Source organism: Lytechinus pictus, chromosome 11 (assembly GCF_037042905.1).
Source record: "Lytechinus pictus isolate F3 Inbred chromosome 11, Lp3.0, whole genome shotgun sequence".
Taxonomy (NCBI): domain Eukaryota; kingdom Metazoa; phylum Echinodermata; class Echinoidea; order Temnopleuroida; family Toxopneustidae; genus Lytechinus; species Lytechinus pictus.
The window spans coordinates 32,277,820-32,338,767 of NC_087255.1; the positions used below are offsets into that span (position 1 = coordinate 32,277,820).

Genomic DNA, 60,948 nt, shown 5'->3' on the forward strand with positions numbered 1-60,948 from the left:
AATCCAATGTCCCGCTATGAGAAGTCATGTGACCAAGGGTTTACCATCACTCCATCACTCCTTGGTGTGACTAAATGATGTTCAGGCAATGTCTTGGTGTATTTTCATAATATATTATATTGCGCAATTATATTGAACATAATGGCTAAAATTAGTCACATGTCTATTCGGATCTCTTGTCCACATGACTGTTAAACATTTGTCTTGAATAACATTCCTCGGGATTAAGTAATCGATCATTTTTTTCGATAACATACTGACTATACATCACATATGTGTGTGTATTTGAGTTTTGTCAGACGTTCATCAATCAGATATGATTATTTACGTCTGGGACCGACCTTTAACGTCACCATCCGAAAGACGTGACCAGGGCTCGAACCTCTGCATCAATTTATAATTTCCCCAAAGCTTGGATTACAGGCGCACGCCACAACGCCCATCACATACGTTAAACCTATAGCTACATGATATTACGAGAAAACTTTTCTTTGAGCATGATACTCTCCCGAATCGTTAATTCATATCGATAAATATTCAATTTTTTTTCTTCATTTTTTTACATGTGCAATAGTTTATGCTATACATCATTATCACCACCGTCGCATGTTTTCAGTTTGGCATGCTTAGGAATTGGTTCCATGAAATTCCACATCGATCAAGGGATGTATATAATTTGGTCCTATAATTTGAGGGTGTTTAATTGCTATCGATGGACTAATGTTGCAAAAATCATAATTACAGACTACATTGGTTACGATGAATTTTACAATAGCGGGTTTAAAAGAACAAAAAAATCAACTACGTGAGGTTTTCCCCATATTCTCAGCCCGTGACCCTTCGCGGTGGGCCAATGCCATCTATTCACCAATGGATCAATACACGAATTCCGCATTATCATTTAGAATACGCGATTGTATATTACAACAGATGTTGATTGCACAATTCGGCACCATTCCAATTTCCAGTTGATTCGCCTGGAAGAAGTCGGTCAGAATTATTGATTACTGAAGAATTGGAACATATCATCTCCATGTTCCATGAATCAATTATAACTTGGATCGAAACATGTCCTAAAAACGTGTCGAATGAAATAGAATTCTTTCTCAATGAATAACATATCGATTAGTATTATTTTAATAATAATAATAACTATAATAATAAAAATAGTTATAATGATAATAATAGTGATATGCAGTATCATCATAAGAATTATGATGATGATGATTCTACTAGCACTATACTACTTCTACTTATAGTTTTACTATAAATATACTACTACTATAATGATAATGATAATCGAAAATATGTTCAAATTTTAAACCGACGAATCCTTGATCAACAATGATTTTGAGTATACCAGTGTTTTTCATCGCATCTTCTGTGGACCCTATATGATTTACAATAGAAATACCGTGTCAAAAATTCAATTTTTATCTTTAGAATAAATCGTGAATTTTGTAAAACTATCATTAAATTATTTGAAAATTATTCAAACTGTACCTGTTATTTGGAAAAGTGGCACTTATTAATGAAAATGAAATCATTTAAGAAATACAATTTCACACATTCGTCAGAAATTAGGTGGAATTTGTTCAATTAGGATTTGAGTATATCATTATTATTCCTTCTTATACAAGAAAATATATCTTGATACTGTATTTTAAATATATATATATATATCGGGGTGGGGGCAATAAATCAAAATTATAATACATTTTTGTCAATTTCCTTAGAATAGGATGAAATATTCAAAGAGGGTGTTCGTATGTCATCATTGTTTCTAAAGTCTGATTATGCATGTCAATGTGGAAGATAGTGGGCTGAAACGGTGGACTTCGTTTCCATTTTTTTCTAACACATCTCATAAATCTGTATGGTTCGACATCTTACTTCGCAGACACAGGGTCTGACAAGCGCAGTCGTTTTGGTATTGAGGTTGAATGTCTCATCGACCTCAAGTCCCACATACAATGATTCATGTCATGTTAGGGAGAAGAGGATTACTCAGGGCGGGTGCCCCTTCCAATTTTGTCGCATCCTTGCCAAGTTCGCGTAATCATTTTCGAATTTTGAATCCATTGTAAGATCAAATGAGAGACTACTTATCACAAAATACATTTGTAAAAGATGATCTATCATCGCTTTTTATCCACAATTTTATATAATTACCAATTTGTGGAACAATTCCGGGTCAAAATTAGTTATCATGTTTGAATTAAAGATTGTATTCTCTGACCATAAATGCAGAAAATACCGAAGGGATATATAAAACTGGCAGTTGCGACTGTATAGGGAAGGGTATAGAAAAGTTTCGATAAAAATAATCATAAAGACAATCGAAATCGGCTGTCCCAGTCAAATCCAATTTGGCAAAGTGCTCAGGCCTATATATAAATTATATCCATGCCTGTTATAGCCCTCTGGAACTCAAGAGAGATCCCTATATAAAATTATTATCTTGATTCACTTCAAAATTTTGTTTACATGCTTTATGTTTTGAGCAAAAGTAGAAAACTATAAGCCCCTATGTAGATATATTTTCCTGCTGCCCCCCTCCTCTTCCTCCACTGATCATTATACTATAGCTGTACTATGGACACGTCATCAATAAAAAAGATAAGAGGTATAAATTGCATCAGCTGATGTATACCATTCAGTCAGGTCATGGACCCTGATCGAACGTTGTCCATCGGTTAAAAGCATGAGCAGATCTTTTTGAGCCAATCAGCGCTCTTCATCACTGACACACCCCCAACACTCCCACTTCCACGTGGTACAGATTCTTCCCGTATTTTCCTTTTCATACGAATCATACTGAAAAAAACAACAACTTTACTCTAAATCTTCGAATGAATTAGCAGATCTGACACCCCCCCCCCCCCCAGAAAAATAATATCAACATAATTATTAAACTAGACAGAAATTAGATAATTTTTCATTTCACTGCAGGACGTTTACATTAACCATAGGAATCATAATATACATGGAAATGAAAAAATAAATGAATAAACATGACACCAATCATGAAATGAAATGGTTTTGTTTTGTTTTGTTCCACTTCGATAACGTAGATGTTAAAGCCACACCAGCGAAAATGTCTCCACGCCGACCAAAGCTATATGCGTTCTTCCTAATGACATACCAACGGTCGGTTTAGAATCTGGTATGTGGTGTAACTATACATGCAGCATAGGAATCAAGTTTAGAATTCTTCCGTGCATGTGAATAGCCATGAGAACAGATTCAAATACATTAAATTCATACAAGTTATTGGAGCATTAAGGTTAAACAATTAACGCTATCTGTTAGCAGTAAACCCCATGATCATGTATGGTTTGTTATGTTTGTAAAGTGTGGTGATGATAATTCTAGGAATGTTTCGCTATTATCTGCTGTTTCCCTTCAACACCCTCAAAGCTAGTAAGGGTTTGTAAACAAGAATCTCTGTAGAATACAAATCACGATGATAATAATGATGACGATAATAACAACAATAATAGATTCTTTATAGTGCACCAAATCTCGATCCTTTGTAGAGTACCCAAGGTGCAATTGGAAAAAGGGTGAAGAAAATCTACAAACAGCAAGAAAACAAAGAAGGTAAATGAATAAATAAAATTGAATTGCAAATGTTTGTAAATCATGCTAATTGCGGTACTCAACTTCATGATTGGAAAAGGAATTGTGTGCAACATTCGAAAATTTCCCGACATAGCAACAAGACGCTTATCTATTACTCCCGCTCAGATTTTGTCATAACTGAGTAAAGGTCTCTTTGTTGTTGTTTTTTAAATCCAATTCGCAGATCACCTCTTATAAAAAGTTATAAATATATTTTGCAAAATTCTTAATATCTTAACTATTCTGGTTAATGATAACCGACGTGACTGGTCATACAAAGTAACTACTGGGTATATGATTCTTATGAATTTAAAGAAACAAATAGTAATTTAATTTTATTCCTTTTCTTGACTAAAATTGTTTTGAATTTTTTACTAAGAAATTAAAAGTTTGTAAATAGGTCTTTATATTGTGTTGTTGGTTTCAAGAGTTTTAAATTCAGATTTAAACTCGAGATCACCCCCCGAAAACAAAAAGAAAGAATAGTTCCCTGTTCCTGCTACAGTCACATCAATGAAACCGATTCCAGACAGACCAAATCTTTGCATTAATCGGAATGATATAAATCGGTGAGTTTGGGGTCAGTTTCGTTGGTGTGATTGTACATTATAGTGAATCTTTCGATGTTTTTGACCAATCACGGACCTTCTTGCTTTATCAAAATACCACGAACGGAAGAAAAAGATATGCAAGATTGGATTTAGTTCGAAAATTCAGCCAAAGAGGAAATAATGTGAATGATAATAATGGCAACATAATCATGATTATGTTCAAGGGAAAGATAATCTCAAATTAGACTGAGCGGAAATCCGACTGAACAAGGAAATACTGACCACCCCCCCCCCCCTCAATCCCCCACGCCGATGACCCTCCACGCGTGCTACCAAGTTGAAAAATAAAAAAAAATTGAGATGTTATATATCACGTTGTTTTAAAGGACAAGTCCACCCCAACAGAAAGTTGATTTGAATAAAAAGAGAAAAATCCAACAAACATAACACTGAAAATTTCATCAAAATCGGATGTAAAATAAGAAAGTGATGATATTTCAAAATTTCGCTTTATATCACAAAACAGTGATATGTACATCCTGGTCGGTATGCAAATGAGGAGACTGATGACGTCATCCACTCACTATTTCTTTTGTATTTTATTATGTGAAATATGAAATATTCAAATTTTCTCCTCATTGTCAAGTGAAACGATGATTTATTCCGCCTTGAACATGTGGAATTAACATTGTTTAATACTATATGGCTCAGTCAAGTTGGTCCTTATTGTCGAATCTGGAAAAAATGAAATATTGTATAATTCAAACAATAAGAAACAAAAGAAATAGTGAGTGAGGGACATCATCGACTGTCTCATTTGCATGCAACTGAGTTGTGCATATCACTGTTTTGTGAAAAATAAGTGGAACTTAAAAACGTCATAACTTTCTTATTCTACATCCGATTTTGATGAAATTTTCAGTGTTATGATAGTTTGATTTTTCTCTATTTACTCAAATCAACATTTTCTGGTGTGGACTTGACCTTTAAGTCCAAATTCCTTGTACGATTTATTTTCAAAGAATATCAATTCAGATTTTATTCATGAATTAATCTTGAGTATTTCAGTTGACGAAATGAATGTTTTTACAAGTAATTTTGCCAAAGCACAATTATGGACTTTTACACAAAATCCTATTTTTGATATGATCACACCCCTTGCCCTGTTCCACTCAGCTATACTCACGATCTTAATTTCGTAAATGCAAAATAGATCATGCAAAACAATATACATGGAAAAGATGTAGGCTTGGGGCATGGACCTCTAGAATTTTCCTGACCAAGAAAAATATGAGAAAAAGTAAAAAAGGAACGAGGGTGGAATATGACATTGTTGTCTTATTACTATCACAAAATAAGATTTTTGTATTAAAAATGGCAGAATTTTTGTTCTCTCTCTCTCGGTTCAGTTCCTCCGCTGTTCGGAGATCGGCAGGTTACACTGCTGAAACCTGAATTCACTCGCTTCTCTCACTCGCAACTTAAAAAAAAAAGAAATTTTGCCCCATACGCCATGTCGAACCCCTCCCAAAATGTTTGGCTCATTGCGCTATTGAATCATAACCTGTTTCTGAAAGCTAATTACCCCGTACATCGAAACTTTAAATGACCGCACTGAAACTAAAAATACACAATAATTTCTACAGAATGTTCTTGGAAGTTAAAAACAAACAAAAACAAAAGTAAATGATGAAAGAATAAAAATAAACGCAAGATAATCATGCGATGTTTGCTTGGAGGAATTATCCGAAACCCGATAGATCGCAAGATCCGGAAAAGGTTTCTTGTCGTGGACCTATACAGGATTAATGAAGAAATATTGATGTATTTTCTTCAATATTAGTTTTGTTATCATGCTTTCACAGAGACTTTCCAATGATTATCGGAAACAAACACTGCACGAAATGCATATTGAATGTTTTGGTATCTAGTTCAGTGCGATCTTCTATATTTCCTAACTACATGTGTGTGAGTCAGGCATGACTCTCGTCTTTCAATCTGAGGGACGTGGGTTCTGCAAGAAATTTACCCATATTGTGCTGCACTCAACCCAGGTGATGTAAATTGGTAGCTGGTAGGAATTCATTCCTTGATACGCAGTGCGTGTAAGGACAGCTCTGCTAAAGAGATTGCATAATAAAATGCTGCATTAATGTAATGGTAGAGCGCTTAGAGATTTGTAATAAAGTATAAGCAAGTATAATTTTTATTGTCATCAACCAAATAGCCTATAATATGTGCAATCGATATCATTTTAATAAAACGATAAAACAATTGAAGAAATATAGTAATTAAAATTTGATGGGAATCCACAAGACTAACATAATTATCTATTTTTAGTGTCCATTTTGTTTTGCTAAATTCTATAAAAATTTAGATAATTGAAAATTTACTTGTGCGTTCAACCAACAGAAAAACAATTTGAAACATACCCATAAATATGAAGAAATCTGTCCAATTACACTGTATCTTGAATTATCATAATATGGTGCTTTATGGAATATATATCACATGACATACTAAGTTCATGTGTGACGTCACAAAATTATTATTATTTTTTTTTAATCGGAGCACTGTGAGCGATTTTTTGATGGATCTATGTCAAATCTTTATAGTGTGTAATATAGTATGTATCTAATTTTTTTATAATTTCATTTAAATCAATCTTGATTTCAGGATAGATTGCCTCTTTAAACAAATCTAGTTCTTCTGCAGTTCAGTTAGGAAATTAACAAAGTAATCCTGTAAAATTAAATGGAATTCCATAACTATCATCATTTAGGAATGTATTTTCCTTGCTCACCTATAGGCTAATGATCAAGACACATGTAATTAAAGTTTCTTACATTAAATACAATTGGTTTATCGATTGCATTCCAGGGGCCCGTTGCATAAAACTTTTTACCTGAGAAAACTCAGGTTGTTTTTACCGGAGTTTTTGCCCTGTGTTAAAGTCAATGGCAGAAATCAGACTAACCTTAGTTTTAAGTTTTACCAGAGTTTTGTCAGGTAAAAAGTTTTATGCAACAGGCCCAAGGCATATGTTCTCAATATCACACATGATATTTGAAATCATTAGTTGGTATGCCATACATCAAATCTGCGCAAGCGCATCGCAACATTTTTGCCTTGACCACATGAATTATGTCTAAGGCTGCTTCATCAAAAATCGAAGAATACCAATATTTTTTCCGTAAACCACCGATTCATACAGAAATAGTCACAGAGAAGGAGAACATGGAGGAGGGGGGTGTTCGTGTACACTACCCCCCCCCCCCCCATCCCCATCTCGATATTGGTTTTACGGAAATAGGTAATGGCTTGGCCCCACTGCACTCACGGATGCAGAGAGGATGTAAAACGTAAAATAATCTTGCCATCCGTTAGAAAACGTTCTGTATCCGTTGTGTATACCCTTTGCATACATGTTTCATACGCTCTATATACATCGAGCATCCGTCCACTGGTGCGGATGAAAACGGATGTAGCCACCCCGAAATTTTGCTTGTCCGCTGTATCCGTTATGAATACGTTTTGTGTCCGTCGGTCAGTGGGACCAGGCCTTTACGTTGTGCTAGGGTGCTATATAGGGCCAAATGCGTTTCAACCGAATTAAGACTTTCATGGGCAGTGTTGGTTACTTATATATCCCACCCATAATCATCAGATTAGGCGTTCATACAAAAGAAGATAAAAGCTGCATGAAACAAAACTATTCATTATGCTCCTCAGGATGACAGAGCATTAATTCTTTACCCTGAAGCCATACACGTCACATTTTTGTACAAAGAATTTCAAAAGGGCTTAATCTTAAGAGGGGATTAACAGGTAAGTAATAGAAGGACTTAAGTTCAGACAGAGTACTTAGAATGAGGATTAAAAGAACAGGGAACGAGAAAATGACGATTATAAGCTGAAAAGAAACAAATTTTACGTTTTTACCTAATCAACATGAATTCGCGACAGGCAACGAATTTGGATTTTAAACATAATACATTTTTAAGAAAATTGGCACAAAACCTATTTGAATGATTGAATTTATTTTAAAATGTTATTGAAATGAAAGTAAAATGTTGGTGCAGGTAACATTGTTGAACGTCATGGTGACAGATTAGTTTTGGACCAACTGTACATATTCGGCATTTTTTTTTCGACAACCAAGGTCCGAAATATTTACCATGTCATCCTATTTACTAAAAAATGTGAGATTTTGGTTTCAATACATTTAATAGACATTTCTTGTTTGCATCTTGTAAACTTGCCTCAAATTCAAATTTATTTATTTCACTTCCATCAAACAAAAACAAATTGTATACCATATATAAACATAAATATTTGTATCCGTTGCAAAAAAAAATAATAATACATGTTGTGAGAAAAAAAAAACACTTAGACAATTGGGCAACACCTTGTAGGTTTTAAATATGTATACTATTTTTCAATAGAAATTAAATTAAGATGGAAATGGAGGGACCCACTAAAATGCAATGCTTGTACAATGTGGGCCCCTCAATCCACACCACACATTTTTTTTATTACACTCGCACCCTCACACACCCACACTCCCACTCCCAAGCACGCACAATCACAAATGGTGTTCTGTGTTAATGAACGACGTGAAATTCGTCACACATAACCCTTTACACGACATGCATCATGATGATCTAAACTTTTATTGAAGATATCATTTCAACGTTGCATTTGGCACATAGTTGCAGGTAACATACGAGGAGAATGTTTGGAATGCGAAACGGTAGTCATGATCCAGGTACATTACACATCGAACCACATCACGCCACATCCCATTCGTAGTCTCTTATCAAGGTTTGCGCTGTAAATTTTGTCAGCTGGTAACTTTAAAATCAATTCCGATAGTATTAATCTTTAAAAAAAAAACAGCTTGCGTGGTGGAGGGGGGGGGGGGCTTAGGAGCGTTTGCCCCCCCCAAAAAAAAAAAAATCATGATCAATCAAAATAAAAGAGAAAAGGAAAGAGAGAAAGATGAAATATATCATTTCTGAAAATTATGTCAAAACCTATCACAAATTCGATTTTTGTAATAAAAAATTTCTTGCTCGCTTCGCTCGCTAACAAATTTTCATAAAATTTGTCCGATATGCCAAATCTGCCCCATCAAAAAATTAGGCCCAATATGCCCATCAGCCATTGATCTGCTGATAATCACTAGACACTTTCTTATCTACTGCATGCCTGGCAGTCCAATTGATAATGATGGGAATTACTGAGACCGACATCGATTTTGCATTCATTCCCATGCAAATGTATTGTCGCTTAAACTGTTACTTTGTTTAAATTAGAAGTGACATAATGTCTTTAAAGTATTTGACTTGCATGCACAGTCTGGCTCTGTAAGATTCATAAGGGTAATCTAAAAGACACATCAAAAACTCGATTGAGTAACCAGAGAAATATACTTGGCACAGTTTAGAGACCCGATCGCACTATGGACCATGGATCTCGTACTATTTGACTTTCACGAGTATACACAAGAAAATAAAGGTTATAAAGTTTCCACATAAAGTCGATATTTTAAATGAATTTTGATTGAAGCAGAGTAATGATCACAAATCTTTCAAATTCCCTATCCCTACCACAGGCCCACCCTATCCTGGTTCAACCCCCTCCCCCCTCATGCCTACCAGCATAGACTTGTATCGACTTTATTCCCTTTGGGGATGGGCTGCATGTGATGACTCCATGCAGTTGGCAACATAAAATATTTACCATGTGACATTCGGAGGATCGAACCTTAGAGCCAGGGTTACACTAAAACCGAATTCTCCCGAAAAATTTCGGACCGATTCTGGCCGAATTCGGATGGTTTTGGTGGATTCGAATGTTCCCGAATCCTTCCTGAATTTTGGTGCATTCGAGGAGGGAGAATAGAATACTCCCGAGAGTCCCGAAACCACCCAAATGATTCGGATGGATTCGCAGTTGATTCGGTTCCGATGTAACCCCGATGTAACCCTATATAGCTTTAGCTATTCGGTTCCGGTGTAACCCTAGCTTAGCTGAAGCTATGGTTACACCGGAACCGAATCAGCTGCGAATGTGGCTAGAATAAAATATGTCGTGGCCACATTCGGGAGTATTTTGGAGGGTATTCGGCTGGTTTTGAACATTTCAAAACGATCCAAATCCCTCCACGAATTTTCCCGAATCCCTTCCGAATTTTCTCGTATTCGGGGAGGGAGAACAGAATACTCCCGTATCCTCCCGATTTGATTCAGGGATCTCACGAATCAGAGACGAATAAGTTCCGAATCCATCCTAATCAGGCCATATTCGGGCAGAATCAGTCCGAATTTATTGGGGAGAATTCGGTTTTGGTGTAACCCTGGCTTGATACAATCGACATATCCGTATGTGCATGAAAACAAGATATCATTTTCTTCGATTATTATTTTAGAAGCTTATGCAATGTAAGGAGGTGGCATCAAATCGCAGATTGGGCTGCCTCTTTCTACTATGTTGTGCCGGTACCCTCATTTGTTATTTCAAGAGGATATACTAAAATAAAATTGCCTCTCAAAATATTATCGCTTAAATTATAGACTGCATGTCTTGATTCTTTGAAACATGTGCTTCGAGTGGTGTATCCTCATTTTCTCTATACCGTTGTTTATGTTTCTTTTGGATTTAATACCACCTCTTCAAAGTTTGGCTTCTTCAGGTTCGAAGTCTCTGGATGGAGATCGCCATTTTCGCGGGGTTATTTAAATTTGTGACGTCAGCAACGAACTACATCTCTTAAGTCTACCTTTGTCTATGATCAGGGGTGGCGATCCTGGGGACCGGAGGCACAGTGCTCCCTCCCCACCCTTTTAAGCACCGACAAAGTGCCCATTTTATGTAAGAGAAATGCCCCTTATGAACGTGAACTGTGCCCCTTTCACCTGAAGAGGACCCGTTTTAGGTATTACTATAAATGCCCTTTCTCGTATTAGTGCTAATTTTTACCCAAAAAATGTCCCCTCTCGAACATGTTCTGTGCCCCTTTTTCCTGAAAAAGACCCGTTTTATGTGTTAGCAAGTGCCATTTCTCATATCAGTGCCAATTTCTACAAAAAATGCGCCCTAAGAACGTGCTCTGTGCCCCTTTTACCTGCATGAGGAGGAATCGTTTTATGTGTGAGCAAGTGCCCCCTTGCCTATTGTATAAGTGCCCTTTGTCGTATAAGTGCCACTTTTCACTCAAGAAAAGTGTCCCTCACGAACATGTTCTGTGCCCCTTTCACCTGAGACCCCTTTTATGTGTCAACGAGTGCCCTGTTGAAACAAGCAAACAATATTCTCATTTTCATAATTATGTTTCTATTTACGAAGGAAAAAAAACTTGTAAGAATAATCCTACGTGCCTTAAGTTTCATGAGTCATGTGAGTGGGGTATAGCAGTGGCGTATAGATGCCCCCCCCCCCCCAAAAAAAAAAAATTACAACCAAGAAAAAAGAGAGAATAGATGGAAGAAGGGTGAAATATGATATCATTTTCTGAATATTATGTCAAAATCTATCACAAAATTGGATTTTCGTTATAAAAATGTCCAAATTTTAGCTCGCTCGCTCGCAGCTTGTAAACTTTATGTGTTACAACATATCTAGCCCCTTCAGAATTTTTCGCTCATCACACCACTTTAGAGTGCCCTTTTTGAAAGAATAGGTGCCTTTTTCCCAGTGCCCCCCCCCCCCCACTTTCAAATTTGCTCCACATCCCCTGTCTATTATAGATTCTATTTTACCTATAATAAAAGAAATGTACACATAAAACTCATAAAAATATCGTTTGAAATAATTATGTTTAATAATTATTATATTATAATTTTTAAATACGATTTGATGGATTTTAATTATAAATTTTAGGTAAATTACCAATTCGTCCACTGCCAACTCGTCCACTCACCGCATGGTCTACCTTCATTTAGTCTAATGCCATTCCGTCCTTCAACATTTCGTCTAACAACCATTTGGTCCAATCATCACTTTGTCTAATCACCATTTCGTCTATTACCATTTCGTCCAATAATCAGTTGGTCTATAATACCCATTTTCTTTTCATTCATTTTGCACAATTAACACTTTAGTTTGATTAGACCAAATGGTATATGGACTGAATGGCTATTGGACCAACTGGTTATTAGACGGAATGGCATTAGACTAAATGAAAGTAGACCATGTGGTGAGTATACTAACTGATGATGGACCAAAATGATAGTAGACGAGTTGGCAATTAGACGAATTGGAATTATACCAAATTTTACACCCTACAATAATTATTTTACAATCTATGATTTCGAAATTGGCAAATTAGTATCGATTAGTTTATCTTTAGCTAATCAATGCTCAATGTTGATAGATATTGATTCGCGATCTCATTCAATCACTTGCATATCATCCATGTTCAATGTCAATAAATATTGATTTGCAAGATATTCACACCGCAATCATTTGCCTCTTATCAATGCTCAATGTCAATTGATTTAAAATCACTCTTAACCATTGGCATAATTAGGCATAACCAATAAATAAAGTGCAGTCGTGTTTTAATAATAATAATTAATCATTCAAAATAGTACACCTATAATATGGAAAGTTTTGTTTTGTTAAAACACAACATGGACAACCAAGATCAACCTTCGTTTATCAGTGTATCTCTAGACAAAAGTACATGGATATTGATTTTAAACGCCCCCTACCCTTCACATTTATTATCTAGATTACTTTACACTCCTAAAAACAAACAACCAACTGTTAGTCATAAATGAGTCCGATAACAAAATAGTCAAACTAAATAACAAAAAAACTGATAGACTTTCCAATGATTAGTTTCCTTGATTTAGGTCCTAAGGGGTGTCTGATACAAACTCTCTAAACGCATTGGTTATTTTTACCAATATTTTTTTTTAGAATTGAAAATATTGTAATTATCATATTTGTGTAATGGTCAACTAGAAGAGGTGGAGTCCACGGGAGAGAGGACTTTTGATGATTCCTGATTAGCCCTTTTCGCTTTTTCGCTAAAGTGATTCAAATTCTTGTTTTCTCAAAATCTTCCCCAATGTCTGCATCCAGGAAGACTATACCCTGGTGTTGAACTTGCGGTTGAACTATTGACCCTGCCCCACTTCAACAAGGGTCCGACACACACTCGGTAATCCATGCATCCTTCTCTGTGATGAACATGACCTCATCGCATAGTTTCCTGCCGGCATCCAGGTATAATAGTCTTTACCCCCATCCCATATTTCAATGTACCTCTGATCCCATGTGATCCCCCTGTCCCTACCCCTCTCTGGGTGTACCTCTTTTCTACTGTTCTTCATTTTGTTTAGATGCCATTAACAATGCAAATGACTTTTCATTTTTTTATGTTTATTTATTTTTATTTATTTATTTATTTATTCATTGTATTTATTTATTTAATTATTTTTATTTTTTATATTTATTTATTTATTTATTATTATTATATATATATATATACACTGTTGGTCATAAAGGTGGAATATTTTTTTTCACCAAATTTTCTCAGCGTAATTATTACAACATGATTTGAATATGGCATTAATGGTGCATGATAACCACTTTACTTTATAATTCTGCCTTTTACACACGTTTGACAGTGATAATTTACAAGTTTATGTCCTAAGCGATGGATGTCATGAGCATAGAACAACACTGACGACAATATACAGTAAATTAAAGGATCATGAGATATTTATTTTCAATCTCTCTCAGTTTTCCAGATGACTTTTTTTTGGGATTTCATGGACAAATTTGCATCAAACGTGAGTCATTGTTCTTACTCAGTCACTAGTATCGGGTATGTCCACCCCTGGCACGAACCAGCGCATGCAGACGTCGTTACATGCTGTCCACTAGCTTGTTGATGACGTCAACAGGCATAGCGTCCCATTCTTCCCTCAGAGCATCTGCCAACTCCTGCAGATTTTGAGGAATGACCTCTCTGTCGTTGATGGCTCGGCCTAGGGCATCCCATGCATGCTCTATGGGGTTCATATCCGGCGAACAAGCTGGCCATGGCAACTGTACGACGCCCTCTGCCTCCAGGAATTCCTTTACTGCAGGGGCCCTTTGCGGTCTAGCGTTGTCATCCTGCAGTCGGAAATTGTGCCCATACACTCGTCTTGCATATGGAAGACAGTGGAACTCCAAGATATCCCTGTAGGCGGCGGCGTTGACGTTTCCGTCCGGAACCACCATTGGCGTTTTCCCTCCATAATGGATGCCGGCCCATATCATCACTGAGCCGCCTCCGACTTGAGTCGGCTCGTGGATACATTCATCACAAAGGTTTTCCCCGTTTAATCGACGAACTCGTTGTCTCCCATCCTTTCGGTCAAGGATGAACCGGCTCTCGTCCGTGAAGACCACATGTTGCCAATGTCCTGGATGAAGCATTATGTGCTCCCTAGCCCAAAGAAGACGAGCTACTCTGAGGTGAACAGACAGGTGTGGACATTTGGTCAACCGTCGTTCTCGGTAACCATGTTGGAGCAATCTGCGATTAACGGTTGACCGGGAAACGTTGATCCCATGATATCTCCTCCACAAGCGACGGAGACGGCTCGTGGGCAATTTCCGGTTTCTGCGGCTGAAATTCAACAGTTGGCGATCATCTCTTCTTGTGGTCAATCTGGGACTTCCTGGAGATTTCCGTGGCCGCACATTCCCCGCCTCACGTTGACGTTTCAGGATCTTAGAGACTGCACTCTGTGATATCCCTAGGACTTCTGCGGTATCAGTCTGCTTGTAGCCCTCCTGTCGCAGTGCTACCACTCTCTCGCGTGTTGCTGTTGCCGTTGGACCAGGCATAGTCCAGGGAACGTCTCTACCGATTTTTATTTCAAACGGTACAAGGAACTCGAAAAAATGCAACCTTCTTATACACAGTGCTAAATCAGGGAAAGGGACAGAATATCATATGCATAGGCTTTTATAGTCTACAACAAAATAATTTATTACGTAATCCAAAATTCTCATGTTATAATGTCACCTGTGTAATGGGGAAACATTATGTAATCACTCAATTACCATTTTGTCTACGCGTAGCCTTTCAAATACCAACAAAACTGTCGATTTTTATTCAAAAATATTTTATTCCACCTTTATGACCAACAGTGAATATATATATATATATTTTTTTTTTTTTTGGGGGGGGGGGGTGTTTTCTTGGAGTCTTACCACCCCCATCGTCCGTCCCACTGGCTACCGTTGTGTAAGTACCCATATTATTTTAGCTCCAGGCCTGTCAACAGAGTATCTTAACTTTTATTCCGAAATTGTTTCAATCATTAATTTCTATTGTTATTCAAATACTGTAAGGAAAAAGGACATTTCACCATGTCACAGTGAGGAATAAGAAGTTCATCCGCCCTAACACATTTTCTATTCCGAAACTTATGCAGGTAGCAATGATTTCTATATAGATTTTTAATGTTTTCCGCGATGTAGAATAAATAACTAGGTAAAGTGTATACTGAATTAAGCAATCATTAAAGAGAAAATATTTCTGTCTACCTGATAATGTTGAAGTTGTTTTGAATCGTCTCGGTTTGACTGAGGAAAATACGACTTGTTTTGACTGAAATAAAACACTGAGATCTGATGAGGATGGGTTTAATTAAACTGCGGTCATGACTGTGTTTTTCACTTGTCAAATTCTAGAAAATCTGTTTGTGGTGTTGGGGGCCAAAGGAGAATTAGTGCATTTTCTAAGGGGCTCGTGGGACAATGTTGTTGTCTTGTCTGGAAAAAAATGTCAGAAATAGGGAGAATTTTTCCGAACGGCGCCAGTTATGCAGTAATGATCAATCATCAATACAAACGAATAAAATCAAAAGTAGAATATGGTTGGAATAGTATACAGTGGAGTTTATATCTAAAGATCAATGCTGTTGCTTCAAATGTTCTTTGTCTTATTTTTGTTTCTACGCTGCATTATGGCGCTTTGTTGTTGATGATGTTGTTATTGTTTTCTTATAGCTGGCGTAAAGATGAGGGCTTGTGGGGGCACTGAATCTCGGAAAATTCCATGAAGAAGAAAAAAGAGAAAATGAAATGGAAAGGGGGAATATGATACTATTAATTCTGAACATTATGTCAAAATCTAATACAATTTAGATTTTTATTTTTAAAAGGTAGAAATTTCCGCTCGCTAGATTCGCTCACGCATATTTTTTGACATCATAATTTCCCCCATGAACCAAGTTGTGCCCCCTCAAAAATTGTTGGCTCAGTATACGCTGGTCTCTCTCCCGTCGTCCAAAGCCTACTATGCTTACTTGAATCCTATTACTATTATTGTTAAAATATTTACAACTTTTTTAATTCGTATAAAGCCAAATCAAATTTCATTTTGAGACCCCTTGCAAGTGTGTAAAGGAAATGGCATACAATATATTGTTTCTGAAAAAGGAAATTTGAATCTGGTGTATAAGAGAAATGTTGGTTTAAAAAGGGTATACCCTTAGCTCTATAGATAAAAACGAAGAGTCGCGTGAATATTTGTGAACCAAATTAATCACATGAGTGAGTTGATATTTACACAAGTCATGTTGTTTGCAGAACCATAATGGTAATGTATTATTTCAAATATTCAAAGGTTCATGGACCATATTATAGTACTGTAAATATAGAGATGGGCATTTTATTTGTAATCCGAATGCTTAATTGAATATACCATTCATGAATTTACAACAAAATTTTAAAGGAGGTTGTAGGCCTACATTATCCATAATCATACCGTGACAAAATTATGTTTTTCATAACAGACAGCATACAAACTGATATATTGTAGAAAATATGGGAAATTATTATAGTGTGCTGAAGCTAAAAAAAAAAATTATATAAAAACATATAACTCACCAAGGGATGTGATTTTAATCGGAATAGTACGAAACTTTATTTTGCGACACGGAGAGGGCCGGGTATCTTCCTTTCCATTCCCGTCTGTTAGGCAAATACAATTATTATCTAGGGGAAAGGTTGCATGTCGAATTATCAAATACTGACGGGTGTTTAATGATTGCTCTTTCTCATGAACTTAATGTTTAAATTGTCTTCAACATGTTAAACCACCATGCAGTATGTTGTTCGATATGGTTTTCAAAATGATTCACTGCCCCCGATACCCTTTATCCATTCCCCAAAGCATTTCAGTTCACTCTCTTCTTACATTTTTTTTATACCTTTTTCGTAAAGATGAACCATAATATCAAAGTGTTTTTATTTTGACAAAAGGGGTACTTCTCTTCAGAAGTCATGCATGGTAGTATGTTTGTTATGTCTGCAAAATGTTGTTTTGACGCACATGCAACAAAAATTGCATTGTTGCTAAATTTATCTTTACATGATTAAGGATTCTTCCGTGATAAAAATTGATGTATTTTTGTTGCCTCGATAATACTAGTGTTATAGTAAGTATGTCGATTTGGCACCTGTCCAAAAGGAAATGAATTCAAAAATTCCTATCGTTCTTTGAAAACATAAAAGTTGTATCTAGATGCAAGCGTATATTCTCAAGCTTGCATAATTATTTCCGTTGTAATATTTATATTGGTGCTTTTAAAATTGTCCCCCTGAAGCAGTATTTAATATTGAAAATGCCTGGATATATTTTTTATTATCTTTCGTCGTCATGTAAAGTGTAAAAAACCTTAAATATTATTATCACAATCATAATTATGGTCAATTTTACGTTTTTGTACACGGTTTTGGAAAAAAGTAGGGGCTGAAGCCCCCCCCCCCCGGTTCCGCGGCCCCTGTTAGTGTTATTCTCATAGAATAAGATATCAATTTCAATCTATCAAATATGCTTATTTTACTTTGGATTTACCTATAAAAAATATTTCGTTTTATAAATGTATGATTAATTCTTAATTTGGGGTGGGGGATGCGTACACTCTTGTGAAATAATGTATTAGTATTCGAAACTGATATGTTCAATTCCAATCGTACACAATTTTGATAGCTGTACATCATGACATACACAAGTCATTTATATGATAGGCGACAGTGCATTCGATAATGTATGCTCCGTCAGCGTCTGGAATAAATGTTACATATTTTTATGTCGTTTTCCGATAATCAGATGCTGGCTTCGCGCCAAATGTCGTGGGCGTGTTCAAGGTGTGCCGAGGGCTCGTCTCTCCCACAGTGCACTGCGTGAATGCTGTCTCCACTCCGATGGCACCCAAAGGCGAAAATTACCGGGGAATATTATTCATCTCTGGAATTTCAATGCAGAAAGTTTGACGTACATTCTCACGCACAATCTTTTGTAAGTGAATTCTGCTACATAAGCATTGCATGAATGATCTGTGTCAACTTCGATCGAAATAACACAAATTCATGAGAGATATTATTAATGTTGCATATTTGCGGTCATGCGAATGTTGAGAACTCATAACTTAATCAAAATATATAATTTCAAATTATTGATCATAATTATACACACTAAAAACAAATTAAACAAAATGTATACTCGTTTTTATTTTAACCCAGATTACTTTATGAACTTGCGGTTACTGTTTGTTTGGGTTTTTTTTAGTTCAAAGCGAGTTTAAACAAAATAATATTAAGATTTTGTATACAGTCTGTATGTGCGAAAATACCTTTTTACCGATAGATAGGTATATTTTACGACATTATCGGTCTATATTCATATGCATGATAAGATTTATGACTGTGTTGCTTGTTTTGTTTGAAAGATGGTTTGGTATTGTGGTACAAGTATTTGTATTTGCATGGATGAGTTCACACTCTGAAAATAATAGAGTCGGCGGGAGGTAGAGGGAAATTCCCAAACTCACAGACCGATGCATGCATTTTTTTATCCGAAAACTATAGTTCGATGAGATGCAAAATAAGAAACCCATTATTTGATATGTTCACATACACAGTCATTTGTCTATAGCTCCATGGGCATACATTACTTCGACTTCATTGTTACTCAAACTAAACTTTAGGCGTATGATACAATAAAATTAGCCTGTAGGCCTATGTGCAATACAAACATGACAAATGCAACGTCATACTAATTAGTAACTAATTCAAATACTAATACCAATACCATTTCCAATGCCATTAACAATTAATATAAGTACTAATGCCATTGCAATATTAGGAATACCATCACTACCAATATCAATAATACCAGTTCTAATTAGAATACCAATACCAAATACCAATACCAAATCAATTCAAATATACCAATACCAACCCCAAATCAATACCGATACAAATACCAATACCAATACAAAATACTAAAAACTAAAAAATACCGATTACGTTGTGAATACCAATATACCAACACCAATACAAACTAATATCAAATCCGTTATTGCTAAAATATCAACCCCAATATCAATACCATTAACAAAATATCCAGCATACCAATACCATTGCCAATATACCAACACCATTGCCTAATATACCGGTATACATGTGCAATTCCAATGCCGATACCAAAATTGGTATTCGTATTCGTATCGGAATTGCATTTTTACTAATAAAATACCGATCGAAATACCAAAACGAATTCCAAAACTGATATAATTATTAGTACCAATATCATATTAATTTTAGTATCAATATCAAAATCAATACCATGCCAATATCAATACAAAAACCAATAAAAAGTATGATACCATTACAATAACAAAAATATAATATCGATATCAATATACCAGTACCAGTACCATATTTTTTATTGGTTAAATTTGGGATTGACCTTAATCATTTTGCCATTTTGAAAATGGTCGAACAGTGTGTTTACTGCATTTTCGATTACAGGGATTTCAAAATTTACATTCCACTTACAATTGAGTTCTTGAATATCGATTATAACACGATATTGATTACTCTAAAATATGAAACGTCTTCCTAACTTATGGAAATAAAATGATAGGAAATGGCAATTTCACACCTCGTTGTGTCTTTGCTATTAATTATGGGCTAGGCTTCAGTCACTCTCAACTCCCTATATAGTCATACCAACGAAACCGACTCGATCCGACCGAATATTATTTCAATGACATACCATCGGTCGGTTGGAGTCGGTTTCATTTATATGATTGTATTATAATTATATGAATTCGAATCGTTTACACGAGCTGGGTTTCCTATAGGCCTAAGAGGGGTCACATACATTTTTTTAATCATTTATTAAGATTAACTGACGAAAATTGGGGGCACAATACGAGTCTATAGAGAAAAAGGAGGAACCCCCCTCGATCCACTCTACCTGTACAAAAATGGTGCTGCTGTACCATTTTGTGTATACGCAGCTTATCTAATAAGTGCATAGTCATATGCCGTGGGAACAAGTAAACCGTTTAATAAAGTTTGAATGAAAATAATGAACGTTAAAAAATAGCTCTTCTGATCATAGTTTAAGTCTATGCCTATTTATTAAAATCCTTTAATTTTGACTATGGTTGCGGTTGTTCTTATCAACCAATGTGCTTTTTTAATGATAGATAATTTCTAGTTTTTAGTCAATGGGCATACTCTTTTTGTGTTTTATTGCTTTGTTTTAAATCTGAAAATTGAATAATTAATTTGGCAGGAGGGGTAAACTAAACTTGCATTTATTTTCTTCTCATGAAATATGCAGCTTTCTATGAAACCAAAATTACATGCTGGTCACAATGTTACTCTTTGAACTTTTGACCTCCCTATAACTTTTATTGATAATGAAATATTATCATCACTGTGACAGCATTGTCTATATACATTGTGAGAATATTGCCTGCATAAAAATGTATATGTCTAAATATACACTTGTACCGTTCAAAGTCTAGCTTCAGACCTTATGAACGGAATCGTAATATTGGATGGTAGGCCTATATTTAAGGTTATTTCATTCTCTGAATTGTTAATGAGTACCAGTGAAAAAAAAATCCACGTAACTGCGATGCAAAATACTGTATGTCCTTTGCATTTGTTGGGTATTGGAGGGGAAAAAACAGTGTCAACACCTGACTGAGTGATCAAAAACTAAACAACCTTAACAGCAACATAATCATGCAAAAAAAAAACCAAGACATTGACTTAATTGCTTGAGCATAATATATATCGTTAACGTTGACTTTTTTATGTGCCTTTCTTGGTGGGGCGGGGGGTCTGGTGAGTGGAGGGGTAAGATGCGGGTGGGGGGGATTTTTTCTCTCCAAAAAGGGCCCATAAAGGGGGCCTATACAATGAATGCGGGCGCATACATTCGTAATTCCGACGCTTCGTTATTCCGAAGGTTCGAGTATTCCGAAGGTTCGTTATTCCGAAGGTTCGAAATTCCGAAGGTTCGTAATTTCGAAGGTTCGTTAGTACGAAAACGAAATAAGGTTCGTGATTTCGAAGGTTCGTTAGTCCGAAAACGAAATGAGGTTCGTATTTCCGAAGGTTCGTTAGTCCGAAAATGAAATGAGGTTCGTAATTCCGAAGATTCGTTAGTCCGAAAACGAAATGAGGTTCGTTAATCCGAAAATGTAAAAACAGCCCAAAAAGGGAGTCTTTATCACCCCTATTCTGGTCCAAACAATCAACTCCCACTCCTCGCGCAGATCGATTTTTTATTGGGTTTATAAGTGGCAAACCTTTAATCAAGAATGGATCTTTTAGTAGACATTTTGAACTTTGATAAAACAATTTCAAAATGCATCAACGCGCCCCTAGCGATATTTGATTTGATAACTTCTATCTGCCCTTATTCTGGTTTTCGTTAATAGGTTCATAGTAGTTTTATCGTTGAATGCATTTATATTTTTTGTTTGATGTTCTGTAGTCTGTTTTTAAGTTGTACTTATCGTAAACATGTTCAGTTTTGTCATTGTGCCTTTGTATCATGTACATTTATTTACTTTTAAACCGGATAAATAAAATGAACAATCAAATAAATTTGCAGGTCTAGCACTGAGAGAAAAACATGAACTAGCCTCATAAGCCTATGATCATCCCTTTGAGAGAATTCTGCGTACGTAGGTAACGATAGTTCAGCCCCTTCCCACAGAGGCGGTGGGGGAGGGGCAGGGGGCACTTGCATCCCCAAAAAATAATAATAATCCCCGTAAGGAACGAAATACTGTTTTTCCAAAATGGGAAATTCTCTTGTTTTTTCCAAAATGAAATGCGCCGTTTTTCGAAATAGAATACCCTTTTTAATTAGAAGGGTAGATTAGAATGTCCAGTTTTCAGACTGGAATATCTTTTTAGATCGCGCTTCGCACTGGCATTATTCGATGTATCCTATTCACGAGTCACTAAACGCAGTCCTTAACATTTTCTGGTCAGTATATTTCAGCTCACACTTCTCGCTCGTGTTAATTCTTAAGTTAGATGCACATCTTTTTATGATTGAAAAAAAGCTCAGAATGTTTTATTTTCATATCTTATTGAAATTTCCGAAAGTTTAAGCTTGCGATTCACGCTCACAACACCTTCCAACGATGCCCTATATCGACAGTTGACCAAAAAAACGAGTTTTACAACATCAGCTTTGAACATTTTTCCAAAACGCTCGCTTGTTACTTTCTCTTGCGAAAAATAAAGCCTAAATATATAATCTTACCATAATCAGAAATCACTTCAAAAAGGCTTAGGTCTACCTAATTAATCTACTTTTCCCCGCCGCCCTTCTTTTTGCCTCCCCATCCTCATAACAAATGAACAGCAATGGTGTCCTCCCCTCCACCACGCTTACCCTTCCGGTTTTCCCGGCTTCGCCACAGATTATTTTCACTTTCGGATTAACGAACCTTCGGAATAAAGAACCTTATTTTGTTTTCGGATTAACGAACCTTCGGAATGAAGAACCTTATTTTGTTTTCGGATTATCGAACCTTCGGAAAAACGAACCTTATTTCGTTTTCGGACTGACGAACCTTCGGAATAACGCCACAAAATTAATGTTCGGATTAACGAACCCTTTTTCGTTTTCGGATTAACGAACATCGGCAATTTACGTATTTCGGAATTACGAACCTTCGGAATAAAGAACCTTCGGGATTACGAAGTGTAACCGAATGCGGGAACCAGGGCCAAACAACATGCGCTTTATACTAAAACCATCATGAGTATGATGAGTGCATTATTAATTATGTTTGGTTAGCTCCATGGTTAGTGTTCGTATTTGAATAAAGCAAGGTATTAACGGCAAACCTTGTACTTCAAATAATTCAACATCTTAATCTCCCTAGCTTTGTAAATACACAAGGAATCCATTCAGGGCGATGAAAGCTTATCTTAAGCCGAGCTATAAGCTGTGGATAAGAGATTCAAGCCTAAGTGGTTATTGAACTTGTGTAATTAGGTGGTTCGTTAAATCAACAACTGATGAAAAGTTTTTCAAGTTTACAAAAGGAATCTTAAAGGCACGTTGCCGAAGGAGCTTTGCAATCCCCATCATCAGTGTTCGGAGATTATAAACAGATTCAATTTTCCGACGAGCTTGCCCTTTTCTCAGAACTTGCGTTAAAAAAATTATACTGCTTCAGTTTGATCATTAGAACAGGGTATCCTTTTGATATCAATAAAGCATCATGGCACGATATTAGACGATTCTATTTTTTTATCTGATGACTTATCTCTGTCTATCATAAGAAGACATTATGAACAAAAAAAGTCAATGCTGCAAAAAGTGGGCTGAATAACGTTAACTTAATTTATGTTAACAAATAACAAGAATGATAATAAACACAGGCATTCATTTTTGTCAAATTATATGCTAATCTAGCGTCGAATTAAACGATATGTAGGCATAATTATCATTATGTGGTATATAATTTTTTCAGATGCAATATTACCGACGGACGCAATAAAAATAAAATGCGTTTTCTATATAGTTCACTTTCTTGAAAAACAATCCAATTAAATTGACCTTGTCCCCCAAAAAAATCTTGACTTAATTCCTACTTATATAAAAATGTTCACCACTATACTGTCCAAAATCTATTCAAATTCCTTGGTTTTTTTATAAATGCTATAGAAAAAATAAAGGGCCACGGATTGACATTTTTCTTTAAAAAGGTCAAGTCCACCCCAGAAAATTTTTGATTTGAATCGATAGAGAAAATTCAAACAAACATAACGCTGCAAATTTCATCGAAATCGGATGTAAAATAAGAAAGTTATGACATTTTAAAGTTTCGCTTATTTTTCACAAAACAGTTAAATGCTCAACTCAGCGATATGCAAATGAGTGAGTCGATGATGTCCATCACTCACTATTTCTTTTGTTTTTTATTGTTTGAATAATACAATATTTCAATTTTTACAGATTTGACAATAAGGACCAACTTAACTTTACCATAAACTGATAAAATAATGGCAAATCCACATGTTCAGGGGGGAATAAATCTTTGTTTCTCTTGACAAGGAGGAGAAAATTAGAATATTTCATATTACATATAATAAAATACAAAAGAAATAGTGAGTGGGTGACGTCATCAGTCTGCCAATTTGCATACCGACCAGGATGTGCATATAACTGTTTTGTGAAATTAAGCGAAACTTTAAAACGTCATAACTTTCTTATTTTACATCCGATTTTGATGAAATTTTCAGTGTTTTGCTTGTTGGATTTTTCTCCCTTTTTTCAAATCAACTTTTTGTTGGAGTGGACTTGTCCTTTAAAGGGCAATTTTAACAACATTCCTGAAAATGAAATGGTCCAACCAAATAAACGTACGTCACAGATTTGTTTGTTTTAATATGTCAGATTAAATTCATTGGCAAAATCTCATGTAGGATGCCACTATATGCCTAATGCCTGTATAGTTATTTAAAAAGCAAGATCGAATCCAATGAAAGTCAACATGTCCCTATTTATGTTTTTTTTTTCAAAGGGCCAATGATAGGGTATAAGCGCGAAGAATGTGAATCCTAATAGCTTGCATGACTCTGCAACATTAACATAAACAAATACATGAAATAAACATAGAGATAAACATAAACAAACTTGCATAAGCATATCACATAGAGATATAAAGATAAACAAAGAGAAAAAATCACTTGGAATGGGAAAAGATGAATCTGAAATTCATATAGAGATAAATTGACCCGCCCATTTCCCCAATACAGAAATGCATGTATACTCACCCACGCGCACACGCTGAGAATGTATGCATGCAGGTAGATATAAAGAAAAAGAAAAAAAGAGAAAAAAGAGCGCTATCACAGTGCAAAGATCCGTAAACGTCCCCATGTTCGGGTATAAAAATTAAAAATATTCACTAGGTCGACAAGCAGTTGGTCTACTCCACATGGGCTAAACCCATTTGGTCTACTATATCAATGTGGTCTAATAGTCGTTTGGTCTAAACTGTGTAATAATACCATGTAGTAGACAAAATGGTGATGGGTCTAAATAGCCTATCTGGAAATTAGACAAAATGTAACTGTGCTAAATGGCAATTAGACCAATTATTTGACTACGTGGGTGTAAACAAACTGGCCGATTAGACAACGTAGACCAAACGGAAATTAGACGAAGTGTGTGTAGACCAATCGGCAATTTACCAGGTCATGTACAACACTTCTTTCTTCTCGAACATTTTGAAATCGAAAGAAAAAACGAAAACCACAGGTATTTTGCACAAAGCTCTTTTATTGTAATCGACAACCATTCTTCCGAAAGGCTAATATACAAATCGAGTTCATTCGCCTTCAGGTATGAATAGATCGAAAAGATCGATTACGTAACATAGGTAAAGCGTAATGCCGTGCAGCTTTTTTTTTCTGGGGATGGGGTGATTTAAGCTTGTACAACATGAACTACATAACAAAACCAAAACAAAGCAAAATGGAAATTGAATCGCTATAAGTGGTATTTAAGTAAATTGGACAAGAAGATAATTGCATGAGTATATCATTCATCATCATCACCGTGCATGGACCCTAATCACCATCACCATCAGTTTCTTTGATTCATTCATTGACTGATTGAATCATTGATTGATTGATCTTTATTTAAACCCGGTTAAAAGCTCCAAAACGGTTACACGATGACTGGTTTCCATTGAGGCAGTGTAAAACCTATACAACAGTAAACATTAAATACAGTTTATTCAAACAGTGTAAACATGGTAAAGGCGAGAGACGTTTTCAACATGAGTAGGGTGCAAGAGGTTCGTATCAACAACAAAAAAGAAATTGAAACACCAAACATTTCAAAAGCTTAGAAACTAATCCAACCAGATCAACATTTAGGAGACAGGAGCATTGTCATCATCATCATCATCATCATCATCATCACCATCATCATCATCATCATCACCATCATCATCATCATCATCACCATCATCATCATCATCCTCATCACCATCACCATCATCATCATCCTCATCCTCATCCTCATCACCATCATCATCATCATCATCATCATCACCATCATCATCATCATCATCATCATCATCGTCATCATCATCACCATCATCATCATCATTACCACCACCACGTCTACCACTAATTCTACCACAACACCCATTCATCAGCAGTAATAATAGCATCATCTTCCTCACATTATGATCTCAATGTAATGATAGCTTTGTTATCTTCAATGCAACAATAACATATCACCAATACAAACATTATCAACACCATCAACATCACTACCACCCCACCATAATCATCATCATGCACCATCACCACACTGTCACCATCACAATCACCACCGCCATGTACCACCGTCATCACCACCAACATCACCATCAACATCACCATCACCGTCATCGTCAACAGCACCACCACTACACCATCGCCATCGTCGTCACTATCATTGCCGTCGTACACCACCATCATCACCACCAAGGCGTCACCACCACCATTATCATCACCACAATCACCACCACCATCACTGTCACCATTACCCCCTCGCCGTCATAATAACCATCACAACACTGTCAATGTTATCACCACCACCATTACTTCCACCGGCCACTATCAACATCACCGTCTCTATCATCACCATCATCATCATCATCATCATCATCATCACCATCACTCACCATCATTACCATCACACTCACCGTCCATCACCGTCTCCATCATCACTACCATCATCATTACTCCTCACCGTCGTTATCGTCACCATCACCACCAACGTCACTATCGTCATCATCAACACCATCACCGTCACCGCCATCACTGTCACTGGCACCATCACAATCACAACCACAATCACCACCATTGCCATCACTGCCACCGTCACCATTATCCCTCAACGTCATCTTCACTATCATCATCACTATTATCACCATCACCGTCTCTATTATTACGATCACCACTATTTCACAGCTTCACCACCATCATCACCATCACAGTCACTGTCAGCGTCACTGTCACCATCACCTGATCACCATCACCTGATCACCATCAATATTATCACCATTACCATCACCACCATCACAATCACCATCGCCATCATCGTCACCACCACCATCATCATCAGCATCACCACCATCGTCACCATCATCATCAGCATCACCATCACCACCATCATCGTCACCACTACCATCATCACTGCCACAATCACCGTCACTATTATCTCATCACTTCCATATCATCATCATCACCATCATTACCATCACCACCGCCTGCACTTCATCCTCATTATCATTCCGATCGTATCGCATTTTCTGATAAGTTATCATCATAATCATCATCATCATCACCACCACCACCACCACTATCATCATCATCATCATCCTCCTCCTCATTATCATCATCACCAGTGCACCACCATCAATATCATCATAATCATAATCATAATCATCATCATCACCACCACCACCACCACCACTATCATCATCATCATCATCCTCCTCCTCATCATCCTCATCATCACCACTACCATCATCATCATTACTTTCTACCCCTCATTTGTTATGATGGTTTCAATTTTCATATGGCTCAAATCTGCTTTTCCAGTGCATGACAGCTGTTCATTCCACTATTTTATTTCAGTATTTTGTTTTTAATGTAGGTTAATTTACACGAAACTGTCGTGTTTTTACCTTTAGGACTAGCCTACTTAATTTGATACACCGCACTTATATACATAGAAGTTTCGTCAGAAAATAATTCATATGGACTCAGCTATGACTTACAAGTGGTTAATGCACAGGATCGGACACTATTTGATTTCCCTTTTTAGATACACAGTCTCGCACTTAAGTTCTGTAACAAAAGCCGACATTTCTATAATTAATATTTTTGTCAAACAGCGGTTCAAATATTTTCACGGCTTAACATACGCCCCGGACATACACCCATTTTCCCAGCATGTTACGTAAAAAGTTCATCCGAGCCTTGCCAGCCCAAAACAAAATCATTCGACATGATTCATTGGAATGTAGGTCCACCCACATAAGATATATCGTACTATCGAGAAGTATAATCTGGTCGTAAAAGTCCTCTTTGTTTGTAAACAAACCATTATTTGTAAACAATATTTTTGGATGCGTAATAGGCCTACACTACAGTATGTTCATCCAGGATGAGGGGATCTCATATATTTTTAATGACGTTTCATTTCCGATTTTATTCAAATGTGTTTCATATTTTCTTTAGAAAGTCAAAAAGGGGCCTAAGCTTTCGATCCTAGCAGAATCTTCGTCGGAGGCAAAATGACAAACATATAAATATTTTCTTTGATAGATAAGATCCACAGTAAGTTCTACCAATCAAGGAAGAGAGCTATTTCTGCTTTTCTTCTTCCATCGTAAAGCAAATATGGAAACGTCTTAGGTAAATTTTATGAATAGGCCTACAGTTTTCCAACATAATGTGCCGATTTAAGATGATACAGTGAAATTACTAGATCAAGTTCAGGTTCAGCAATTCCATAATAAAAACAATTGTGTAGTAATATTTCTCTCATCTACTAGTCACTAAGTATTCGGCCGTACTGCCGTAGGATACGAGTAGTAGATGCCATTGACGGCTGTTACGTCTGCGATCTTCACCCCTCCGCAGAAATGGCTTGGAAGTCGACCTGCTCTGCGAATTGAAGTGCCCATTTTTGTTAGTAATGTACATACTGTAATGTTATGTTGAAAGCTTCGGAAATGAAAGTGACGCGAGATTGTGTGGAAGAGAGAAAGGAGGAGATAATTATACTTTGCACGGCGCATGCCAGGGCATCGCGAACACGCACGATGATCCATCCATCGAGTTGCTCTGAATCCACGGCCTCCACCCCCCCCCCCCCATATTAAAACCGGGGGTGTTCTACACTATCTGTTGATTCGTTCCCGGTATTATGTAGTCTACGGCAGGTCCAAACTATAACGTACTGTGCGGCCACCCTAGCTCGGAACATTAAAATATCAACAAACTGACCGAACTTTACTTGGACTGAGAACTCTTCTTTTCCTTATGAATTTAGAAGTCATTTCTGCTCCGTCACGTCAGTTCAAGTTTTTTTCTGCTGGGCACATAATCGTTTCTTTTTGTTTTGTTTTTTTCCCCCAGTTATTTAATATTCCGTTATCCCTCTAACCTATGTAGTTACTGCCCCCCCTTTCTTTCCTTGTTATTCAAACCTATTTTGCCATTCTTCATATATGGTCTAGATTGTCTTACTTTACTTTTAATTACATACGATTAAGATTACTACAAATTTATCCTAAGGGGCTTACAATTACAAGCTTCGCTTTTTAATAAGTCCCTCATTTTCATTTTCACATGCTAACTGTAATCTATAATTTGTCTAATCATCAAAATGTATCTTGAACAAAAATTGTATACATTTCATCTATTTCCTACGAATTTGTTAATTGATTATTGAAGTATACTTATAACACTTATTTTGTTTTGTACATTTATACATATGTATATATATGTTTGTTATGTTTATTATCAGAAAATGGAAATGAAATAAACTAAACTGAAACTGAAACTGAAGTTGTAATGCACTTGAAAACTGGAGAGAAAAAAAATAATATGCACAGATTTGCTTTTAAATGGATACGGCCTACCTTGGATGGCCTATAGGGTATAAACCATAGTCTGCCAAAATGTATTCAATATCGTTTGCTTGTACGGTCATGCAAATTTAAATTTTAGTGACATTCTTGAGATATCACTTTTTATGAGTTAAGTGCGTCTTTTTTTAAGACGCATAGTTTGAAGTTTTTATTCCCTTTATTGCAAATAAGACTGAAGGATTATACTCCGAATTTACTTCTGATGAAAATAAAAATAAAAAATAGTGCTTTATCTGCAGGTTCTCGATTTATAAAACATTTTTTTTAAGCAGAGGGTAAATCAGGGGCGGATCCAGGATTTTCCAAAGGGGGGGGGGCACATTTTTCGGAAGAAAAATTTGACAAGCAAAAAAAAAGGTCTTCACTTTCTAAAGAGGGGGCATACCTCTGTTTTAATGGCATCTTTACATTACAAATTTTTATTTTGCTTCTAAAGGGGGGGGGGGGACAAAGGCCGGCTGTGCCCCCCCCCCCCCGATCCGCCAGTGGGGTAAATCATAGGTCCATGGGTAAATATAGGGCTATTTGATAAGATACATCTATTGATACATTCTTCCCTTAAACAAAAAACTTGCTAATTGCTATTTTTGTTGCGATACATATTATTGATTAGTATATGTAAAAAATATCAATGCATTTTATATTCATCGATATTGTTAAAAAAAACGAAATGTAATTTCGTATCCCAGTCGTTGTTTAGTCTCCCCCATCCCTTCAGCGTATTATTGGCTGCCAATGTTGACTACCCAGCATAGCACTTCTTGTAGAGTCCGTGCAAAATGTAGAAGACTAGCCCTACGCATTATGTAAACAAAAAAACCAATAAAAACAAATGGTGATATTTCTAGATCGGAAGAATTCACATTATTCCTTACATGTTACACCCCCGGAATTGGCACATTTCCAACCCCTTCATACCCGCCGCGTATACGTTCACTTTGGATGACGTCATGTTCGTAGTAGCAAAAAATACACACATTGTTGTTACGTACAACCGCTAGCTATGTGTACTTGTGTGTGCTGTGTGTGTGAAAAAAACCGGCACAACGACATGCGGCATCGACCGTTCAACCGGCAGATTCAGCAAACAACTTCAGAGTGAGTGGACGACTTCTCAATACATTCTCGTGATCGAAATTTATAAACGAAGCAGTTTTCAGCATCTTCTTTTCATTGGAGTCACACATAGAAAAATACTATCAATAATCAGAGAAATACGTGGATATATCATGGGAACGTACACGCTAAGACTGATCCTGCTAGGATTGTTAGCCTCTGTATTTTCGGCTGTGAATGGTGAGTTTTCAATTTCAAAAATTCATCTTGCGAATGCAGTTCTTCGTCATTGCATTCGATGAAACTAAGTGAGCCTGAGTGAGATGACCAAGACTTAAGACAAGTCTAAGATTTTCATTTTAGAAATCATATTTGGTGGAATGAGCCCATGCTATTAGAGTTTTAATCAGATCTCGAAATTAAGTACCGTAAGTGTTCTGAGAAGTAAGATTAAGAAGAAGACTGAAAATGGATCAATTTTCAGATCGCATTTGACTTGTTCTGAGAGTGAGACAGGGCTGAGCCTGAGGCGTGAGCCGATCGTGTCATGCCAGCATGTAGTTTGTACTTAATTAATGTGCAGAATCTTTACAAAATGTAGATTAGGTCTATATAGATTGGACCCCTTAATTATGTTAAGATTTACTTAGTATTTCAATTTCCTATGTTCTCTTTTACTTTAGGAAATTTGTGTGGAGGAAATCAGTTCACATGCGCAAATAACAAGTGCATCCCAAGTGTATGGAAGTGCGACAACGAAGATGATTGTGGCGATAATTCCGATGAGTTAGTGTGTGGTAAGTTGGAGGAAAATTCATTTATTTCAACCATGTAACTATCATTTACATCTGACTTGGAACCAGGAATCAGATAAATTTTTAATCTCTTTCTGTCCTACAAAGCACATGGTAGTGAATGTAAACATTGGCAAACAACCCGCTTCAAGGCTCAACAAAACTCTTGTCCGACATCATTTGTTTTCCCATATTTTCATACTTAAATAACCGTTTTCTTTCAATTAAAAGCTGGCATCAGTTTCTATAGTATGTTACAAATGAACTCTGTCATAAACTGGTTTAGGAAATAGGTATTATAATGTATTCTTGTAGATTTTTTTGTGAACTGATGATGTGTGAGATTGTTTCAAGAATTTGCCGGCATTTTTTCCTCGTGGTCCATTATTGTGTGTGTGTGTTGTGGGTAGTGTCGGCAAACGATGGGCGTTGTGCCATATTGGCCCTCTGATTGGATGTCTAGTGTTCTGACGTGAGTTGATTTGCATGCCGTTATTCCTTTTATGAATACCGCACCGAGCTCATTATGCGGTGCGTTCTGATTGGCTAGAGGCAATCTGGTGATCGGCTGACCCCGAGTTGATGACGAATCAAAACAAGCGAAGAGAAGGTGTGTCATGTGTAGTAAGAGCGTGTTTCTCCCATGTTCCCACAATACTTTGCATGCGTGCTAATTTTGCCGGTTCGAAGGCCCTGCACAAGAAAAGTATCAGCATTTTCGTTATATTATGTAAACATTAAACTATTTGATAACGTTTTCAGGTTTCTTTAAATCTAGGCATCTTTCCAGTTGATGGGAGTTTCAGTATCCCCAATAATAAAGCCAAGGCAATATCTATTATCGATATTGTCCATAAAATATATTATGTTTCTATTGAAGATAGTAAAGCATGAATTTATCGAATTTAACATGCAAAAGTCCCTATTTCATGAATTATATCTAAGAGGTATCGGGTAATTACTATGAACAAAATTGTGTTAGAAAGTAGATTTTTTTTCCTAACGACACGTATCAGTTTAGCCATCCCATCCTAAATCTCCATTCGATTTGATAAACTTCCCTCCAAATCCACACTAATAGCGTTGACATGTTAACTTCAGAGTAAGCAGAAGAGGAAGTTAAAATACTAATTCTGAGCGAAAATAAAAGATAATGATATTTAAAAGATGAATGAGTGATATTGATAAAGGTTAACTTTAAGTTGGTCAACTGTCATTTTGCATTTTCTGTTCGTGAAACATAATGGAATATACATTTCTGTTATTTAAATTTTCTTTCATGGAATGGAGATAAAATCACAACTTGAACTTGATGCCTATTTTATGTTATTTATTTACCACTCGAGGGATGGAATACCCTATCAGCAAATGCTGTTTTTCGTAGGGGTCCGTAAATGCCTAAATATATCTTAAGTTTTTAACCCGCTTTCTTGCATTTAAATATTAGTATTGTTGTGTAAGATCCGCCTATGGAGGGGAAAAGGAAACAAAAGGATTCAGAGAGGAAGAAGCGAATTAAATTGTAGAGGTGTATTACATGTACTAAGTATTACTACCCATTTGTATAGACAGTAGAAATCTATTTAGAGGAATCTTTAAACATTTTTTTACTTCTTTACTTTCATATGTTCCAATATTCATTGGGTGGGCTGATGATGTCACATCCCCACTTGTTCTTTTGTATTTTATTATATAAAATTAGGTTTATTCAATTTTTTCCTCCAAGAACTAGAAAAATTGGATTGACAACTGATTTAGTGCATTAGATATTTATTGCTGCAACTTCTTTCATTATAAGGGAGACATATTATTCACACATATAATATGAAATAATGAAAAAAAAAATGATTTTATGTAATAACATAAGAAAACGGAAAGTGGGAATGATTGTGACATCATCAGCCCACCTAGTGAATATTCATGACAACTGTTTTCACAAAATATTGCTAAACTTTAAACTTCAATAACTTCATCATTTGTTATCCGATTTTGATGAATTTTTCGGCATTTTGCTCAGTGAATTCTCTATGTATTAAGATATATTTTCAGCCCGGACCATCCCTTTAATTGTTTTGTCATTTTTTTTTTGCCAGTTTTACTTTTACCCCATATTGTGCACATATTTGTAAAATGGTTTGAAAAATTAATGTTACTTCACAGTACTATTAATTGATGAATTATAATCCACAGAAAAAATGAAAAAAAAGTTCAGACGAGGTCTGAGGGAGTGCAGTTTTGAGCAAATTAGTTGTGGCCATAGAGATGTACATGTAGTTATAGTGTATCTACCGACAGGTGGCGCTCTGGCGGTTTTATCAGCAGAGTACAGAGATCAGTGGTAGAGTACCATAGAGATGTATACTAATTACGTTATTAGTATATATCTCTATGTAAAGTACCTAGTATAATCAACACCTAGCGTCAAGTGTTCACATTGCCCTACGCTCTAAAAAGACATATCGATGATAACTTCTATTTTCATTTTAGGGTGTTTTTTTTTGTACAAAAATTATAAATATCTTACCCAACAAGCAAGGGTCTTATGAAGAAAAGATCATGTAATCATTTGGGGTACATTTGTTACTTGGGTAACTATCTAAATCTAGTGCGGCTAGTTGACACTGGCACTGTTCCGACGGTCCCAGACCAGTAAAAATTGCTTTCGGACCAGTAACTTTTCAGAAATATCCAGATCCAGTCCGACGTAACCAGTAAAAATATATCAAACTGATACAAATTATATTTTCTCTTTCGTAAATTATAAAAATGGCTTCGGCATCTTAAAAAGGGCTCTCCAAAATTGAGAAATGACTTTCAATTCCTGATTTTTTTTTTTTTTTTTTTTTTGGGGGGGGGGGGGAGAAAGCAATGAAAGACAGCAAAATAAGCTCAAGTCTTTTTATGCATTTCTTTATTTTGGGGGACCAGTAAATTTTAGGTTCGGACCAGTATAAATTGGGAAAGAACTGGGTACCTAGTAGTAATCTACTAGTCCGACATGAACAGGCTGGACCAGGAGAAAAAAAGGTTAGTAGTGTGGAGCCCTGGTCAGAAAGATCTATCTTGCATGTAGTATATTTCATGTAGGCTTCACACTTGCAAACAAGATTCATTTCTCACTCTCTGTGCAGAAAATTCAACATGCCGTACTGATGGGGAAAGGTTCGCCTGGTTCGAAAGTCACTCCCAGTTATTAAATGTGTCACGTGTATTAAAAGTCGAGCTGGTTTTTGTTTTATCAACTGGAAATGTTTTTGTACTTAAGTATACTAAGTTGAGGGCATCGGAAGTTAAGAACGTGCCGAGCATGGAAGTCAGAAATGAATGAAAATTGCTGTCACATAGCGTCAAATGAGGGGGGGGGGGGAGATGAACAACCTACACACAGATTGGTGAGATTTTGAAATGTATATTCTATAAATATTAATGAATTGAACCAGTATCACATTTGGTTATATCAGAAAGCTTTTACACGTTCTGTGGATATAAAATTTCGAAGCTTTTGCATTAAAAAAATGTCAGAAAGACGTCGTACTATTGAGGAACCATAGCCATAAATGTTGATTATAATTTATAAATCAAACAAAATGAACATCTCATAAACGAAGTGAGTCTGTTTCATATGCTTTAAAAGACAACTCATTACCAATATTATACCATAAACATAATTATAGTCTATACTCTATTTCATGTAAATAGGCCTGAATACTTTATCTGACAGTATTTTCTCTTCTTGCACACTTTGTAGTTTTCTCTTCCCCACAACAAATAATTGTTTATTTTTTACGCAAGGGGGTGTGGCACGTTATTTGAAGTTGGTATCTGTCACTGATATGGAAGGAATGCTAGATTTTGCGGCATATTGTACTACGAGGTGACCCGAGTTTCAGATGACCATATTTCATCTTTATCTGTCCTTGAAGTAACGATTATAAAGTATTCTGGCCAAAACATTAGCGACGAGAGCATATAAAATGCCTGGGAGATATATTTTGAGAGAGGGCAAAGAGAGGTTATTTCCCTTCTCCAGTCAATGTGTACGTTCCTAAAAGATGCTTGTCATAAAGTACAGAGTGGTCCTATTCTGTGAGCCAATCACAGGCTTCTGTCTATCAACTATGACCCCTTTCGCATACCAACGTACAATAGCTTGGTTATAGTGTGTGTGTGTGTGTGTATTCATGTGTGTTTATGCCGGGAGTGTATTATCGCAACAACATGTACACCATACAACCGTCGCTCCCCGCCCCGCTCTCAGTGCATTTGTGAATGGTAAAGATTCCACGAGAGTTGTGCTTTTTCTCTGCTAGCTGTGAAATTTGGGTGTAACTCCTTGCGCATTTTACTGAGGAAATCTTGTTAAAGATTGGAGGTTTGGACTTTCTTGCTTAAAAATCAGAGAGATTTCATCTAAAGTGTGACCTTTATACCAATTGATGGTTTAAATAACTGGTAGATTGGATACAACTCATCAAAACAATATGATTCGCTTTCTGATCCTCGTGATTGCATCAGTGTTTTTGCTTCCCGCCCTTGTCAGTGCTTCTCTTTCTGGGCGCAGATCTCCGTGGCGAGGACCAGGTAAGAGAAAAAGTGTATCGGCATATAGAGAGGAATGGGTGTATTATGTATAGCACGATGGTATACTTGACTTGACATTTCAATTTGAATCAAATACCCTAATATTCTCACCGTAAAAATCTCAAGACCAAGATATTATTTTCTAAAGTAAATGCTTAGGAATATAAAGTAGGAAATGATTGTTTGTTATGATTTGATGATGCCTGGTTACTCTTGACTTGAGGAGTCGAGAGTGAGATAAACATTGATCAGTTGATTATCTTGAACTAGTACAAAAATATGTATAATTTGATTACTATGATGAATTTTTTGGTAAGAATTGTGTGATTCATGTGATGAATGAAGTTTGGAGTGAAATGGGTATTTTTTGTATGTACTCATAATATTCAGTGAACATGATTTGAGAAAAAAGATTTGAAGAAATTATTGGCATGGTGGTGACCTCTATTTCCTGGCAAGCCGGGGCAAATACTAAATAGCAAGTGAGAAAAGGATTCATTGAAGAGATTAAAGATCTATGACTAGTATGATTTAATGAGTTTATAGAGAAATTGTGTTTGGGTCTTTGGGATGAAAAACATGATTTGGTTAATTTAAAAATAAATGAACATGTAGCATTATTGTCTGTAACTCTCGAGTCTGAGTAACTTTTCCCCAAGCTCAACAAGGAATTCAAATGGTAGACCCTACATGCACCTGATACAAGTATTCAGGAAGTGTAATAAGACCCTACATTCACCTGATATGAGTATTCAGGAAGTGTAATAAAAGGATGATTATCTTACATATAATAGGGGAGGATATGCCTATTAGATACACAAAATGCAGGAATGATGTATTAAGTGACAAGTAAACAAATACATTGTACAAAAAATGCTAAGAAAGGAAGTTTGAATTAATAGGTAAATAATCTCTCTGTCTACTTTGGAATGAATTTTGAAAAGAATGTACTGTGCAGCCAAGTGCAGTTCTCCATCACAGACTGGTGGAAGAAGAAAAACAAAGTATGAAATTCCTCTTGTGTGTAATTTTGTTGCCCAAACTGTATCAAACTCTATATAAATTAAAGGCATTTTCTTCATTTCATATCATGAAAGATTGGGCATATTGCCAGGCTAATCTGTGTTAATGTTTAATCCTGGTAACCAATTATGCTTTGGTTTTGATATCTTGATCTTCAAAAAGATTTTGTTTGATACCAGTTCGTGAGAAAAAGAAGATTCCACAAACACCCTTCATATGGTGGTTGAATCTTTGCCAATGATGTTGCGTACATGCTTTGAAAAATACAGTCCCTTGATTTAATAAATATTTTTAATTGTCCCTAAGGTTTTTTTGGCCCACATTAAATGTTGTACACAAGAATCGAGTGAAAATGTCACTGTAACCAATGAGGAATACCCATTGTCATTTATTTTGAGATATAATATGAATTTTATTCCTTTCTTTTATTAATCTGCAGGTCAACTGACATGCAGTGCCGAAGAGTTTGAGTGTGCTGGTACAGGAACAAGCAACGGGGATTCAGTGTGTGTTCCAGCAAGGTGGCGCTGCGATGGTGACGCCGACTGCCCAGACAGTTCTGATGAAGTTGGCTGTGGTAAATATATTCCCTTTCTTTGAAACAAATAAATTTAATTTCATAGACTATTAATGAGTTGGTCTAAAACTTGCCGCAGCTGGCACACATTCCAAGAAGTTCACTTCTGAAGGCCTACTTTTTGCATATGTTTTGAATGATTGGAATTTTATTGGTGAATACCATGAATACTTTCCAGCATTGATGAATACTTAATCATGAGTCAAATAGAAAAAAAAGAATGGTCACCATGATAATTACATGTAAACAACTAAATATAGATGGGAGTAAAGAATACGATGCTAAAACTCTCAGGAGTTTTGTGAAACTGCATCAGGATCTCATGGGGATGTCATCAGCTGTAAATAAATCCATAAATCTTTGATTGTGTATATGAACTAGACATGGATGATTTGCATAGAATACACTGCGACCCTGTTTGCCCCCAGCTTTTAAACTCTACACCTATCCCCAGTTTCTTACAAAATTGAGTTTGGAGCCAATGAATTGGCCTCCATTTTGCTGACTTTGATGTGTGTTTATGTACCCACAAGATGAAATGCAACTTGTCCATTACATCATCTTAAGATATTAACTAATAATCTTTGGATGGTTTCCTCCTCTTTGGCTGGGGCACAAAACAAATACAAACATAACCTTTGAAATGTAAACAAAGGCCCTCCATCCTAGAGCAATTGTTTAAACTCATAAGAGGAAGAAAATAAACTTGGCTTGTGCTTCACACATTGTACATGCATGTACACTACATGCCATGCGGTCTTCATGGGGAGTGTACATGTACATGTACTGGTATAGTGCAACATGTACATTGTATTGTTAGCATGCTCGATTGCACCCACAATTTTCCTTTTCAAATTTTCTTTTCCAATATACACAAAGAAAAGACCAATTGTACCCCTCTGGATCAATAGACCTTCACCCAAACAATAGAGGATAAGCCAGAATAAAGCAGGGTTTGGTATTGTCATAGAAATCTGTAGGAACTAGTTGCATTCAACTCTGAACAGAATCTGCTGTAGGGAGGCAGGGAGCAGTTACTGCATGAAGAGTTTCTGTGAATTTTTGATGAAAAGTGATTTTGTGTGTGTGCATTCATTGAATGGCAGCCGGAAAGCCACCAACCTGATGGTATGCACTGGTATTGTCTGATATTACGGTCTTTGCCTCTCTTTTGCACATCTGAATAGTTAATTTATTGTTCTCTCACTAAGCCGCATCAATTTAATATTCAGAAGAAAAAAGATACTCCCACATACATGTAGTCATAACTGCAGATCTTGAATTGAACTCTGTGTGACCCAAGGACCCAACATGATAAATTTAATTAAACAATTTTTTCTGCCTCGCCAAAAAAAAGAGATCGCACATCTTCACAATTTCACTATGACACTTAAGTTTGTGCTCCTTTGTGATTAAGAATTGGAGGCCATGTTCATAAAATACTGATGATGAAAATAATGTCATAGTCACCAATAAGTGTGCATGCATTAAAGATAATCCACTCTTTGTCCCATAAAAACCCTTCCATGTATGGTCTGTCTGGTCCTTACACTGCTTGAAAAGACTTCATTATCAATTTGCATTGGCTCATTGAACAATATGAGAGCAGCTCTTAATACCCTTTGTTCCCTTGTAAGGGTAATCTTCAAACTCCATTAGGACAACCAATGTGGTTTTTACAACCTGAGAATGATGTCTTAGAAAGGGACAAGAATAGCATGGCTGTGCATGGTGGTCTGGTTCCAAGAAGAGGGTCTTTAACCATGCCTTTATTCTTCAATATTGTGGGGGAAGCCACATTGATCACTAATAATCAGGTCCATGAGACAAAAACTCTGCAGGCAAAACTTTCAGAATTTTGAATTGTGTCTAGATAAAGACAATTTCTAAAAAAACAAAATGAATAGGCAAACCTAAAGGACTAGATGTAATTGTATGAAGCTGTTTCTTAGCTCTAGGAAGATCAATATCCCATGTGTTTTTAATACTGTGAGGATTTAACATCAGATGTGGTCTATTTGACCCCCCCCCCCCTCTGTGACATGTTTCTTAGTTTACACATGTGGTATCATTTTGTTCAAGTTCTCAAACCTTTTTTTTTTTCTCTGTTATTTTTTCCCATACAGAGTCCCTGACCTGTGCTCCTAATCAGTTCAGCTGTGGTCCTGGTAAGAACTGTATTCCCCTGACGTGGAGGTGTGATCGTGATGTAGATTGCCAGACAGGAGCTGATGAACACAATTGCCGTAAGTCTGCCTCTTGATTTATTTTGTTTGAGGAAAATCATAAATTTACTTTATTATGTTAACAAGGCTCATTGAAAGCTAAAAATAAAAGATTTCATGGTAGTTGCCATTATGGCATAGTTGCTATATAAGTCTCAGAAACTGGTCCCTTTGGGTAGGCAGAGATTCATAATTTGTACCTCTAGTGTGTAAAAGACAAGCCTGTCATGATTTAGGGATTTAATGTTTTCTTTGTTTATCATCTTTAGATGCCCTGACCTGTTCAGCAAACCAGTTCACATGCGACAACAAAAAGTGCATCACCACACGCTGGGTATGTGATGGAGACAACGATTGCGGTGACTCGTCTGACGAGGTCAACTGCCCCAGTCTGACATGCGCCCCCGACCAGTTTGAGTGCACAGGCGCTAATGAGACCACCTGTATCCCAGGCCGATGGAAGTGTGATGGGGACATTGATTGCCGTGATGGATCCGACGAGTCAACGACACACTGTTCTGATGCTGCCATACCATGTCCTCAAGGCCACTTCCAGTGTACCAGCGGCGAGTGTGTCCGTCTATCTTGGAAGTGCGATGGAGAGCAGGATTGCTTTGACGGATCAGATGAAGAATCATGTCGTAAGTAGAAAATAATTCTTCACAATTTATCAATAAATCTGAATTTATACTGTGCCCTTCGATCATGGTAGTTAAGATAAAACTAAATACTATTGGAGCAAGAGAGAATAGGTTTGTTGTGAAAAGTTTGATTTAAAACAAAACCTTGATATGTATTTATGTATATTGAAATATGACTATTTTTTATTTATTTATTTTTAAACTTTTGTTCTGACAGCTGTTATTACACCCACGCCTTGCGCGCCTGATGAATTCCAATGTGCCAATGGTGTTTGTATTCAAGGAGATGTGGAATGTAATAACATTGAAGAGTGTGCCGATGGTAGTGATGAATCAAATTGTAATGGTAAGTATACCATCTTCATTAACCATTGCTTGTAAGGCTCTCTCAACTCATAATCACACATCCTACTCACAAACTTTGCATCATATGTGTATCAAACACCTCTCTTTGTCTGAATTAGATTTCTTGATGAAAAGTCAGCTTGTACTCTTTTATGAGCCAGACTTGCTGTTATGTCATACAATTTGCTCACAAGCCTTTTTATGTGGTTATGCATAATCTCCTTTCTAAGTTGACGTAAATTTCATTCATATTTGCTTTTTACAAATTATCTTTTTTTAATTATTCAATTATGCACTGGCCAGTGATTCAGTGAGTAACCGCTGATTAGTAGGTTAGATTAGATGATATCTTTTGAACACATGAATAATGCAAATTAAAAAAGAAAAGCAGTGGAATGAATAAGAGTGGAGAGTCCGTCTCGTTGATTTTGCCTTGCCATTATCTAACCAGATTACAATCTTGGGTTGAGTATGCAACAGGTCTAATATTGCTTTTTTTGTTTCATCTTTCCGATGCAGGCCCTGTAGATTGTAATCCAACCACTCACTATAGATGTAAAAATTCTACCTGTCTACCATGGGTACGTGTCTGCAACGGTATCCCAGAATGCCCAGATAATGAGGATGAGCCAGGACAAGAAATTTGTGGTGAGTTGTTAATTTTCACCTTAGCCATTTTAACCATTGTGCCAAATGTTAGCACCACCAAGTAGTTAAGTCCATGTAGCTCAGTTTTAGTGGAGGTTTGATTGTCACTAGTTCAAAGTGAATCTAACCATTTGTTTATCTTTTCTTTCTTTGTAGGGAGAGACGAATGCCAAACAAACAATGGCGGCTGCAGCCATGGATGCGTCGACCTGGCCATTGGTCATATATGCACCTGTGAGGCTGGCTACACTCTTGTCAACGACACACAGTGTGTGGACATCAACGAGTGCAAGACGATACTGGGTGTCTGCAGTCAACAGTGCTACAACCTACCAGGATCTTACAAGTGCGATTGTGAAGAAAACTACACCCTTGAGGAAGTCAATGGCCGTGGACACTGCAAGGCCAACTCAGCAGAACATGCAAAGCTTCTTGTTGCCAACCGACATGACATCCGCGTCTTTGACGTACGTACATCCTCTTCCGATTATATCAGGAGGTCTCTCCACAGTGCCGTGGCTGTCGAATTCGACTCTGCTTCAAACACCGTCTTCTGGACAGATGTCGGACTGGAAGTCGTGTCCAAGTAAGTCAATATTTCTTTCATCTGCTTTGAAATATTAAGCCAGCAAATCGTACTGTAAAAAATAGTCCAAATATTTATATGGCAAGATATAAAACTAGGTTTATTGATACTCATTGACATTGTTGCTTTTTGATGTTCAGCAGTCATTTCTGGTGAGGTAGTGCATTTGTTAAAAGACGAGTCATTTACATGTATGTATTGGTAATCGGCATGGTGATTAATGCTGCCTATTTCATTTAATTACAGAACCCAACTTGTAGCAGAGAACGGAGTTGAGCCTGTGATGGTTACTAACAAAGTGAAGACGCCTGATGGCATTGCCGTTGATTGGATCAACAAGCTCCTCTACTGGACAGATACTGGCCTCGACAACATCATTGTGTCCAACTTCGAAGGCACCCGCCAGACCGTTATAATCTCCAGTAACCTTGACGAGCCGCGAGCCATTGCTGTGGATCCCGAGTCAGGCCTGATGTTCTGGAGCGACTGGGGATTAGGCGTCATCGAGCGTGCTGGCATGAACGGACAAGAACGCACCGCCATTGTGACTGAAGGAGTTTCCTGGCCCAACGGCTTGACGGTGGACTACACCCTTGACATGGTCTACTGGATTGACGCCAAGGAAAGCAGTATCAGCTCAGTTGACTTCATGGGTGGAAATAGACGGGTGATTGTTTCTGGAGAAGGTCGAATTTCCCATCCGTTCAGCATAGCAGTCTTTGAAGATTATGTCTACTGGACTGATTGGACCAAGGAAAGCATTGAACGAGCAGACAAGTTCACTGGCTCTAACCAGACCACCATTCTTTCTGGTGTATCCGATGCTATGGATGTCATCGTTGTCCATCCTCTCAGACAGGTTCCCGGTGAGTAATGTTCCATCTTTCATGAATTATCTTTGCTAAATGAAATTGTTAAATACTGCCAATGCAGAATTTTAGGAATTTTCTATGTATGCCCAATAGCTGTGTTAGGAATCCATAAAAGACATTTTATCTCTCATAACGTACCCATATGTTATTAATTTACTAAGTATTCATTTCTTTTGTTGACCAACAGCTGTAGCTGCAGTACCATGTTCTCAAGACAATGGAATGTGTTCCTACCTTTGCGTGGCCGCTCCTCAAGTTGATGGTCCTGCCGACTACTCCTGCCTCTGCCCTGTTGATGTTTCACTCCTGGCCGATGGTCACACCTGTGCCGGACACGAGCCACACCCAAGTGTCCCCCAACCTTCAGTGCCTTCCACAACCGCTGCACCACCCACCCCTGCCTCTTCCACTGTCAAATCTGCCACCTCGCATGTGCACCCCCAGCCTGAAACTGCCACTCCCACCAAACCATCGATAGTCCAGACAACAACCCATGTGACAACTACAACCCCTGAGGTTGTGGAGTCCAGCCCAGTCATTAACACCCACTTGGTAGTTGCTGTCATCATCGGCATCATTCTTGTTCTGCTTCTCATTGTCCTTCTCATCTTCTTCGTTCTCTACAGGTTAGTTGACTTCCAATCTTGCAAGTTTGTTTTGATCCTTTCAGTATAAAGTGAAATTCTAACAAAAAATGTGTCACATGCATCATAATCCTTTTCCATATCTGCATTTTTATTAGCATTATGTCATCAAACCGCCCACAATTCTATAAATTTGAATAAGGAGACTGTGATATGTAGCTCTTTACCTGAAGTAACATGATGGTATTTTCTCTAGTACAAAGATGAAGCTTATTTAACTGTGAAAAATGGTTGTCATAATATTAATAGTTCTGTAATTCCTATGTGTTATTTATTTATTATTCATGTTTTTTTAATGAATTCAGGAGACACTCCAACCGCAAGAAGAGGACGATGAACTTTGACAACCCGGTATACAGAAAGACAACCGAGGAAACCTTCTCATTAGACCCTGAGACAAAATACGACCACAATGTAGGGAGACCTGGCAAGAATGGCAATGCATATGTTAGGGTGAGTTTCCTTATCTTTGTTTCTTGTCATTTACAATTTTGTTCTGAATTTTTGATCAAAATTTTTTTTCACAGTCTACTTGATCATCTGCAATATGAATTTAGTAAAGGCAAATCAAAATAGATGCATGTGTGTGGAGAATTGTTTTGAAATATGATCATTTTGGTTTGAATATGATAAATATATAATTTATATATATATAATTTTTTTTTTGCTTTCTTCTTGTCTTGTAGATCAATGAAGAAATGGCATAATGTTACATTTCTACTAGGACCAAAGCTTAGTTAGGTACCTAGCTGGCATCGGTTTTCCACCAACTGCCCAGTCCAGACGGTCAAAAGGTCCATTACTTGAAATAAGACTGCATTGCAGAAAGACCCAACGGAAAGAGGCAGGAATAGCTCATCTGAAATTGAGAAGACGTCAAGCTGACTACCTGTAGAGAAAGTGGACCGTTATACCTGGGCAGCAGCTATTTTCCTTGCCAAAGTTCAACGAAGGAACTCAAACAGACTGCATGTGTTTGCCTGGAGAGCTGGAGGAGAAAGATGCTATATAGAATATGATTTATTATTGGTGCTATATTTTTGTATGGAAAATGGAAGAGAGGTGACTTGGTGATCCTTCTCTCGTTGATGATGCTAATTCCCCGACCACACACCAACCAAAATAAGAAGGCCAGTTGAACTGAAGCTGGTTCAGAGTGTACCAAATCAAGTGTGCCTTGTAATTTTATTGGCCAAATTGTTGATCGAATCCTAAAACTAAATGGTGCCAATTTGCCAAGAGCAAGTGGAGTCTCAAGCTACATTTTGGAAGAATGAGGATATGCTCTTAATGAGACTGTTGACTTTAGAGAGAATCTTCTTTTTTAAAGTCTCAATATGGTACAGTTTTGGTAGATTCTACCTCAATGAAATTATAATATTTTCAAATTGCTTTCGTGAAGATCGACACAAGTTATCTTTCCCGTTTAATGGCTCCATTGTACTTTTTCTTGTTCACTTAGGACATGGAATGGAATATTCTAAGTAATACATTTCATTTCAAAATTTTCCCTGAAAATGTTAATTTAGTTTATCCCTCTATCATTCCATCATTCCTATTTTCTTGATTAACTATTGGATCTCTTAACCCAAAGGTCAGGGGTACTATAAATAATTTAGGACCTTTATGCAAAGACATGTCTTGTACAGTGTTAAATAATGAGATACTTTACCTGTACATAAAGGAAAAAATTGTGTAAATAAGAGACTGTAATTATGTAACTATTATGTTTATGTCATATGTATGTAAATATAGAGATTATTTGACAGAAGAAACCATGCTGTTTAAGACAAACGGTCAATGTACATGTTAGATGGTATTTATTTTGTAAATAGTCCCAAGAGATATAGTGTACTATCTTGTATATTTAGTGCAAAATCGTTGCAGTAGCTTCTATTAGCCAGAGCTTTGCTTGAAAATAATTTTTAAAATACATGAAAACCAAGATTAGTTGAGAATTCTGATGATGGGGCTTCTTTGAGAAAGTGGGAAGTTCAAAAAATGTTGCCAAAGAGAAAAGTGGTAAAAATCATGTAAAAAAAATAATAAAAAATATTAAAAAATACAAAAAAAATTATCACAATAAGTTGATGAGAAAAAAGGAGAAGTAGGCAAGTAGATGATACCTGCATGGCAAAGAATCAAACAACGAAAAATGCCATAATTTATTTGTCTGTTTGTGTCAACATGATTGTTTCATATGCAAGGCGTTGGGCAGCAATAATCATTGCCTTTTTTTTCTGAAATGTATGAACTTGTTTGCAGCCGATTCAGCCTCTGTGAGGTCAAATGGCTGACAGACGTGATGTGATGGGATACTATAGCATAGTATACTTGCACTTATTTATCTTTATCTGGTAGTTAGTATTTGCATCTGGGTTTCATGAGTGAAAGTACTCGTGTATGAAGAGCAGAATTGGATAGAGAGAAGAGGCAATTCTCCTTGGAGAAGAGTCCTAAGAGAAGATACGTTGCCCATATGACGGCATGCCTGGGGAGGAGCGTAATAAAGAAAGCCACAAAGCCCGATACAGCAAACATAGCGAATATAAATAGTTCGGAGACACAAAATCTCTACCTGCATGCTCGGAAACTTGTGCTAAGATAAATCAAGGGCCCACAAAGCATATGTCACAAGTAGTAATAGTAGAAGATTCTAGAAATATATATATTTGGTAGGCACAAGAAGAATGACTTATCTCTATATTCATAGCATATTTATGGGTCTTTCTAATTTTAACTGCCAGTATTTCAGTTGAAAAAAAATGCACTGATTTATACACAATGATATGACGGATGTGATAGTTGTTCAACATCAGTTAGAAATGTTATATATACTGATTTGGTAGAGAATATAAGTCTTTATCAGTACATCTTATCACCTTTGACCTCTGGTGTAATATGAATGCCAAATGTGTGTGATTATCTTATTAATGCTACTGTTACACCAGCGAAACCGACTCTAGACCGATCAAAGCTTATTACATTATATCCAATGGCATATCATTGTTCGGGTTGGAGTCTCGATTCCTTGATGTGACTGCAGTATTAGACTGATGTATTCCTTTTGGAAATATCCTTGATTGAGATGATTATTCCATGGTGTTCATGCCAATCACTTTTATATATACAACTACAAGATGAAATTTCTATTGTGGTCTCACTGGTCAAACATATGTTAACATTCTCTATCTGTCATTATCTATAGATATTAGAAAAATTTTCTGTTAGTTTTCTCATTGTTCTCAAGTTTTCTTTTTGCTTTTTTTTTTCATGCCATGATAGACAACTCTGATAATCATATTCTGTAGCTGTGTGCTTTTTTTCTGTGAGGCTCATCTATTCTATCTTCTGAAATCCTATCCATTCTATCCTCCAAAATTTGTATAATATTTAGTAACTTATTTATTGCAGTCCTTTCTTTGTTTCATGGACAGTTCATTAGGTTCAAGTTAATGTATTTGCTCATATAAAATGTCTTATTTCTGTGTAAATGTACAAGAAAGATAAAGATTTCACAAATAATGTAAAACTTTGACGGTTTGCCATTTTCGAGAAGAGATGCAAACCCGATGATACGACTTGGAACTCAAGTTATGTAAATACGTTTGTTAAAGAAAGTGATCGCGAAAATAGTATTATAAATAAAGCGGTTGTGATGTATAATTTAAGAAATAACCTGAAAATCCGTTCCGTTGAATTCGATACGAATGATGATAAATTATAAATAAAACCACGCGTTTCAAACGTTATATTTGGTTTTATTATTTGTTTATGTTGTGCACGGCGCTAATGAAGTAGTGTGATACGTCATGGTATGAGAAATGAAGATTTACAATGAGTGTTGGTGTGAGAAGCACAATTCACTTTGCCGAGTTTACATAAATGATAGTTGAACATCGAGAGAAATTCACCCCAACACCAGATCTTGGCGCTGTGCTGATGTAAAAATATGCCTAACATCACCCCCAAAGGTCAACAACGAACTTGAAATCAGACAGCTGAAGAGTGTTCTGACTTATCTGTAAGCGAGAGAGAGAGAGATGGTGATGATGATGATAGCTTGTGAGATTAGAAGTAGTTCAAACAACATTTGCGATGATTTTTTGAGTGCAAGAAATTTCCCAACGAAAAGATGAGTTTGAATTTGTGATCGCGGGTGTGAAAATGAAAAGTCGCGACTTGTTGGACGAGCATATTTAACCAAATCAAAACATCTTGGTGGGGTGGGTTGTATAACCAAGTTGTGATGAATTTCAAAACGATTAGCATTTTATTCAACATTTGAAAAGGAAATTATATAAAACCTGAAAATATTAAGACCTGGAACTAATGTCTAATGACCGGAGTGAGTGACGTGTAGTGAAAAACAACACCACCAGCCTATCCCCATATACATTATCAAAGAGATGATAACGAATGTGATTATGAATAGAAAAATTATTGTAAAGGCCCGTTTACACCGCATCCGGCACGGCGACCGTGCACGGCACCACGGCAATCCGGCACGGCAAAAAAAATCGATCCCCACTAAATCCTATGAAACTGTTTCCACTTCAACGGTGCCGTGCCGTATTGTACAACACGGCGTAATTTGCCGGATTTGCAGATCGATCAGCAAGCCATTTTCAGAGCACGGTACACGGTTTTTTCACTTCTGGCCAATCACAGTCCAGATAAATTACGTCATTGCCCACATATTTTCTGATCAAGTGACAAATCGCCTGCGGTGATAGTCTATGGGAGTTTACGTGTTAAATGCAAAATCGCACATACATGTAGGTCTAGGTATTACCTGCTGAAGAGAGGTGACTGAAGGAGGACTTGAGTCTTGATCTCGCAATTCTTGGTCTGGTAAGCAACTAATTAAGAACAAGTGTCATTTCGCATACTGTAGAACCGAGCCCCAGAAAGTAGAGCACAAGAAAATAAGGCCGACCTAGCTGGGATAGGGCCTAACGTTATGATCTAACGAAGATCCTAACGTAAGTTAGCTTACTGCTTAGCCTTAGGCTTAGACTCGGTCTAACTCTAGTCTAAGTTCTAACAAGATATAGGCCTAGGCTCCTATCTAATTTAGATAGGCTAGATGTTTATCCTAGCCTAAGTTACATCTAGATCTAACGTTATAGACCTAATGTTAGACTCGATAATCAATTAGACACGCCTAACGTAATTAGGCCTAGGCCCTAGGCTACTCAATAAAAAAAGTTAGGACTTAGCCTAAAGGTAAATGAAAGTAGTTGCAGGAAACACTGATTTCACGAGAAAGTGTGTAAAACCGAGCTTAATTGTCACTATATAATCGAGGATCTAGATCTGGTACAGTTACATGAACTGAACTTTGTGAAATCTTGAAATCTACGCTGAAAAATGTTCATAGTTTCATACTGAAGATCACCAACACATATAAGCGCACGTGGGACAGTGTACTATTAAAAATTAGGTCCTATTGCTTTGAATGTCGGCCCGACGCTTGACCCAAATCCCGTGCTTATTTGCTAATTTCTCAGCAATTACACAATTTCTTCCGGAATCCTTTTGTAATGAGATGAGTTGTATCTATTTGTACTGCGCGTATGTACACCCCTTTGCATGCGGGGTAAGGCGCGGCACTGTCCGAAGTAATAAATAAAGGATTAGTCAACTTGTATTATGGAACCTTAACAAATTGCCTTCGAGTCCTTATTTGTATGGGAATACAAATCACAACATGGTGGCAGCGGTGCAGAACTTCTATCATAGAAATGACTGGATCGATTTGATTCGATATATCTACCCTAAAGATCAGATGAGAAACGTTTTATATTGTGCCGTGTGATTGACGGAATTGACTGAACCGGCCTGGTCGTTTGAGCGAAAGCCCAGTGAGACACCGTGCCGAAGTCTTCCCGTTGTGTGCCGAAGGAATCCACTACGGCGCTTGGGGTGATACGTTATGGTACACACACCCATGAACTTTTCAAGCGCAGGTTGCCATGACATCGACGCGGACTGATATTGATTGGTCAAGCATCGCGACATAAATTATGTTGATGAGGATCGTCGACGTCACAATACGACCGGACGGGACCCTTTTGTGATAACGTCTACATCTAGCTCTTTATTGGGAACGACAAGTAGACCAAGACTTGCTGAACTGGATCCCGGTGAAATTGAGATGTAACAGAGGGCCTGCAGTTCCATCATAAGAGAGACTTTCCATAAGTTTCCACGGGCTGCCTAACTGAGTATCAGAATGTTCAATGATTATGAATCTTAGATTCCAGTTGAGACAATGAGAGACAAATTGGGTGGTTGACTTAGACTGGATCTGCCAGAAGATAATTTACACAGATGACAAACTAAGACTAAGTGACCGCATCAGTGAGTATGTGAAAGGACATGTCAAAATCAGAGCCTATCTATTTCAAATGAGGAACTGAGACTAGGACCTATGAATGTATATTGAGCATTGAGGACACTTTCTATTGAATTTGATGTTCTTACTTTTTCTATTGAAATTGATATTCCTTGATGTGTTAGACTTAAGGCAATTCCCTGAAATTATTTATGTATGAATGATGAATTATTACATGCTTCTCTATTTTGTATGTAGACTATATTTGATGTATAGATTCTAGATTTAGATCTAAGGTGTAACACAAGGTTTTACCAAACAGATCTGTACACAAATCTTCATCTGCACAAAAGAGAAAATTAAGCAAATTTATCACACACAACTAGTGACGAGTTAATAATTTCAAAATGGGGGAAATGACCGGTATTATACCACCTTGTATGGACTGGAAGTCCCAAGATCCTCCGTCATCTTTTCAGAATTTTAGACAATATTGTGAAGTAATTTTCAAAGGTCCATTGTCAAAGAAATCAGATGAAGAGAAATGCAATTATACTCTCCTGTGGCTAGGACAAGAAGGGATACAAGTATATAAGTCCTGGGCTAAGGAATTTAAAACACCTGATGAGATTTTTGAAGCTTTCTCCAAGCATTTTGAGCCTAAATCAAACTTCCGTGTGAGTAGATTCAACCTCCAGAAGTTTAGACAAGATCAACATGAGACAGTTGATGATTTTGTGGCCAGGTGTAAACTTCAAGCAAGGAAGTGCAAGTTTACAGATGCTGAAATGGAAGAACGTCTCATCGAACAACTCATCATTGGTACCAAGCATGTCAAGGTTCAAGAGAGACTCTTAGGAAAAGACGAGACACTCAAGCTGGATGCAGCACTTGACACGGCCAGGACACATGAAGCAACAGAAAGCCACATGAGCATGATGAAGGCTGTTGGGAACCCCAAGATGAACATGGACGCAGTTCGAAAGAAAACACACACCGAAAGTAAGTGGCAGAAGAAATGCCAAAACTGTGGTAGATCTCATCCGAGTAAGCAGTGCCCAGCATATGGTACCCAATGTCGCGGATGTGGAGGACAGAACCACTGGCAGAAGTGTTGCAGGAAATCTTCCCAAGGAAAGAAAACCACCTCGGGAAAATCATATCAGAAGAAGCAACAGGGTGAGAAGTATGAGATGGGACCAAAGAAATACCAAGGTCGCCATTCATCAAAGCAAGTCCATGAAATGCAAGAGGATGATTATCCAGAGGACGAGATTGAAGTATGCAGATTTGAGACAATTACTATCGATTACATTGAGAAGGATGAAGCTTTTGCAGACATCGATATCATGCTTAAGCCACAGAAACCAGCAGTCCTAAAGGTTAAAGTGGATACAGGAGCCCAAGGAAACCTCCTACCTTTACGTCTGTATAAGCAAATGTACACAGACCGAGTGGGCAAAGATGGCCGACCACTACCTGGGATGCTCAAGAGGTCAAGGACAATTGTTACAGGATATGGCCAGAAGGTTATACCATTGTTCGGAATCCACACAATCACATGCATGCGAGGCAACAAGAAGATTGACGCGAGATTCTATGTGGTGAATGCTGATGGACCAGCCCTAGGAGGATTGCCATTATCGCTGAAGTTGGGTCTTGTGAAAATGAACTGTGAGGTGAAGGAGTCCTCAGACTGCACTATCACAGACAAGGAGCAGTTGAGAAAACTCTACCCTGATCGATTTGAAGGCATAGGACAGTTCAGTGGAGAATATCACATAGTCATTGATAAAGATGTACAGCCTGTCATACACCCTGCAAGGAGATGTCCAATACATATCAAAGATGAGATAAAACAAGAATTGGACGAGATGGAAAAACTAGATGTGATAGAGCCTGTTTTCGATCCAACAGATTGGGTATCTAGTTTGGTTTATGCCCAGAAACCAAATGGACGTTGGCGTGTATGTCTGGATCCCAAAGACCTCAACAAGGCAATCAAGCGGGCGCATACCACAATTCCTAACCTAGAGGAGATAAAACACAAGTTTGCAGGAGCTCAGGTATTTTCAACGCTCGATGCCAAGCACGGATACTGGTCAATAAAGCTGGATGATGAATCAAGTACCCTTACTACCTTTAACAGTCCATTCGGCAGGTACAAATTCAAAAGACTTCCGTTTGGATTGTCTGTATCCCAGGATATATTCCAGCAGAAGATGGACCAGATACTAGAGAAATGTCCGGGGGTAATAGGCCTAGCTGATGACGTCGCCGTCATTGGAGCAAACTCAGAAGAGCACGACCAGAATCTACACCATCTCATGCAAGTAGCAAGGGAACATGGTCTAGTATTCAACATAGAGAAGTGTAGAATCAAGAAGGACCAGATCCGATTCTTTGGATTGATTTTTGACAAGGATGGTGTTCACCCAGACCCTCGGAAGACTGCAGCCATTGATGCCATCAAGGCACCAGCAAATACGAAGCAGTTACAAGAGTTCCTCGGAATAGTAACCTACATGTCTCCATTTATCCCCAACCTTGCTACACAAACAGCTCCACTTAGAGAGTTGATGAAGAAGGATGCAATCTTTGCATGGACAGCATCGCATCAACAGGCATTCGAGTCCATCAAGAAGCTGATCAGTGATGAAGTTACCCTAGCGTACTTCAATCCTGAGGAAGATGTGGTGATCGAAGTTGACGCTTCATCTAGAGGACTCGGGGCTGCCTTGACACAGAAAGGCAGACCTATAGCCTTTGCATCAAAGTCACTGACTGACACAGAGAGAAGGTACGCCAACATCGAGAGGGAAATGCTCGCTGTGATATTCGCTTGCGAGAAATTCCATACATTCGTGTATGGCAAGCCATTCAAGATTCTTTCTGACCACAAGCCACTTGAGATGATTCATCTAAAGAACCTCGGAGCAGCTCCCCCAAGGTTACAGAGGATGCTTCTACGCCTTCAAGGTTACGATGTAGTCATCAAATACAAGCCTGGACGTGAGATGTTGTTATCAGACGCAATGTCCAGACTCAATCCCCTACCAGGTCCGACTATAGAAACACCAGTGCGCATCAATCATGTCATGTTTTCTGAAGAGAAAATTCAGCAAGTTCGAAATGCAACTGCCCAAGATGATGAGTTATGTGCATTGAGAGATGTCATCCTTCAAGGTTGGCCTGGAGATCGACGTGATGTAGCACAACCACTGAGAAAGTACTGGGCATACCGAGATGAATTGTCCATTGAAGATGGTGTGTTGCTCAAGGGGTCAAGAGTGTTCATTCCAAAAGCCATAACACAAGAGTTTCTAGACAAACTACACGATGCACATCAAGGAGTGATAAAAAGCCAGCTACTAGCCAAAAATTCCATCTACTGGCATGGCATAAATTCACACATTGAAGAAAGAGTGAAGTCATGTCCAATATGCCAGGAATATGGAAAGTCACAAACACCAGAACCACTGCATCCTCATGACATCCCGACAAGACCTTGGCAAGTCATCGCAACCGATCTATTTCACCTGGATGGGAAGGAGTATCTGTTGGTTGCGGACGTCTACTCCAAGTTTCCGATCGTGAAGAAACTCCAGCATACAACAAGTGCCAATATCATCAGTTTGATCAAAGAAATATTTTCAGAACAAGGCACACCTGAAAAGTTATTGAGTGACAATGGCCCACAATACAGTAACGCACAGTTCAAGACCTTCGCTGAAGAATGGAGGTTCACTCACATAACCTCAAGTCCAAGATACCCCCAGTCCAACGGTTACATTGAACGACAGGTCAAGACCATCAAGACGACAATGATGAAAGCAAAGCAAGCCAAGCAGGACATCAACAAAGCCTTGCAATACTTGCGAGCCACTCCCATTGACCATCACCTACCATCACCAGCAGAAATACTGTTTGGCAGGAAGATACAATCAGATCTTCCAACTAGGATCAGAAACCACGATCCTAACAGAGACGCTATCAAAGAACGCCTCCAAGCAAGACAGGATCAGCAGAAGACCTACTATGACAGGAACACACGTTCCCTTCCACCACTACATCAGGGACAACAGGTTCGAGTGCAGAATCAGGAGAGCGGAAAATGGGAAAAAGGAACAATCCTTAACAAGAGACCTGAACCTAAATCTTATGAAGTACGAACACCTAGTGGTCAAACTCTACGCCGCACCCGTAGGCATATCCGGGAAACCGGAGAAAAACATGAAACCCAACATGAAACAGAACAGGTCATTCCACAGCCTGATCATGACAGTACTGATGCAAGTAGTGATACACTCAATTCACAAAAGTTCAGTGACAAACAAACTCAAGACACACATGTCAGAAAAAATGGCAGACAATCCCAGAACACATATATCACTAGATCAGGTCGTCATGTGCACAGACCTGAACGTTTTGACCCTTAAAGTGTATTATATGTAAATATGTTTAGGCACGCAAAGTTAAAAGTGCTAAAAGCTTGTTAAATATTATTAATATGTACGATGATTCAGATAACTAAGAACTGGAAAAATTTTTGCAAACAATTTACGTTAAAATTTATATGTGGATTGATGCACTTCAAAGCAAAACAAGTGTGTTTTAAAGAGTTCAAACTTTTAACTGTTCATTTTTATAGTGAAAAATAATTGCCGAAATCATTGGCATTGTCTGGAATTTTTTTTGGTTAACATTGATGAAAAGAGAGATTTTCAATAGTTGAAGGATTGAGCATATGTACAGTTTTTTTTTGGGAGGGATAAGTTTTGTGAAAATGTATGACATATGATATTGCAAATGAATAGGAAATGTGCATGCCTAAAAGCTTTTGCAAGTGAGAAGAAATTAAGTAACCAAAAGAAATCATTCCAAAATGTTATGGAAACTGTTCAAATTGTTTTTAAGGATAAACACGATGTTGTTAAAAGAAGGGAGATGTAATGAGATGAGTTGTATCTATTTGTACTGCGCGTATGTACACCCCTTTGCATGCGGGGTAAGGCGCGGCACTGTCCGAAGTAATAAATAAAGGATTAGTCAACTTGTATTATGGAACCTTAACAAATTGCCTTCGAGTCCTTATTTGTATGGGAATACAAATCACAACACCTTTGGCACATATTTTTTATTCATACAAACAGACACTTTGGTGGTCATTTCATTGGATTGATCTGTAGACTGTACGAACTCATTTTGAAATCGTTACCACAACCGGCATTTATCTTTAACTTAGAGTAACTTAGACTTAGTAGAGTCTAACTAACAGTAACATTAGGCCTAACGTTACTAAGTTATAGTTAGATCTAACGTTAGGTAGACCTATAACTAACGTTAACAAAAGTTAGACCTGTTGTTGGTCTAACGTTAGGCCTCAGTAGTCTAGAGTCTACACATAGGTCTAACGTTAGTAACACTAGTACATGTAAGTTAGACCTCTGAACGAATATGATGAATTCCGGGATGAATTATTTATATTAAGATATAGACTAGCCTAGCCTAGTAGTAGTACTTTAGTTTTAGTAGTAGGGTCTATAATAGATGAGAGCTAGGCACTGAGTCGTTTTGTCAGCAGCAAGAGTGGCAGATAGGAGGGTGGCAAGGAATTAATAAGAGGGGATCTGGAGTGGTGAAACTTGGGTAGCCTGAACTGAAAGAAGTTAGACCGATTGCTCAGTTTGACCATATTTTTGTGGGACCCTCTGGTCGATCTGTTCTAGATCGAAACAAATGGTGGAAGGCTAAGCAGTAAGGCTAACTTAGTTATTTCCCACAAACTCTCTGGAAAAGACTAGGCCTACGAATAAATAATGTAAAAACCTAGACTCTAAATCCTCCCCATATGACGTCATACTTAGGCTTAGCTAATTAACGTTAGACATTGTTTTCATTGAAATATAGAGTCTAGGCCTAGTCACTAAATTTAGGCTACTATAATTTTGGAGAGAACTTGCATTAAAAAAAGTTATTGTTTCTAGTTTGTCAAAAATTGTCAGTCTGTTATTATGTAAAGGATTTTAAAATGAGCGCACTTTCCTTTATCCAGGGGCAGCTCAATCGTGGGGCGATGGGAAGGGGTTTGGGTTGGCACTGGTTTGCCCGAAATAGAAATCCCCCAGAACAAAAGTGACCCCTTTTCAATATGAAATATGTCCTTTGTGTGCTGGCATAACTTTTAAATCTGCACATTTCTGTTCCAAAAATTGATTGCTTTATTTGTGTAATTTCATTCTTTTTTCATTGGTTTATTTCTTATTTGGTTTTTTTTTTTTTTTTTTTGGGGGGGGGGGGCTGAAGTGATTGGGTACGTATACTATACAGAGAAGACATAATTTGCTGACATTTTATTCAACAAACATTTCATCCCTAAAAAAAACATTATATGGCTTAGCTTATAGGCTCTCATGGAGGCAAAAAATTGTGCCTCTATCTTTTTTTTTCTTAACATGACCCTATGTTTACATGTACTTTTGAAATGATAAAAAATTATTATTTCAAGCTCTTGAAGGAATTTCTAGACGATCACTTTTCTCTACAACTAAGCAAAATCATTTCAATTAGGAGAATTTCTATTTGTGCATTATAAAAATTGGACCCTGATCAGCAAGCCTGCCAGTTACAATGTAAATGTAAGAAATTGCTGATTGGGCACTGGCCTTTCACTAATCGCTTTTGCAATTCTTTAAACCTTTATTATTATTATTTGCTAACAAAATTTATATGGAATGTGTTGCATGACAGATAACCAACATGGAGGAAGCCCTTATCCTAGAAGTGTAGGAAAATCCATTCCTGTATGACAAGAGATTGGAGATGTTCAAGGATACAGAAGTAAAAAAATGATGTATAACATGACATTGGGCGTCAGCTTGTAATCTCAGGTTGGTATAATTTTACGTCATATTAATTTTTTTCAAACTTCACGATTTTTTCACTATCAATTTGAAGAAAAATATTGAACAATGTAAAAGAGTTATATTTGTATGTGGATGTTTGAAAGCAAATCAAGTTCACAATCTGACAACTGTAGCCAACTTCTGGTTGTTGTAATTCAATGAATACCAATGGTAAGTTTTGGTCATTATGGCCATTTTTGAAATTGTTTGCACATGTGTAAAATAGTCTGGTGTTTAAAAAAAATAACAAATTAAATGAGACACAAGAGCAAGGGTATGTAAATGCAGAAAGAGACCTTGCTTTGTGATGTGGACCAAAAAATATATACCAACCCCTCCTCACAAATACGTAATATAAATATCACGTCACTTTTACAAGCAAAAAAAAAATGGAGGCAAAATTCTTTACTATCAAAAGCATGTTGTCCAATTTCACATTGAAATATTTCGGGGGGGGGGGGGGGTGGGTAGGGCTTGAAATGAGTCATAAAATTTTTAGAGGTTATAGGAATTAGATTTCGTGTTGTTTTTTCATTATCTTAAGGTGACGTAGCGAGTTGAGGGACAACTTCCTAAAAAACGACAGAAATGGAGAGGAAGAGTGGTGACGGAGCTCCCTCAAATGCAGCACGTAAATACAAGTACAGTGAGGCAATGGAATTCCTACTTCCCCACATACATAATCGAGAGTAAGATATTCAATATTTTGTTTTCTCATCCCAGGGAAGAGAGAATATGTGTATATCAATTTGAATTCATGCAAAGAAATGTATTTTATAAATATGAATTCTGATATTGTGCTTCACTTAACCCAGGTTTAGTTTCTGGGTTCTGACAGGAAACGGTCGGGCAACAGCTATGGTATTAATTTGCACTTTGTGCACTCTGCAGGGAGGATATGAGCGCTCTCATACAAACTATACAAATCATTTTGAATTATACATTGATGATTGGCTCATTCTCTCATGTTTACATTAACCCGTTTCCTGTAATTATACATCCACATTTTCATTCAATATGATTTATCATATTTGTACTTGACTACCTGTGTAAAATAGTACAGGTTAATGGGTGTTGCATTTCCTTGAAGTGAGAGCCATTTGCCTTCAGAAAATTACCCTTAAAAAAATATAATATAATAAAATAAAACTAAAGATGTTTCGAATATTAATGAAGTAAAGAACAGACAAACTGTATCGACTTGGTACATGAGAGTCGATTTTTTTTAGTATTCATTATTATGAGTAAAACATATGAAATAAATTTGAACATATGATTTTTCTGTCAGCAGAACAAGTTCAATCTTGGATCCTGTGTTTGATGTGGACACACCAGGAGAAGCCTGTACCAAGCAGGAAGAAACTGAGCAGGAGAATGGTGGGTGACATCTGTCCACAACGTGGGTCAGTCTTCCTCGTCATCATCCTCAGGCACGTCCGCAACATCAGTCCAGTCTTCAAGTCCCAACTTCACTTCAAATCGAGGACACAATGTTGCAGTATTTTCAAAGCACTGATAGTCATGGTGACAACATAACTGTAGATAAATTTTTCTCCAGCTTGTCCCCCATTGTCCCACACTGTAAAAGTTACCTCAACGCCAGCTCCATTGCTATGAGGTTAAATTTCGGTCGTCTGAACATTGAACATACTACTATAGGAATTAAAGTTTTTGTGTCATCTAACTCCAAGTCGATTCTTATTGATGTTATAAACATCTCACAATTTAAGAATCCAAATATGTTTCGTAGAGTAAAAAAAAAGTTAACGGAAAATGCTCTAACTTGCTATGCTCCACCGCTAAAAAGAGAGCTGATATCTTATTCCCTCTGACCATGGAGCTAATAGCTCTATGCTCTGACATCACTCAATACTCTTTCGATTGTAACATAAAAGATGCAATGTCAGACATGCAGCATCACCAACAAATTAAAAGCGGTGTATATATGATTACATCTGAATTACTTATGATAAATCCATATGAAATAAATCATTTGCAGGAAATCTACAACTTTAATGACTGATATCGTATTATAAACAACGACACCATTAAATGTGTTATTCTAATTTCCACTTGAATTTTTCACTTTGACATCTCCATAGGCAGCGGAAGCGGGGACAGGTCCCCCCCCCCTAAATTTTTAGTTGATAACCTTTTTTTTATTTTTTGGCTTCCACCGCCAATGTACATCTCCCATTGTTACAGTTGCAAGTCAGTCTCAATTTGCAGAAATTACGATTGTGAAGGATTATGATCTTCCTCTTTTGTAGATCTGGAAAATATCGTCTGAGCATGTTCACCATTTATTAAAAATATATTTATTTCTTAAATTATACTTGAATTTAAATTCAGGATTTGTTCACAGATAAGAGAAGTTGAGCATTTTGCACATCACAGAAATTTGGTTCATGCAAATACATGTATTAACATGATCACTAGTAATGCACTATCAAATATCAATACATGAAACCAGTTACTGTGAAAATAAAAATGATGGGTACTGGACGGAACGTTTCTGGACTAATGTTTTATTTTGGAAACAGAGATCTAGGATTGTTTGAAATATGACAAAACGTTAGAAACAAAATTTCATCTCTAAACAGAATGGCAATGACACTCCTGTTGCCTGTTTCATAGAGAGGTACAACTATCATAACTTTGTCTTTAATATGGCGCAACATCCAATTATAATTGTGGTTTCCATGGTAGTTGCCATAATGTTAAAGTACTTTTGAAATGGGCCCCTGGACATGAAGAATACTGACAAAAGAAAGTTGATTGTGAAATAAAAAGAATACATTCATCTTAAATTTTTTGACGCCCCATGCATTTTTTGTTGTTTATATATCTCGTATTATTTTTTTCTGTAATAAATTAATGAGCATCACTTTTTTTTCAACAACAAATATAATGTAGATTGCTGAAGAACCTAAAATATATTTGGAGCTGAACTAAACTCAAAATAAAGATGTCGACAAAATGAAGTCCAGTGTTGCTCTTATTTATTGGGCCAGACCTCACTTGGCATTGCTTTTAAAAAACAAGTCCACCCCAACAAAAAAGTTGATTTGAATAAAAAAGAAATATCCAACAAGCATAACACTGAAAATATCATCAAATTCAGATGTAAAATAAGAAAGTTATGACATTTTAAAGTTTCGCTTAATTTTCACAAAACAGTTATATACACATCCTGATCGGTATGCAAATGAGGAGACTGATAACGTCATTCGCTCACTATTTATTTTGTATTTTATTTATATGAAATATGAAATGTAATTTTCTTCTCATTGTCAAGAGAAACCACAATTAATTCCTCCCTGAACATGTAGAATTAGCATTGGTTTAGTCAAGTTGGTTATTATTGTCAAATAAATGAAATATTGTATTTTTCAAACAATAAAAAAAAAGAAATAGTAAGGGACATCAACTGTCTCATTTACATATCACTGAGGTGTGCATATCACTCTTTTGTGAAAATAAGCGAAACTTTAAAATGTCATAACTTTCTT

The 60,948-nt window shown here is 37.0% G+C and overlaps 1 protein-coding gene and 1 long non-coding RNA gene across 4 annotated transcripts; both read left to right on the forward strand.

The window, feature by feature from the left end:
• Positions 1-31,132: 31,132 nt before the first annotated feature.
• On the forward strand, positions 31,133-47,943 carry LOC129271193 (very low-density lipoprotein receptor-like). 2 transcript variants are annotated; one of them, XM_054908567.2, is made up of 12 exons: positions 31,133-31,495; positions 31,939-32,052; positions 38,093-38,230; positions 40,357-40,476; positions 40,725-41,096; positions 41,314-41,442; positions 41,961-42,089; positions 42,246-42,675; positions 42,922-43,541; positions 43,735-44,173; positions 44,497-44,644; positions 44,878-47,943. In XM_054908567.2, the coding sequence occupies exons 1-12, from the start codon at positions 31,429-31,431 to the stop codon at positions 44,896-44,898; spliced, it is 2,727 nt and encodes a 908-aa protein (XP_054764542.2). In that variant the 5' UTR covers positions 31,133-31,428; the 3' UTR covers positions 44,899-47,943. The 2 variants fall into 2 exon arrangements, with proteins under 2 accessions (XP_054764542.2, XP_054764543.2); XM_054908568.2 differs by lacking the exons at positions 31,133-31,495; positions 31,939-32,052 and adding an exon at positions 35,858-36,630.
• A 1,862-nt stretch (positions 47,944-49,805) lies between these two features.
• On the forward strand, positions 49,806-60,420 carry LOC135155909 (uncharacterized). 2 transcript variants are annotated; one of them, XR_010295045.1, is made up of 4 exons: positions 49,806-50,557; positions 57,282-57,421; positions 57,981-58,125; positions 58,725-60,420. It is a non-coding gene; the product is annotated as an uncharacterized LOC135155909 (long non-coding RNA). The 2 variants fall into 2 exon arrangements; XR_010295046.1 differs by lacking the exon at positions 49,806-50,557 and having other exon boundaries at positions 56,823-57,421.
• The last annotated feature ends 528 nt before the right edge of the window (positions 60,421-60,948 follow it).

Bases quoted from the DNA above. Each gene is read 5' to 3' on its own strand.
- LOC129271193 (XM_054908567.2), top strand. From the start codon at position 31,429: ATGGGAACGTACACGCTAAGACTGATCCTGCTAGGATTGTTAGCCTCT. The intron at 42,090-42,245 runs GTGAGTTGTTAA...CTTTCTTTGTAG, and splicing joins GCCAGGACAAGAAATTTGTG to GGAGAGACGAATGCCAAACA. The intron at 44,645-44,877 runs GTGAGTTTCCTT...CTTGTCTTGTAG, and splicing joins ATGGCAATGCATATGTTAGG to ATCAATGAAGAAATGGCATA.